Source organism: Drosophila subpulchrella, unplaced genomic scaffold, assembly GCF_014743375.2.
Source record: "Drosophila subpulchrella strain 33 F10 #4 breed RU33 unplaced genomic scaffold, RU_Dsub_v1.1 Primary Assembly Seq60, whole genome shotgun sequence".
In the NCBI taxonomy this organism is placed as follows: Eukaryota; Metazoa; Arthropoda; class Insecta; order Diptera; family Drosophilidae; genus Drosophila; species Drosophila subpulchrella.
The window spans coordinates 536,298-608,386 of NW_023665696.1; the positions used below are offsets into that span (position 1 = coordinate 536,298).

Sequence of the window (72,089 nt, forward strand, 5' to 3'; positions counted from 1 at the left end):
TGAAATCTTCAGCAAATCCAAGTAGATTTTTAAGGGGTATTGAAAAGTTGAAGTGGGGGGTTAAATTGAAATCGGGTCCTCCGCTCCATCCAGAATTGTAAAGTCTCTTGCTTTCAAATTGATTTAAAGAAACAAAGTTTTTTATTGTAGAAGTAATACCACTAAATCTTGTTCTATCTATTTCAACACCATTGATTTCATAGCGTATTTCATCTAAAAAGTATGCCATACAATTATTTCTCATTCTCGCAATTACATTTTGAGTTTCTACCGCTCCCCCTTCCTTAATTAGGGTAATATCTCCTTGAAAATTTAGAAGACTCTCATGGGGGAGTACATATAAATCTTGATTTTGGATTGTAATTCTTATCTCATCATTTGGTTTAAATGATTGTTGATAGGGTTGATAGCTGTGATATTCCTTCTTTGATATACTTTCATCAGAGAAAGGTTTTTCCCGTACTGCCAATATTTCATTCAACCCCATGACTTTAGTTAAACTCGCACTTTGAAGCCCAATGATTTAAGAATTAACTTATTTTTTAATGTAAGTGTGTGTTTTTTTGGTTTCGATCCTCTTCCTATAACTTTATGTTTTAAAGTGTGCTGATGATGGTAGGTATCACCTCTTTTATTGTATATAATCATTGTATTAATCTTAAGTGTAAACGAATTGTATAGTTTTCACCGCGTAAATTTATTAATTCACCGTTCTGATCAGTTATGTGTATAGAGAGTGTACTTATTTCTCTAGTGTTGACTGGTAAGTAAATAAGATTGTGTGGTGTGATATTCATTTTATAGCCTGGTGGAACATTAATTCCAAATTCGTATAATGAATGATCTTGTCTACTATCAATATATGACCCGCTTACAATATTACATACTAAGCGTATTGTGTTTATTTTTAAAATGTTGACAGGTTGATCAGATATATATGTTTTTTTCAAGTCGGGGTAAATTATTTTTTTATTGAAACCAAGCAATTGTCCAATGGAGTTGTTTCTATCAAAATAAATAGGTTCCTTGGTAGTTGTAATATGAACTTGAAGTGTGTTATTATTACTCTCCATTTGAAATGTTTTCTCAAGATCATAATCTTTTAGTTTATTTTTTAGAAAATCATAAATATCATTGAGTTCATATGACCCGATTGGAAGTTGAATTACTTTATCACCAATATGAAATAGATTATTATTTATATCAACATTGGGTATAGAGTTGTACATATGAAAGTCAATGAGTGCACACTCATATTCACCATTTGTCAGTTCAATGGGTGGGAAATAAGAAATGTTTGTAATGGGTTCATTACCATTTAATGTAAGAGTGAATGATCTACTCATTTTGGGGTCTAATAATGTACTGTGAAAATATAGCTTACAGAATGAAACTTATATTCTCAAATAATTATAAATTCATTAAAACCCTTCCTGTATCTTCCCTTTTCCATATCGTTATCTTTACTTATTATGAGGAATCCGTATTTATCACTCCAACACTTTTGACAAATTTTCATAAATGAATCATAGGACATATCAGTATTTACATGATCACGATATATATGACGCATATTTAAATCATCTTGTTTAAACATTATAATCATATTCGCGTTATCACGTATTAGATGTTTTGGAATATGAGTATATGTTTGGCATAGGTAAAAAGAATCTATATTTTTATGACGCCCCATACAGAAATATGAACGAATGTTGTTTTGTTTTTCACAAGCAACATCATCAAAAATCATAATAGAGTTTTCTTTAGCCTTAGCGGGTGGTAAAACTTCATCATTTTGTGAGAACGTATAATATCCCATTCCCTTTATCGGTTTAATTAGTTTCTCTAAATACTCATACTTTGGTTGATATAAACTCTTTGAGAATACATATATATTCTCAAATTTTAGTCCGTTTGGACTTTCAATAAGGCTGAGCATAACATTTGTTTTTCCACAGTTTGAGGGACCGACAACCAATGCTCTTATTGTATTGGGTAATAAAGAACTATGTCGTGGAACTGAATTTGTTAATGAATGATCACCACCCTCGATATTTCTAACACAGATTTCTTGTTTTTGACGTATTAAACGCATATTCACGTGTGTAATGTACTTCATTCGATGAGAAATGCTCCTTGATTAAACATTATATAAAATGGGTAAAAGTTTTTATAATTGTTGCAGTCAGAGTTCAAACTTGAAACGAGGTAGTGGTATTATCAACAAAATAATTAACACACTTCCATTTGAAGTACATATTCCTGGTTATAATTTTTGTGGACCTGGAACAAAGCTAAAACAAAGGTTGGAGCGCGGTGATCGTGGGATAAATCAATTGGATGAAGCTTGTAGAGTACATGATATTGCATATTCACAATATAAGGATTTAGCTGATCGACATAAGGCTGACGCAGTACTTATAAATAAAGCGTGGGAACGTGTTGGTTCAAAAGATAGTAGTATTGCAGAGAAAACAGCAGCATACTTGATTACAAATATTATGAAAACAAAAAAGAAATTCGGAATGGGTATGAAAAAGGGAACAAAGAGAAAGTGTAAGAAAAGGAAATCAAAGGTAAAGAGTTTTTCAAATGTTATCCAAACAGGAATGCGGGCATTGAAAACTCAGAAGCCACTAGATCTAATGAGTGCGATTAAGGTTGCACGTAAAGCAGTCAATAAATCAATTGGTAGAAATAAAAAAAAAATTAAGATTCCTCGTATTATTAATGTGCCGAAAATTGGTGGTTTTTTACCTATTGTACCCATTTTGACTGCACTAAGTGCATTAGGTAGTCTCGCCTCTGGTAGTGCAGCTATTGCTAAAACTATTAATAATGCAAATATGGGGAAAAAACAATTAGAAGAGAGTAAGCAACATAATAAGAAAATGGAAAGTATTAAGGTGGGTGAAGGTATGTTTCTTAAACCTTATAGAAAAGGTTATGGATTATATCTTAATCCATTTAGAGGAAATCCAAAAAACTAATTACTAAGCTACCTAAAAAACCTCTGTCAAATTTCGAAATTTTGAACTTTGCTCAAAAGTACATTCCACATTTCCGAGGTGTGTTTATGAGAGACTCACTACCCAAATCTCCTTGGAGAGAAGAGTCAGGAATTATAAACCTAGATGATAGTTCATCAAATGGTACACATTGGGTAGCTTATAACAAAAATAAAAAAAGTATACATTACTTTGATAGTTTTGGGAATTTACAACCCCCAAAAGAAATTGTGAAATACTTGGGGAATAACATTAACTATAACTATGAGAGAAAACAAGACTTTAATAGTACCAACTGTGGACACCTGTCCCTCCAATTCTTACTCTCTCTATCCCACCCTAACTTTTACACTATGATCAAGTAATTTCTCTATGATTCTTGAAACCCACCCTATTTACATGCTATTCACTGCTGTGATTGGTCGATGCTAAATCAAGAATGAGAGAGAACAGGGAGGGTTAGTTTACCTCAAGGTATAAAAACTCGATCAAAAGTTATTCTAACACACATTTAAAAACCACCTGCAAACAGTCTCAACCTAAAAGTTTCAAGCTAAAACGTTCTCAGCCTAAAGTTTCAACCTAAAAAATCTTGCAATCATCAAAATCAACAACAACAATAAGAACAACATAAAAAAACAGTTAAAACAGTAAGACAACAACAACAACAATTAAAACAGCTGAAAACAACAACAAAACAGCTGAGAGCAACAACAAAACAGCTACATCTGCTAAAAAACAACTCAAATTAACAACAAAAACAGGTAAATTCAACAACAAAAACAGCTACAACTGCTAAAATAACAACTAAAATCAACAACAAAAACAGGTAAAAGCAACAAAAACAACGAAAACAACTACAAGAAGAAACAACTACAAATGGTCAATCCGGGAATAATGAAAGTACTCAAGGAGTTTAATGGTAACGCACCAAAACCTCTCTTAACAAAGACGAAGATGGAATCGGAGGTGTGCTACCCTATCCGACGTGCTCAACGTAAGAAAACCAGCTTTGGGATGGCCCTCACTCTTGAACTTGAAGAGTATATGCTGTACTTGCCGGAACGATACTCAACTTTAGAGGATTCAACAATTGATTCTATAAAAGATAATCTTTTTTGTATTATTAAAAAGAATGATAACAATCTCTATTTAGAATTAAATAAAGCTTAAAATGTTTTCATTTTTAGTATTATTAATGTATCTATTTTAATAAATAAAAATAAAAATAAAGTTTTATAAAACTCAAACTCGAACCCTGTGTTATAAATATTTAAATTATGCTACATTTTTCCCAGTAGCACATGAGTACCAGAGAAAACGACAACAATGAAGCGTAAAATTTTAGAACAGTTGACGAAAAGTAGAAATTCATTAAAAAGAAAATTTGATGAATTGAAACAAATAAAAAATGAGAACGTATCAAATTTGGAGGAAACTTTTAAGCCTATTACAGAACCTTTACATGAATTACTCACTGAAAATAAAAAATTGAATAAAAAAGAATATATTAATGATACACATGATATTAAGACTAAGTTCAAGAAAGAGAAAATAAAAGTACCTAAAAGTAAAAAAGAAGAAAGGGTACACGAGAGAGTAATCGAAAGTGATAATGAGAGTGATGCTTATGTTGATGCTTTTTCACGACAGTCTCTTATAGATGAATCTGATGTTTCACAACAGTCTCTTATAGATGAATCCGATGTTTCACAACAGCCTAACACAGATGATTTAAATGAAAGTGTATATGAAGAAACCGGGGTGAAGTACAATCTCAACATTAATCAGTTAAAGCAAGAAAAGATTTTAGACAATAGTTATGGACCAAGACAAGAAAATAATATTTTAATGTTGGGTAATACAACACTTAAAATTAAAAAAAATTTAATGAAATTAGGAAGTGGAAATTCATGGACTCTATCACCAGGTCTATACTCTTTAATTTTTCATAATAGTCCTAAGGATTATACTAAGAATGATTTAGAATCATATAAAAACATTTTAATTGAAACAAGTGCTCACAAAAGAAACTATCAACCAGATGGTCAAGTTAAGGGGAATCGTTCTAAAAAATATTCTTCAATTATTAAACCATTAATATCATCTTCAGTAAATGAAGAATTTACTGGTTCTGGGTATATGAGACTACAAAAAATACCACCAAACTATGTATATTGGGATAATGTTAATGAACTTGTTGAAAGATTGCAACTCTTAATGGCATCGAGAGCTGCTGGTAATAATAACCATACTAATGAAATTCTTTCAATAATAGAAGAATTGCGGGAAGCAAAAATAATATATTAATAAAATAGAAAACATTTTCTCATTTTGTTTAATAGTAAAATGTCTATTGACAAGTTTGGTCACTTTTCAAATGATAGAGATTTTTCCTCGCTTTTCAAAAGGGAAGTTGAGAGTCTTACAGGTATATATCTAGACACTGATGGTCACATAAATGTTCAGAAAAAAAGAATTAAAAACTCTTCAAAACCAATAAATGGAAATGATTTGGCTATTAAATTTTATGTTGATGATAAAATTAATGAAGCGAAATCACATCAAATGGAAACTATAACTAAATCATTTCAACTACGAAATAAAAGAGTATCAGAGCTGGAAAGTAAAGTAATAAAAATGATAACTCAAATGGAGTATATACATAATTCAATAAAAGAGCTTCTAGATAAATTGGAAAATCTTAACAAATTCATAAACCAACATTTAAAAAAACCTCCACCAATCATTCGTTCTGATCAGGCACAAATAGATGGAATAATACTTCGGAAAAGTCCATTTGCACATCGTGTAAACGAAGAAGAAGAAGTTTTAACAATTAATGTGGATCATACATAAATATACCACTCTTTCATTATTTATTTTATAATTAAAATGTCAGTTGATAAGTTTGGTTGTTTTTTAAATGAGAAAGAGTACTCAAGAGATATAACAAAAGGTCTAGAAAAATTTCAAAGTATACTTAATGATTATGATGGACATTTAAATGTTCAGAGGAAACGATTTAAAAATTCCCTACCCCCCATTCATGAAAATGATATTGCAACAAAGATTTATATTGATGATGAAATAAGTAAAGTAGTACAGAATACATCTAATGAAATTTCTAAGCAACCGCAGAAACAACAAATCTTTAGATTAAGACCTCGAATCAATAATATTGAGGGAAAAGTGAGTGAAATTTCTAAAAAATTGGAATTTCTCATGAAAACTTTTAATAAGGTAGTGGAGGATATAAATGAAATAGAAAGTAACATTTTCAATTATATAATTGCACCAACCTCAGTTTTAAAAGGTGAAACTGAATCTTTAGAGAAGAAACCATTTATACCAGATAAAATAAAGCTATGAGTAAACGAGATATTGTAAATGAGTTACATCGCCCATCATTCAAGAATTTCCCAAGACGTAGAGTTATAGTAAAGGGTATTAATGATTTATGGCAGGCTGATTTGGTTGAAATGGGGGCATATGCATCATCAAATAAGGGGTATAGGTATTTGTTAACAGTAATAGATACATTTTCTAAATATGGATGGGGTGAAGCAATAAAATCAAAAAATGCAGATGAAGTTACAAAAGCAATGGAAAAAATAATGAAATCTGGTCGTGGAGTACCAAAGAATTTACAAACAGATAATGGAAATGAATTCTATAATAAACAATTTAGAGAATTGATGAAAAGATATGAAATTAATCATTACTCAACATTTAGTACTCTTAAAGCATCTATTGTGGAACGTTTTAATAGAACAATAAAAGAACTTATGTGGCGTGAGTTTAGTTTTAATGGAAAATATACTTGGCTTCAAATATACAAAGAGTTGATTAATAATTATAATAACAGGAAGCATAGAACGATTAAAATGAAGCCTATTGACGTCAGTGCTAAAAATGAAAAACAGATTTTGATGAGATCATACAATCATCTAAAAATATTTACAAATGGGGACTTTAAAGAGGGGGATCATGTACGAATAAGTAAATATAAACATGTCTTTGAAAAAGGCTATACCCCAAACTGGACAACGGAAATTTTTCGAATTCGGAAAGTACAAAATACATCCCCCACCACATATTTACTTGAGGACTTGAAGGGTGATCCAGTACAAGGTGGTTTCTATAAACAAGAAATTAAAAAAACAAAATTCCCTAATACTTATCTTGTTGAAAAGATTGTGAAACAAAAAGGTGATTATGTGCTTGTGCGTTGGCTAGGCTTTTCAAAATCAGAAGATAGTTGGATTCATAAAAACGAAATTCTATAAAGAACAAGTGGAAGCATAGAACAATTAAAATGTAGGCATTGACGTCAATGCGTGAAAATAAATTATGTTTCTTCTTCACAAGCACGCAATTCCTATTTATAAACGGAATGGAACTTGATTATGAGCTTGTGCGTTGGCTAGACTAAAAGAGTATATACAGATAAGAATTTTGGGTGGAACTTGATTATGAGCTTGTGCGTTGGGTAGGCCTTTCAAAATCAGAAGATAGTTGGATTCATAAAAACGAAATTCTATAAAGAACAATAAAAATGTAGACATTGACGTCAATGCGTGAAATAAATTATGTTTCTTCACAATCACGCAATTCCTATTTATAAAGTGTGAAGAAAAGTATGTACAGATAAGAATTTGAACAGAACGTTACATATTTATATATACAAATCTGGAGGGTATAAAGGCGGAAGAATTTCAAAAAGTGTTCAGTTTCCATCTATTCGTTCACGCAACTCAATTTCGAATCGTTTGCTTATTCATTCGTTCGTTCGTTTGTTCGATTATCAAAAAAAACAAAATCAAAATTAAAATGACGGTTTTTATAATATTTTTTGTGATACTTTCCCTCTTTAATCCGATGGTGAAAATGGTACCACTCCCCAATGAAATGACTTTAATTGAAAACCGATCGACTTCCAATAATTCGATTGGGTTATTTATCAATGTTCCAAAACTAAAAAAAATCATTAAAATTGACTTAAAATTTGAGATCCTAGAGGACAGTCATATTTTTATGGATCTCATAAACAAGACAAGTGATGAAAGTGAGAAACCAATCTTAAAAAGTGAACTCGATACAAAAATATTTAATGCTATTAATGGTAGCATTAATGAAAAAGACTTAACAACAAGTACAAGTGCAAGTACAGTTGAAGAAGAAGAAATATCTACATCAACATCTAGTACAACTACATCTACCTCAACTACAACAAGTGCCACTACACCTACAATGAGAAGGGGAATTCTGGAGGAGGAGGAGGAGAAGGAAGAAACAACAACTACAACAGCAGCAACTACATTAAAAAAAGAACTCCTGGAAGAAGATACAACAAAAACAGCTACATCAACAACTACAACCCCAACCAATCTTTTTGATTTTCATAGCGAAAATGAAAGTGTTGATCATATAGAAAATAAAACCATAGGAGAAGAAAAATCAGAAAAAATTGATATGGGTATAATTGATAGTGAGAGAGAATTTGAAAACGTAAGTCGAGCACCAACATTTAGTAATACGTCACAAGAATTAGTGTTGGGGATCAGTGATAGTGATACAGAATTTGAAAGTGTAAGTCGGGTCCCAATAAAAAGGAACACTACTCATAAACTAAAAAGCACTGAAAACATACACAACTCTCAAATCGAATTCACAAAGAGAGGTATAATTGAGAATTTTAAGCAAAAATTAGTTGAAAATGAAAGGAGAATAGGAGGACATATGGATTTGGGAAGAAGGGGTCTAAACAGATTCTTTACCATCCAATACAAAACTGCTACAGTAGGAGTTAAATGTCATTACAATAATATATATAGAAGAGCACATTCTAGGCGAAGTCTAAGTAAATCTAAGCGTATGAATTTAAAATATTTATCTAATCGCCACCGCCACCAAAAATCTAAACGCAATACTAATACCCCCTTAGCAACTTTAAGAATAAATTGTTTTGAATTTGCAGAAGTTTTATCTCAAACAGTAATTAATGCGGAGAGACGAAAAGATAGGATTGTCTATGAAAAAATATCAAAGGATGCTGATCTTCTATCCAAACAAGAGAGTAAAAGAGAAGAGATAGAAGAAGAAGAAACAGGTTATCTTAGTGATGGTCCGCAAATCCATGAAATTGAAATAGATGAAGCAGAAAGAATTAATGGGTTATATTTAAGAAAGAGAAATTTAGCAGCTCAAATGATGGTTGAATATTTAAATAAAAAAGAAAGTCAGATAAGCACAGATAAAATACCAATTAACGATATTAACGATTTCAAAATAACTAATAGTGATATTATATCATAATCTGATTGAGTAGGGAAATATGTTTGTTTTTACAGAATATAAAAATAGAAGATGAAAATAATAATTCGAGTAAATTAAAAAAAGGTGAGTTTAATATATATATATATATATATATAATTTTATTTATATACTAATATATATATATATATATTTTCAGAACTCCAAAACATAAATAAAAAAGTTGAAAATAATATTTCGGATGGAGCTCAAAAAGGTTGGTTAAATACATATAAAATAATATTTGTATATATATATAGTAAAATATTTATATTTTCAGAACTCCAAAACATTAATAAAAAAGAGGATGGTAAATTTTCTCATAATTTGTATGGTGATGATGATGATGATGATGATGATGACCATGATACAATCCTTTATGATGATGAAAATCCGGAACCATGTATTCCAAGATCATCTAGTGAGGATGAAACTATTCTTGTTGAGGGTGGTATAGATAACTATATTCAAACTATACCGTTTAATTTAGATGAAGATAATGATAAATACATTAAATCAATTCCTTTAAGTAATGATGAGAATAAAGTATATAGATTACAGGGTGGTATAGATAACTATAAACAAACTGTACCACTAAATATAGAAGAAAGTAAGCAAATTGAATGTAATTCAAAGAAAATATTGTAATTCTTCTGTTAAATTCAAATTTTCATGTTCTGTTAATTCTCATAAATTTTTTAACATTACCCTGTAAGTAAAAGCGATGTTTGTTCTGTTCAATAAAAAATTTTATAATAATAATAATATTGTGAATTGTAATATTTGGTTTATACATTACCTTACATTTTACCCTTTAAATAAAAAAGCGTTGTTTGTTCTGTCTTATTTACAATTATAGAGTACATTTATTCATTTTTTTTATCATTTAGTAAACTTAATTCTAATTCTGTACAAAACATTTCAAATTCACATTCATATATATTTTTGTGATATTTTTCTATTTCATTCTCTTGATAATTATTTCTATTAGGACAATTCTCTATTTCTTTTATTCTTTGTTCATAAACATAAATATTTGAATCCATTTCATTAAGTTTATTTTCTAATCTTTTTTCATCTATTTTATAATGGCCATATTGTAGTGTATTAATTTTATTGTCTTGTATAAGAACCTTTGTGTCTTTATGACTGAGAACTACTTTTTTACATTTAATTGTTGATAAAAGATGATTTTTAGATCTAATCATTGACATAGAGCCTACCACTTCCTCTTCCGAAAACAAACATTTTTTAAAACTATTAAAAGTTAATTGATCTATTGCACTTCTTTTAACACCCTTTGATTTTTTCACTGTTTTTTCAGAGCTGTCATTACTATTAGATGTTTTAAAGGCATACATTTTTGATCTCAAACCAACAAATTCAGTCATAGGTCTTCCATTGAGTTCATCTTTAAAAAAACCCAACCTTTTTTTATTAGCTTTAGGAAAATTATAGAGATTAAGTAATTCATCAGAATAATCTGATGTATCAAACTTCATCTCAACATCATTCTGAATATCTTTATAAAAATCTTCAGTGTTAATGGTATATATAAAAGAATCTGTATCCATATAATTTAATTGAACATTTTCATTGTATTTAGGTTTGATATAATTATAATGAAAATCATACATTTTCCATTTCGATAAATCTAATACAGCAAAACCTAAATATAAAGGTTTGTTGTACAACACATTTAATTTTTTCATTTGAAAGGCAAAGAAGTTTTCTGAAAACTGTTTGACACTATGGAAGTTTGACTTTGAAATAAGAGATCTACCACAATGCCTTTTTGGACCAGCAGAATCGGATGATGAAGCACTTTCCCATTCAGTAATTAATTTAATATTAACGCGCTTATCGACATTTTCCATCGTTTTACCGTAGACAGCATTATTTAAAAGTTTAAAAAAATCTTTTTCAAATGTATTTTTTGCATTAGTTCTATGGAATGTATTCAAATCAATATATGTTTTTAACCAAGGCTTCTGAAAGAAGCGAAGACCTCTATGAATTTTTGTTAGAATTAACCCATTTTCTATACACTGTTGAAGATTTTTATAATGAATTATATATTTTTCTTTATCCCTTAAATCAGCAATTAATTTTTTTATTTTGTCTGACTTTGTTGGTAACTGATTATTACAACAAAATGGAAGGTCATTATGTTTATCGTGCAATTTTAAAGGATATTTTAAATCTACCTCAAAAATGTATCCATATTCACTATCATCTGCAATCTCAGCAATGTTTATACTATCAAGTTCCCCCCTTGAAATCCATTCAAAACCTCCATATGGTAAAGATTGTGACATAGCCCAACCATATAAATTATTTGCATCCAAATAAATCAAATATGATGATTTTTGAGTACTATCAAAATTCTCAACATATTTATTATTTGCTTTAGCATATCTACATGTACATTGAACTAAGCCACCACGAATACCACTTTGAATAAATTTATACTGATCTATGTCAGTTAATAAATCTAATTCAATTTTAGTACATTTTAACATAGCTTCCCATGATAATCCTGGTGTAGTGAAAAAATGTGCTGGATCAAGTGAATAAATTTTAGTACAAAGTCTTCGAAAGTTTTCAAAGACATCAGACATTAATAAAACATCTGTTTTCAAATATAATTCTAAATAATCTTTAAGATTATTACAAGAAAACTCATTCCATACATTTTGTGCGTGAGTATAATTTTCAACTGAACATTCATTTTCGGTTAAGGAACTATAGAAAGCTTCTCTAGGAGGTAATTTACTTTCTTTTAATTTCTCAACTGAATCTAAATATTCATATGGAAATACACCCTTTCGTCGCATTAAGTTGAAATGATTTTCATTAGGGAAAAATGATCTTGTTATACACATTTGTTCACTATCTAGATTTGAAGCTAATGTATCTAAAGCAGAAGGCATAAATCGAAACGAGTCTAGAAAACGGATTTCAAAGTTATCACCATTACTTAAAGTTATAATTTTTGAAATTGATATATATTGTTCCTTATTTAACGGAATTACCTTTATTTCACCAGGTATGACTGCCAAATCTTTAATAAATAGATGGCAATCATACCTGGTGAAATTGTGGAAGAAAACAGGAATAAATTTTGGAACTGTATATTTTAAATTACACTCATTATGTGCTGCCCCCCTAAATTTTCCTGTGAAGTGACAGTGATCCCTAACTCTGTCTAATAAAAGAGGAGTGTTGCATATATGACAATTCTTAGATTTTTGGAAATCATCTTCTTCAACATCTGACATTATTAAAGAAACAGATTTTGAAATATAGTTTTCATAGATAAAAGTTAAATTTTCTATTAGTGATAACAGGAAATTCATTCCCGAGTTAAGTACAGTTTCTAAAACAAACTTATCTAAACTGTTATCATGTGCACACTTTATATAGTATGCATATGAAACAGGTCTATGTATATTTATAATACTTAAATTTAATGTTTCGTTTTTATTAATTGGTTGAAGGATGCATTCAAAGTCAGCGTAAACTGTGAATGGGACCATCACTTCCTTTTGAACATTTGTATACCGTAAAGTGGCATCCTTCATGTTGGGTAAACGTGAGACTTTCTTCCCACAGACTTCTGAATGCCGGTTGGCAGCATCTTCACTTAATGAATAATTTAAGCAAATTTGGCAGAACCATTTTTTAGATTTGTCTCTCGAAACTTGAGAGGAAACCAAACTAAAAAAAGATAAACACAAGAAAAAAAAATTTTTTTAAGTATGAAAGCTAATAAATATTTTGAAATTTAAAAACAAAAACAGGTAAAAGATATAATAATGATAAAATGATAAAACAACTTACTTTGAGAGATTTTTTATCCAAGTATAGTGTGCTTTGCATCCTTCCTCCAGTATCAACATATTTATATGATTTCTCCTCACTTCAGGAGAGTAAAATATGGGCCCGAATATAACTCCATCGTCGAATCCAAAAAGTGTAATATTTATGTCTTTATTTATTTCCATAAATTTCGATATATCCGCAGGCTTTAGTGGAAATTGTAATCCAGTAAAATTTAGTGTGATCCCATTGACTTGAATTACTTCATCATTTATATTGACTTTATAGGTTGTGCATCTGTTTGCATTCTTATTTAGATTACTTAATGCTGCGATTAAGCTCCATTTAAAACAATATTCATCATTTGTGTTTTTCACATTTATAATTGCTTTTTTTCCTTCTAAACACGAGGGTAGTTTTATGTAAGATGATCCTCTTAAGGGTGAATATTGATTAATATTCATCTCCAATCGAGTGAGATGAAGCAAGGTCCATCCACTATCCCTTTCTTGGAATTCTTCCATCCTCGCCAAAATTTTTTCCATGTGCTCCTTATATTCGTTTTCAATGTTCGAATAGGCACTAATTATTGTCATCTTACTTTGAAATGACTTTATTTCAATACATTCCTTTTCTTCCTTCAAAAGTCCGTACTCTCCAAAAAGTTCAAAATTTATTTTCACCGATGCATAACTCTCCAACAATGGATACAAGTGAGGTAGAAAAGCTTCTCCTGCTTCCTCCATAAATTGTGTTGGATAAATTACATCATTGTTGGTGTTTTCATATAAGTAGTGAACAATCCTTCCTTGAAATCCAGAACTGATTTTTTTTATCCTTGAATCCACTGGTTCAACAACATTCTTCTTGTGTTGCTCCGTTCGCAGATGATGAGTCCACGAAATGTTACCCGATAGGGTAATGTTGCACTTTCCACAATACTTATTCATTTTTTTTTTGTTTTGATTTTTTTCTTTTTTTTTGGAAGTATTGTATTGTTACTTGTACTTTTCTCTTTGTTATACTTTACTTTTACTGTAAAGTATTTTATGTTTTATCAATTTGATAAGTTTACACAACACAATCTGGGTAGTTCACAGGTCACACAACTTTACTTTACACTTGGTAAAGTATTTTAATTATTATCAATTTGATAATCCCGCACAAATCGAATTCGGATGAAACGTAAGTTAACACAACTTTACTTTAGCTTTGAATTACCGGAGGGTTCACACGACGATTCTAGATGGTTCGCTCAACTCAAATAGTTTTCTAAAACTGAACTACTTTCCACATTTCTCCTTAACACATACATTTTTTGAAAACTTAGAAGGTAACCGTTTTCTCTTTCTATAAGCGCATGAGAATAAATTTTCAAATATAATTAAAGAAAAACGTATTTGACCAAACAAACGATCTCATTTGTTTTTGTGTATTTTCTGTTAGGAACCACCACCACAAGCACCGCCACCACCACCATCCCTCTTACACTCCTACGCTTACTTTCCCATCTAATGCTCGCTAAAGAGGGGAGAGGTTACCGAACTCACGCTTGTTTCACACAACAAAAGTATGCGGTCTAATATCTCTCAAACCAACACCTTTTGACCACAAGACCGTAGCCAGGTGTCACCTACAACCCTAATTGATTCAACAAAACGCCCACGCATAACGCGTTCTAACCCAAGTTAGAAGCAACATAGTGACCTGTGTGCAACCATTGCACTCCACAAAATCTCACGCATGACAAAACACCCCTTGTAAAACGAATAGTTTTCTAAAACTGAACTACTTTCCACATTTCTCCTTAACACATACATTTTTTCAAAACATAGAAGGTAACCGTTTTCTCTCTCATGTAAGCGCATGAGAAAAAATTTTCAAATATGATTAAAGAAAAACGTATTTGACTAAATAAACGATCTCATTTGGTTTTGTTCTGTTAGGAACCACCACCACCGTTACCATTTTGACCACAAGACCGTAGGCAGGTTACACTAACAGGTGTCACCTACAACCCTAATTGAATCAACAAAACGCCCACGCATAACAAAACAACGTTTTTGTTACACTCCCACGCTCACTTTCCCATCTAATGCTCGCTAAAGAGGGGGAGGTTACCGAACTCACGCTTGTTTCACACCACAAAAGTATGCGCTCTAATATCCCTCAAACCAACACCTTTTGACCACAAGACCGTAGCCAGGTCTCACCTACAACCCTAATTGACTCAACAAATCGCCCACGCATAACGCGTTCTAACCAAAGTTAGAAGCAACATAGTGACCTGTGTGCAACCATTGCACTCCACAAAATCCCACGCATGACAAGACACCTCCTATCACACACGCAAGCCAGGTGTCATCTACAACCCTAATTGAATCAACAAAACGCCCACGCATAACGCATTCTAACCCAAGTTAGAAGCAACATAGTGACCTGTGTGCAACCACTGCACTCCACAAAATCCCACGCATGACAAAACACCCCTATCACACACGCACCTTTAACGTGAGAAAAAGACAAGACAAAACAAGACATATCAAAACACCACTCTCCCACACTCCTACACACCACTTTCTAACCCCATTAAGTGACCTGTGTGCAGCCATGCTCATCTGACTAGGGTCAGCAACACCCCCCTTTTGACTTAATTATGCTAATTAGGTCATTGGAACACCTGTGTGCAACCATGCGTGACTAATTAGGGTCACCCCCACCTCCTTTTTTGACATGATTTATTACCTAGTGAGCCAGCTCCCGTATTACCTATCTACTGGTAACAGTTATAAATTGTTCGCAAATAAAAAATACTTTCCTAATTATATATTTAATGACCTTTTTTTATGACCTTTGCGCCTGCGTCGAGGCATTTTAGCATTCCTTTACACCACCATCGGTGTTTACTGTCGGTAACCAACTTGACTCTGGGGTTATGGTACGGTTAGCAATGGGTGGTTTGCTTAATGGGATTTAAATTATCGGTGACAAATTTATAAGTGAAAGTCACAGACATTTTTGGAGAAAGGATACAATTGGTCATTTAGGTGTGGGTATACACATTTGTTATGGTGATAGAAAATGGGATAATCACAATGTTTTTTGTTTTTTACTGTATTACGTCGGAGCGATTTCAATTACTTTCACAATTATAGTTAGTTTTAAATCGTTTTTGACATTCATATATTTTATTCTTTCTAGACATTTTAGTAGATAGGTAATACGGGAGCTGGCTCACTAGGTAATAAATCATGTCAAAAAAGGAGGTGGGGGTGACCCTAATTAGTCACGCATGGTTGCACATAGGTGTTCCAATGACCTAATTAGCATAATTAAGTCAAAAAGGGGGGTGTTGCTGACCCTAGTCAGATGAGCATGGCTGCACACAGGTCACTTAATGGGGTTAGAAAGTGGTGTGTAGGAGTGTGAGAGAGTGGTGTTTTGATATGTCTTGTTTTGTCTTGTCTTTTTCTCACGTTAAAGGTGCGTGTGTGATAGGGGTGTTTTGTCATGCGTGGGATTTTGTGGAGTGCAATGGTTGCACACAGGTCACTATGTTGCTTCTAACTTGGGTTAGAATGCGTTATGCGTGGGCGTTTTGTTGATTCAATTAGGGTTGTAGATGACACCTGGCTTGCGTGTGTGATAGGAGGTGTCTTGTCATGCGTGGGATTTTGTGGAGTGCAATGGTTGCACACAGGTCACTATGTTGCTTCTAACTTTGGTTAGAACGCGTTATGCGTGGGCGATTTGTTGAGTCAATTAGGGTTGTAGGTGAGACCTGGCTACGGTCTTGTGGTCAAAAGGTGTTGGTTTGAGGGATATTAGAGCGCATACTTTTGTGGTGTGAAACAAGCGTGAGTTCGGTAACCTCCCCCTCTTTAGTGAGCATTAGATGGGAAAGTGAGCGTGGGAGTGTAACAAAAACGTTGTTTTGTTATGCGTGGACGTTTTGTTGATTCAATTAGGGTTGTAGGTGACACCTGTTAGTGTAACCTGCCTACGGTCTTGTGGTCAAAATGGTAACGGTGGTGGTGGTTCCTAACAGAACAAAACCAAATGAGATCGTTTATTTAGTCAAATACGTTTTTCTTTAATCATATTTGAAAATTTTTTCTCATGCGCTTACATGAGAGAGAAAACGGTTACCTTCTATGTTTTGAAAAAATGTATGTGTTAAGGAGAAATGTGGAAAGTAGTTCAGTTTTAGAAAACTATTCGTTTTACAAGGGGTGTTTTGTCATGCGTGAGATTTTGTGGAGTGCAATGGTTGCACACAGGTCACTATGTTGCTTCTAACTTGGGTTAGAACGCGTTATGCGTGGGCGTTTTGTTGAATCAATTAGGGTTGTAGGTGACACCTGGCTACGGTCTTGTGGTCAAAAGGTGTTGGTTTGAGAGATATTAGACCGCATACTTTTGTTGTGTGAAACAAGCGTGAGTTCGGTAACCTCTCCCCTCTTTAGCGAGCATTAGATGGGAAAGTAAGCGTAGGAGTGTAAGAGGGATGGTGGTGGTGGCGGTGTTTGTGGTGGTGGTTCCTAACAGAAAATACACAAAAACAAATGAGATCGTTTGTTTGGTCAAATACGTTTTTATTTCTATATATTCGTCTTAAATTAGTTTACATTGAGTCTTTTAAATAAATGAATGTATCTTTCCATCAATTTTAAGGCGTCTTCTTCTCTCTTTTCAACATGCATACACCTGCAAGAGTCAGGTCCAACTTTACAATCATCATATGCCCATGCACAGGATGATAGGTGTTCTCCATACTTTGAATGAATTAGTGGGGTGGCTTCTACATCTTTAAAAAATGTATGAAATGATTTCAATTTCGTAGCATGTTCCTTGAAGATCTCACTTCCATGCTCCCTTAAGAACTCTTCAATTTTTGAGGAAATCATTTTTTCTTTCAACGTAATAGTCTGAATGTTTATCTTAAACTAAAGTTTGGTAGAGATAACTCGTTGTATTATACTTAGAAAACAGATGTTAAAAAATGCAACAGCTGATGATAGACCCACCCTCGAAAACAAATTCAAAACAATAGAAATTTTTTTTTTTGGTTTTCTCTTTATTTAAAATTTTCAATATATGATGAAATTAATTTTCTAACTCTATATTGTTGAATTACAAAATGAAAACAAGCACAAGTTTCTATATTATCATTAGAAAATGTACATAAATTTAAATGTTCTCCAAATGTTGTTTTTATAAACTCCTTTACGTCAGTACCCATGAACATGTTCCTTGTCTCCAGTAGTAATTTCAAGTCCTCTTTTGAAATCATATTTCCAAATGTATTAATAAAAAAATTAATTTTATTTATTAAAGATGAATAAGTCGGTATATTAAGATTGTTATTAGAATCAGTCATTTCGTAAACTTATTTTCCCGACTCTCAAAATGTGAATGAATGGTTAAAAGGTGTTTAGGAGTTTTCGTTTATGTAAAAGTTTAAGATTTTATGAGCATTGTTCAGAGAGCAGACACCATCTCGAGCATGTAATGAACAATATGGAAAGTGATTTCCATCCATTATTTTTAGAGAGGGACAACCAATTTCATCAATGTTAATTACATTATCAATTTTTAAAAATTTTTGTAGGAATAACCTTTTTTGATATCCCTTACAAATTATTTCCTGTTTTCTAATTATTTCTCTTAAATACATTTGTGTTTCTTTGAAAAAGTATACTCCATCATTCCAATAAATTTTGTGATGTTTTTTTGTTAGCCAAGTAGCTGTTTTTCTACATTTCTTATTCAATTCAATAAAATCATGTGGAGAGTGTATGATAAAATTAGAATTCAAGATTGTCTCGTTTTTGAATACGACTCCAATTTCCTTTAGAATAAATTTATTGTTGTTCCCAAGAAATCCTTGAACATCAATTGCAACAATATCTTCACTCATGATTGATTGATTAATTGTTAGACAATCCGCTGAACTAGACCATTCAACGGGTTATATTCAACTAAACGATCATGTATGAGCACGCAATATACTTGAACATTTTCGATAGTGGGCTTGGTAAGTTCAATTGAAATCCTAACATCAATGGGTCCCGATTTAACCATTTCATTTTGATATGATAAGTCAATTACGATAATAGGAGCTTTAGTTTTAAACTCTGTAGGTGATAGTAAAGGAGATTCACTTCGGTTATAGTAGCTAGATTGAAACTTGCAATACATTTCATATAGGTGTGCAAATCGATCTTTTTCAAAGTCCAAGTTTAAGTCATCGTAGGGATATGTTTCAGAGTTTAAGTAGACCTTTAGATTTCTTAAATTGTTTGTAATCAGATGGTGGTTATCTTTAAATCCAATTAAAGCAAATCGTGGACGTTCTCGGTTAGCAGCTAATTTAACATTCCAAACATGATTTGTTCCATTACTTAGTTTAGGATTAATGTATGTATCCCAACTACGGAATGCAATCGGTAGATTGCTTCCACTTTTTATAATATCATACATTTTAATTTTCGTTGAATCGCTGGGTGTTATATGAGGAATTTTCCATGTAATATTAGTCATATTGAGATGATATTTTCCGACAAATTGTGCACTCCCAAATTTATCTTGCTCAAGTACATCATTAAAATTTTTTGATATTAATAGTACTAGTTCATGTTTACAATTTAATAATACTTTTTTGAAATCTTCAGCAAATCCAAGTAGATTTTTAAGGGGTATTGAAAAGTTGAAGTGGGGGGTTAAATTGAAATCGGGTCCTCCGCTCCATCCAGAATTGTAAAGTCTCTTGCTTTCAAATTGATTTAAAGAAACAAAGTTTTTTATTGTAGAAGTAATACCACTAAATCTTGTTCTATCTATTTCAACACCATTGATTTCATAGCGTATTTCATCTAAAAAGTATGCCATACAATTATTTCTCATTCTCGCAATAACATTTTGAGTTTCTACCGCTCCCCCTTCCTTAATTAGGGTAATATCTCCTTGAAAATTTAGAAGACTCTCATGGGGGAGTACATATAAATCTTGATTTTGGATTGTAATTCTTATCTCATCATTTGGTTTAAATGATTGTTGATAGGGTTGATAGCTGTGATATTCCTTCTTTGATATACTTTCATCAGAGAAAGGTTTTTCCCGTACTGCCAATATTTCATTCAACCCCATGACTTTAGTTAAACTCGCACTTTGAAGCCCAATGATTTAAGAATTAACTTATTTTTTAATGTAAGTGTGTGTCTTTTTGGTTTCGATCCTCTTCCTATAACTTTATGTTTTAAAGTGTGCTGATGATGGTAGGTATCACCTCTTTTATTGTATATAATCATTGTATTAATCTTAAGTGTAAACGAATTGTATAGTTTTCACCGCGTAAATTTATTAATTCACCGTTCTGATCAGTTATGTGTATAGAGAGTGTACTTATTTCTCTAGTGTTGACTGGTAAGTAAATAAGATTGTGTGGTGTGATATTCATTTTATAGCCTGGTGGAACATTAATTCCAAATTCGTATAATGAATGATCTTGTCTACTATCAATATATGACCCGCTTACAATATTACATACTAAGCGTATTGTGTTTATTTTTAAAATGTTGACAGGTTGATCAGATATATATGTTTTTTTCAAGTCGGGGTAAATTATTTTTTTATTGAAACCAAGCAATTGTCCAATGGAGTTGTTTCTATCAAAATAAATAGGTTCCTTGGTAGTTGTAATATGAACTTGAAGTGTGTTATTATTACTCTCCATTTGAAATGTTTTCTCAAGATCATAATCTTTTAGTTTATTTTTTAGAAAATCATAAATATCATTGAGTTCATATGACCCGATTGGAAGTTGAATTACTTTATCACCAATATGAAATAGATTATTATTTATATCAACATTGGGTATAGAGTTGTACATATGAAAGTCAATGAGTGCACACTCATATTCACCATTTGTCAGTTCAATGGGTGGGAAATAAGAAATGTTTGTAATGGGTTCATTACCATTTAATGTAAGAGTGAATGATCTACTCATTTTGGGGTCTAATAATGTACTGTGAAAATATAGCTTACAGAATGAAACTTATATTCTCAAATAATTATAAATTCATTAAAACCCTTCCTGTATCTTCCCTTTTCCATATCGTTATCTTTACTTATTATGAGGAATCCGTATTTATCACTCCAACATTTTTGACAAATTTTCATAAATGAATCATAGGACATATCAGTATTTACATGATCACGATATATATGACGCATATTTAAATCATCTTGTTTAAACATTATAATCATATTCGCGTTATCACGTATTAGATGTTTTGGAATATGAGTATATGTTTGACATAGGTAAAAAGAATCTATATTTTTATGACGCCCCATACAGAAATATGAACGAATGTTGTTTTGTTTTTCACAAGCAACATCATCAAAAATCATAATAGAGTTTTCTTTAGCCTTAGCGGGTGGTAAAACTTCATCATTTTGTGAGAACGTATAATATCCCATTCCCTTTATCGGTTTAATTAGTTTCTCTAAATACTCATACTTTGGTTGATATAAACTCTTTGAGAATACATATATATTCTCAAACTTTAGCCCGTTAGGACTTTCAATAAGGCTGAGCATAACATTTGTTTTTCCACAGTTTGAGGGACCGACAACCAATGCTCTTATTGTATTGGGTAATAAAGAACTATGTCGTGGAACTGAATTTGTTAATGAATGATCACCACCCTCGATATTTCTAACACAGATTTCTTGTTTTTGACGTATTAAACGCATATTCACGTGTGTAATGTACTTCATTCGATGAGAAATGCTCCTTGATTAAACATTATATAAAATGGGTAAAAGTTTTTATAATTGTTGCAGTCAGAGTTCAAACTTGAAACGAGGTAGTGGTATTATCAACAAAATAATTAACACACTTCCATTTGAAGTACATATTCCTGGTTATAATTTTTGTGGGCCTGGAACAAAGCTAAAACAAAGGTTGGAGCGCGGTGATCGTGGGATAAATCAATTGGATGAAGCTTGTAGAGTACATGATATTGCATATTCACAATATAAGGATCTAGCTGATCGACATAAGGCTGACGCAGTACTAATAAATAAAGCGTGGGAACGTGTTGGTTCAAAAGATAGTAGTATTGCAGAGAAAACAGCAGCATACTTGATTACAAATATTATGAAAACAAAAAAGAAATTCGGAATGGGTGTGAAAAAGGGAACAAAGAGAAAGTGTAAGAAAAGGAAATCAAAGGTAAAGAGTTTTTCAAATGTTATCCAAACAGGAATGCGGGCATTGAAAACTCAGAAGCCACTAGATCTAATGAGTGCGATTAAGGTTGCACGTAAAGCAGTCAATAAATCAATTGGTAGAAATAAAAAAAAAATTAAGATTCCTCGTATTATTAATGTGCCGAAAATTGGTGGTTTTTTACCTATTGTACCCATTTTGACTGCACTAAGTGCATTAGGTAGTCTCGCCTCTGGTAGTGCAGCTATTGCTAAAACTATTAATAATGCAAATATGGGGAAAAAACAATTAGAAGAGAGTAAGCAACATAATAAGAAAATGGAAAGTATTAAGGTGGGTGAAGGTATGTTTCTTAAACCTTATAGAAAAGGTTATGGATTATATCTTAATCCATTTAGAGGAAATCCAAAAAACTAATTACTAAGCTACCTAAAAAACCTCTGTCAAATTTCGAAATTTTGAACTTTGCTCAAAAGTACATTCCACATTTCCGAGGTGTGTTTATGAGAGACTCACTGCCCAAATCTCCTTGGAGAGAAGAGTCAGGAATTATAAACCTAGATGATAGTTCATCAAATGGTACACATTGGGTAGCTTATAACAAAAATAAAAAAAGTATACATTACTTTGATAGTTTTGGGAATTTACAACCCCCAAAAGAAATTGTGAAATACTTGGGGAATAACATTAACTATAACTATGAGAGAAAACAAGACTTTAATAGTACCAACTGTGGACACCTGTCCCTCCAATTCTTACTCTCTCTATCCCACCCTAACTTTTACACTATGATCAAGTAATTTCTCTATGATTCTTGAAACCCACCCTATTTACATGCTATTCACTGCTGTGATTGGTCGATGCTAAATCAAGAATGAGAGAGAACAGGGAGGGTTAGTTTACCTCAAGGTATAAAAACTCGATCAAAAGTTATTCTAACACACATTTAAAAACCACCTGCAAACAGTCTCAACCTAAAAGTTTCAAGCTAAAACGTTCTCAGCCTAAAGTTTCAACCTAAAAAATCTTGCAATCATCAAAATCAACAACAATAAGAACAACATAAAAAAAAACAGTTAAAACAGTAAGACAACAACAACAATTAAATCAGCTGAAAACAACAACAAAACAGCTACATCTGCTAAAAAACAACTAAAATTAACAACAAAAACAGCTACAACTGCTAAAAACAGGTAAATTCAACAACAAAAACAGCTACAACTGCTAAAATAACAACTAAAATCAACAACAAAAACAGGTAAAAGCAACAAAAACAACGAAAACAACTACAAGAAGAAACAACTACAAATGGTCAATCCGGGAATGATGAAAGTACTCAAGGAGTTTAATGGTAACGCACCAAAACCTCTCTTAACAAAGACGAAGATGGAATCGGAGGTGTGCTACCCTATCCGACGTGCTCAACGTAAGAAAACCAGCTTTGGGATGGCCCTCACTCTTGAACTTGAAGAGTATATGCTGTACTTGCCGGAACGATACTCAACTTTAGAGGATTCAACAATTGATTATATAAAAGATAATCTTTTTTGTATTATTAAAAAGAATGATAACAATCTCTATTTAGAATTAAATAAAGCTTAAAATGTTTTCATTTTTAATATTATTAATGTATCTATTTTGATAAATAAAAATAAAAATAAAGTTTTATAAAACTCAAACTCAAACCCTTTGTTATAAATATTTAAATTATACTACATTTTTCCCAGTATCACATGAGTATCAGAGAAAACGACAACAATGAAGCGTAAACTTTTAGAACAGTTGACGAAAAGTAGAAATTCATTAAAAAGAAAATTTGATGAATTGAAACAAATAAAAAATGAGAACGTATCAAATTTGGAGGAAACTTTTAAACCTATTACAGAACCTTTACATGAATTACTCACAGAAAATAAAAAATTGAATAAAAAAGAATATATTAATGATACACATGATATTAAGACTAAGTTCAAGAAAGAGAAAATAAAAGTACCTAAAAGTAAAAAAGAAAAAAGGGTACACGAGAGAGTAATCGAAAGTGATAGTGAGAGTGATGCTTATGTTGATGCTTTTTCACGACAGTCTCTTATAGATGAATCTGATGTTTCACAACAGTCTCTTATAGATGAATCCGATGTTTCACAACAGCCTCACACAGATGATTTAAATGAAAGTGTGTATGAAGAAACCGGGGTGAAGTACAATCTCAACATTAATCAGTTAAAGCAAGAAAAGATTTTAGACAATAGTTATGGGCCAAGAGAAGAAAATAATATTTTAATGTTGGGTAATACAACACTTAAAATTAAAAAAAATTTAATGAAATTAGGAAGTGGAAATTTATGGACTCTATCACCAGGTCTATACTCTTTAATTTTTCATAATAGTCCTAAGGATTATACTAAGAATGATTTAGAATCATATAAAAACATTTTAATTGAAACAAGTGCTCACAAAAGAAACTATCAACCAGATGGTCAAGTTAAGGGTAATCGTTCTAAAAAATATTCTTCAATTATTAAACCATTAATATCATCTTCAGTAAATGAAGAATTTACTGGTTCTGGGTATATGAGACTACAAAAAATACCACCAAACTATGTATATTGGGATAATGTTAATGAACTTGTTGAAAGATTGCAACTCTTAATGGCATCGAGAGCTGCTGGTAATAATAACCATACTAATGAAATTCTTTCAATAATAGAAGAATTGCGGGAAGCAAAAATAATATATTAATAAAATAGAAAACATTTTCTCATTTTGTTTAATAGTAAAATGTCTATTGACAAGTTTGGTCACTTTTCAAATGATAGAGATTTTTCCTCGCTTTTCAAAAGGGAAGTTGAGAGTCTTACAGGTATATATCTAGACACTGATGGTCACATAAATGTTCAGAAAAAAAGAATTAAAAACTCTTCAAAACCAATAAATGGAAATGATTTGGCTATTAAATTTTATGTTGATGATAAAATTAATGATGCGAAATCACATCAAATGGAAACTATAACTAAATCATTTCAACTACGAAATAAAAGAGTATCAGAGCTGGAAAGTAAAGTAATAAAAATGATAACTCAAATGGAGTATATACATAATTCAATAAAAGAGCTTCTAGATAAATTGGAAAATCTTAACAAATTCATAAACCAACATTTAAAAAAACCTCCACCAATCATTCGTTCTGATCAGACACAAATAGATGGAATAATACTTCGGAAAAGTCCATTTGCACATCGTGTAAACGAAGAAGAAGAAGTTTTAACAATTAATGTGGATCATACATAAATATACCACTCTTTCATTATTTATTTTATAATTAAAATGTCAGTTGATAAGTTTGGTTGTTTTTTAAATGAGAAAGAGTACTCAAGAGATATAACAAAAGGTCTAGAAAAATTTCAAAGTATACTTAATGATTATGATGGACATTTAAATGTTCAGAGGAAACGATTTAAAAATTCCCTACCCCCCATTCATGAAAATGATATTGCAACAAAGATTTATATTGATGATGAAATAAGTAAAGTAGTACAGAATACATCTAATGAAATTTCTAAGCAACCGCAGAAACAACAAGGAAGAATGCTATAGTCGAGTACCTCGACTATCAGATACCCGTTACTCAGCTAAAGGGACCAAAGGAAAATGGAGATATGCAAGCAGCAAAGCGAGATTGAAATGCGCCACTTACCGGCGGTAGACAGATTTAAGCGTTGCGGGCGTTAGAGTGGGCGTGGCAAAATTTTTTTTATATTAATCGATAGGTATTGACAAGACCAATACATTTCAGTTAAAATTTTTGATCTAGCGTGAAAATTGTGGGCGCCACAGGTTTGGGCGGTTTGTAGGCGTTCTAGTGGGCGTGGCATATTCGCGTGACAAAATTGCGCTGCGCTTAAGCCTAAGGAATCTAAATCTGAAATCCCATTTCTCAATCTTTGATATTTTCCAAGATATCCGCGTTCATATTTACGATTTTTTGAAGTTTGTGGGCGGTTTGTGGGCGTTCAAGTGGGCGTGGCAAACTTTTTTTGGGTCAATCGATAGGTATTGATGAGAACAAGACATTTCAGTTAAAATTTTTATTCTAGCATGAAAACTGTAGGAGCCACAGTTTTGGGCGGTTTGTGGGCGTTAGAGTGGGCGTGGCACTCTGCTGAAACAAACTTGCGCTGCGTAAGAAGCTCAGGAATCTGCACGCCTAATCTCAACAGCCTAGCTCTTATAGTTTCCGAGATCTCAGCGTTCATCCGGACGGACAGACAGACGGACAGACGGACAGACGGACATGGCTAGATCGACTCGGCTAGTGATCCTGATCAAGAATATATCTACTTTATGGGGTCGGAAACGCTTCCTTCTGCCTGTTACATACTTTCCGACGAATCTAGTATACCCTTTTACTCTACGAGTAACGGGTATAACAAATCTTTAGATTAAGACCTCGAATCAATAATATTGAGGGAAAAGTGAGTGAAATTTCTAAAAAATTGGAATTTCTCATGAAAACTTTTAATAAGGTAGTGGAGGATATAAATGAAATAGAAAGTAACATTTTCAATTATATAATTGCACCAACCTCAGTTTTAAAAGGTGAAACTGAATCTTTAGAGAAGAAACCATTTATACCAGATAAAATAAAGCTATGAGTAAACGAGATATTGTAAATGAGTTACATCGCTCATCATTCAAGAATTTCCCAAGACGTAGAGTTATAGTAAAGGGTATTAATGATTTATGGCAGGCTGATTTGGTTGAAATGGGGGCATATGCATCATCAAATAAGGGGTATAGGTATTTGTTTACAGTAATAGATACATTTTCTAAATACGGATGGGGTGAAGCAATAAAATCAAAAAATGCAGATGAACTTACAAAAGCAATGGAAAAAATAATGAAATCTGGTCGTGGAGTACCAAAGAATTTACAAACAGATAATGGAAATGAATTCTATAATAAACAATTTAGAGAATTGATGAAAAGATATGAAATTAATCATTACTCAACATTTAGTACTCTTAAAGCATCTATTGTGGAACGTTTTAATAGAACAATAAAAGAACTTATGTGGCGTGAGTTTAGTTTTAATGGAAAATATACTTGGCTTCAAATATACAAAGAGTTGATTAATAATTATAATAACAGGAAGCATAGAACGATTAAAATGAAGCCTATTGACGTCAGTGCTAAAAATGAAAAACAGATTTTGATGAGATCATACAATCATCTAAAAATATTTACAAATGGGGACTTTAAAGAGGGGGATCATGTACGAATAAGTAAATATAAACATGTCTTTGAAAAAGGCTATACCCCAAACTGGACAACGGAAATTTTTCGAATTCGGAAAGTACAAAATACATCCCCCACCACATATTTACTTGAGGACTTGAAGGGTGATCCAGTACAAGGTGGTTTCTATAAACAAGAAATTAAAAAAACAAAATTCCCTAATACTTATCTTGTTGAAAAGATTGTGAAACAAAAAGGTGATTATGTGCTTGTGCGTTGGCTAGGCTTTTCAAAATCAGAAGATAGTTGGATTCATAAAAACGAAATTCTATAAAGAACAAGTGGAAGCATAGAACAATTAAAATGTAGGCATTGACGTCAATGCGTGAAAATAAATTATGTTTCTTCTTCACAAGCACGCAATTCCTATTTATAAACGGAATGGAACTTGATTATGAGCTTGTGCGTTGGCTAGACTAAAAGAGTATATACAGATAAGAATTTTGGGTGGAACTTGATTATGAGCTTGTGCGTTGGGTAGGCCTTTCAAAATCAGAAGATAGTTGGATTCATAAAAACGAAATTCTATAAAGAACAATAAAAATGTAGACATTGACGTCAATGCGTGAAATAAATTATGTTTCTTCACAATCACGCAATTCCTATTTATAAAGTGTGAAGAAAAGCATGTACAGATAAGAATTTGAACAGAACGTTACATATTTATATATACAAATCTGGAGGGTATAAAGGCGGAAGAATTTCAAAAAGTGTTCAGTTTCCATCTATTCGTTCACGCAACTCAATTTCGAATCGTTTGCTTATTCATTCGTTCGTTCGTTTGTTCGATTGTCAAAAAAAAACAAAATCAAAATTAAAATGACGGTTTTTATAATATTTTTTGTGATACTTTCCCTCTTTAATCCGATGGTGAAAATGGTACCACTCCCCAATGAAATGACTTTAATTGAAAACCGATCGACTTCCAATAATTCGATTGGGTTATTTATCAATGTTCCAAAACTAAAAAAAATCATTAAAATTGACTTAAAATTTGAGATCCTAGAGGACAGTCATATTTTTATGGATCTCATAAACAAGACAAGTGATGAAAGTGAGAAACCAATCTTAAAAAGTGAACTCGATACAAAAATATTTAATGCTATTAATGGTAGCATTAATGAAAAAGACTTAACAACAAGTACAAGTGCAAGTACAGTTGAAGAAGAAGAAACATCTACATCAACATCTAGTACAACTACATCTACCTCAACTACAACAAGTGCCACTACACCTACAATGAGAAGGGGAATTCTGGAGGAGGAGGAGAAGGAAGAAACAACAACTACAACAGCAGCAACTACATTAAAAAAAGAACTCCTGGAAGAAGATACAACAAAAACAGCTACATCAACAACTACAACCCCAACCAATCTTTTTGATTTTCATAGCGAAAATGAAAGTGTTGATCATATAGAAAATAAAACCATAGGAGAAGAAAAATCAGAAAAAATTGATATGGGTATAATTGATAGTGAGAGAGAATTTGAAAACGTAAGTCGAGCACCAACATTTAGTAATACGTCACAAGAATTAGTGTTGGGGATCAGTGATAGTGATACAGAATTTGAAAGTGTAAGTCGGGTCCCAATAAAAAGGAACACTACTCATAAATTAAAAAGCACTGAAAACATACACAACTCTCAAATCGAATTCACAAAGAGAGGTATAATTGAGAATTTTAAGCAAAAATTAGTTGAAAATGAAAGGAGAATAGGAGGGCATATGGATTTGGGAAGAAGAGGTCTAAACAGATTCTTTACCATCCAATACAAAACTGCTACAGTAGGAGTTAAATGTCATTACAATAATATATATAGAAGAGCACATTCTAGGCGAAGTCTAAGTAAATCTAAGCGTATGAATTTAAAATATTTATCTAATCGCCACCGCCACCAAAAATCTAAACGCAATACTAATACCCCCTTAGCAACTTTAAGAATAAATTGTTTTGAATTTGCAGAAGTTTTATCCCAAACAGTAATTAATGCGGAGAGACGAAAAGATAGGATTGTCTATGAAAAAATATCAAAGGATGCTGATCTTCTCTCCAAACAAGAGAGTAAAAGAGAAGAGATAGAAGAAGAAGAAACAGGTTATCTTAGTGATGGTCCGCAAATCCATGAAATTGAAATAGATGAAGCAGAAAGAATTAATGGAATATATTTAAGAAAGAGAAATTTAGCAGCTCAAATGATGGTTGAATATTTAAATAAAAAAGAAAGTCAGATAAGCACAGATAAAATACCAATTAACGATATTAACGATTTCAAAATAACTAATAGTGATATTATATCATAATCTGATTGAGTAGGGAAATATGTTTGTTTTTACAGAATATAAAAATAGAATATGAAAATAATAATTCGAGTAAATTAAAAAAAGGTGAGTTTAATATATATATATATATATATATAATTTTATTTATATACTAATATATATATATATATATTTTCAAAACTCCAAAACATAAATAAAAAAGTTGAAAATAATATTTCGGATGGAGCTCAAAAAGGTTGGTTAAATACATATAAAATAATATTTGTATATATATATATAGTAAAATATTTATATTTTCAGAACTCCAAAACATTAATAAAAAAGAGGATGGTAAATTTTCTCATAATTTGTATGGTGATGATGATGATGATGATGATGACCATGATACAATCCTTTATGATGATGAAAATCCGGAACCATGTATTCCAAGATCATCTAGTGAGGATGAAACTATTCTTGTTGAGGGTGGTATAGATAACTATATTCAAACTATACCGTTTAATTTAGATGAAGATAATGATAAATACATTAAATCAATTCCTTTAAGTAATGATGAGAATAAAGTATATAGATTACAGGGTGGTATAGATAACTATAAACAAACTGTACCACTAAATATAGAAGAAAGTAAGCAAATTGAATGTAATTCAAAGAAAATATTGTAATTCTTCTGTTAAATTCAAATTTTCATGTTCTGTTAATTCTCATAAATTTTTTAACATTACCCTGTAAGTAAAAGCGATGTTTGTTCTGTTCAATAAAAAATTTTATAATAATAATAATATTGTGAATTGTAATATTTGGTTTATACATTACCTTACATTTTACCCTTTAAATAAAAAAGCGTTGTTTGTTCTGTCTTATTTAAAATTATAGAGTACATTTATTCATTTTTTTTATCATTTAGTAAACTTAATTCTAATTCTGTACAAAACATTTCAAATTCACATTCATATATATTTTTGTGATATTTTTCTATTTCATTCTCTTGATAATTATTTCTATTAGGACAATTCTCTATTTCTTTTATTCTTTGTTCATAAACATAAATATTTGAATCCATTTCATTAAGTTTATTTTCTAATCTTTTTTCATCTATTTTATAATGGCCATATTGTAGTGTATTAATTTTATTGTCTTGTATAAGAACCTTTGTGTCTTTATGACTGAGAACTACTTTTTTACATTTAATTGTTGATAAAAGATGATTTTTAGATCTAATCATTGACATAGAGCCTACCACTTCCTCTTCCGAAAACAAACATTTTTTAAAACTATTAAAAGTTAATTGATCTATTGCACTTCTTTTAACACCCTTTGATTTTTTCACTGTTTTTTCAGAGCTGTCATTACCATTAGATGTTTTAAAGGCATACATTTTTGATCTCAAACCAACAAATTCAGTCATAGGTCTTCCATTGAGTTCATCTTTAAAAAAACCCAACCTTTTTTTATTAGCTTTAGGAAAATTATAGAGATTAAGTAATTCATCAGAATAATCTGATGTATCAAACTTCATCTCAACATCATTCTGAATATCTTTATAAAAATCTTCAGTGTTAATGGTATATATAAAAGAATCTGTATCCATATAATTTAATTGAACATTTTCATTGTATTTAGGTTTGATATAATTATAATGAAAATCATACATTTTCCATTTTGATAAATCTAATACAGCAAAACCTAAATATAAAGGTTTGTTGTACAACACATTTAATCTTTTCATTTGAAAGGCAAAGAAGTTTTCTGAAAACTGTTTGACACTATGGAAGTTTGACTTTGAAATAAGAGATCTACCACAATGCCTTTTTGGACCAGCAGAATCGGATGGTGAAGCACTTTCCCATTCAGTAATTAATTTAATATTAACGCGCTTTTCGACATTTTCCATCGTTTTACCGTAGACAGCATTATTTAAAAGCTTAAAAAAATCGTTTTCAAATGTATTTTTTGCATTAGTTCTATGGAATGTATTCAAATCAATATATGTTTTTAGCCAAGGCTTCTGAAAGAAGCGAAGACCTCTATGAATTTTTGTTAGAATTAACCCATTTTCTATACACTGTTGAAGATTTTTATAATGAATTATATATTTTTCTTTATCCCTTAAATCAGCAATTAATTTTTTTATTTTGTCTGACTTTGTTGGTAACTGATTATTACAACAAAATGGAAGGTCATTATGTTTATCGTGCAATTTTAAAGGATATTTTAAATCTACCTCAAAAATGTATCCATATTCACTATCATCTGCAATCTCAGCAATGTTTATACTATCAAGTTCCCCCCTTGAAATCCATTCAAAACCTCCATATGGTAAAGATTGTGACATAGCCCAACCATATAAATTATTTGCATCCAAATAAATCAAATATGATGATTTTTGAGTACTATCAAAATTCTCAACATATTTATTATTTGCTTTAGCATATCTACATGTACATTGAACTAAGCCACCACGAATACCACTTTGAATAAATTTATACTGATCTATGTCAGTTAATAAAGCTAATTCAATTTTAGTACATTTTAACATAGCTTCCCATGATAATCCTGGTGTAGTGAAAAAATGTGCTGGATCAAGTGAATAAATTTTAGTACAAAGTCTTCGAAAGTTTTCAAAGACATCAGACATTAATAAAACATCTGTTTTCAAATATAATTCTAAATAATCTTTAAGATTATTACAAGAAAACTCATTCCATACATTTTGTGCGTGAGTATAATTTTCAACTGAACATTCATTTTCGGTTAAGGAACTATAGAAAGCTTCTCTAGGAGGTAATTTACTTTCTTTTAATTTCTCAACTGAATCTAAATATTCATATGGAAATACACCCTTTCGTCGCATTAAGTTGAAATGATTTTCATTAGGGAAAAATGATCTTGTTATACACATTTGTTCACTATCTAGATTTGAAGCTAATGTATCTAAAGCAGAAGGCATAAATCGAAACGAGTCTAGAAAACGGATTTCAAAGTTATCACCATTACTTAAAGTTATAATTTTTGAAATTGATATATATTGTTCCTTATTTAACGGAATTACCTTTATTTCACCAGGTATGACTGCCAAATCTTTAATAAATAGATGGCAATCATACCTGGTGAAATTGTGGAAGAAAACAGGAATAAATTTTGGAACTGTATATTTTAAATTACACTCATTATGTGCTGCCCCCCTAAATTTTCCTGTGAAGTGACAGTGATCCCTAACTCTATCTAATAAAAGAGGAGTGTTGCATATATGACAATTATTAGATTTTTGGAAATCATCTTCTTCAACATCTGACATTATTAAAGAAACAGATTTTGAAATATAGTTTTCATATATAAAAGTTAAATTTTCTATTAGTGATAACAGGAAATTCATTCCCGAGTTAAGTACAGTTTCTAAAACAAACTTATCTAAACTGTTATCATGTGCACACTTTATATAGTATGCATATGAAACAGGTCTATGTATATTTATAATATTTAAATTTAATGTTTCGTTTTTATTAATTGGTTGAAGGATGCATTCAAAGTCAGCGTAAACTGTGAATGGGACCATCACTTCCTTTTGAACATTTGTATACCGTAAAGTGGCATCCTTCATGTTGGGTAAACGTGAGACTTTCTTCCCACAGACTTCTGAATGCCGGTTGGCAGCATCTTCACTTAATGAATAATTTAAGCAAATTTGGCAGAACCATTTTTTAGATTTGTCTCTCGAAACTTGAGAGGAAACCAAACTAAAAAAAGATAAACACAAGAAAAAAAAAATTTTTTTTAAGTATGAAAGCTAATAAATATTATGAAATTTAAAAACAAAAACAGGTAAAAGATATAATAATGATAAAATGATAAAACAACTTACTTTGAGAGATTTTTTATCCAAGTATAGTGTGCTTTGCATCCTTCCTCCAGTATCAACATATTTATATGATTTCTCCTCACTTCAGGAGAGTAAAATATGGGCCCGAATATAACTCCATCATCGAATCCAAAAAGTGTAATATTTATGTCTTTATTTATTTCCATAAATTTCGATATATCCGCAGGCTTTAGTGGAAATTGTAATCCAGTAAAATTTAGTGTGATCCCATTGACTTGAATTACTTCATCATTTATATTGACTTTATAGGTTGTGCATCTGTTTGCATTCTTATTTAGATTACTTAATGCTGCGATTAAGCTCCATTTAAAACAATATTCATCATTTGTGTTTTTCACATTTATAATTGCTTTTTTTCCTTCTAAACACGAGGGTAGTTTTATGTAAGATGATCCTCTTAAGGGTGAATATTGATTAATATTCATCTCCAATCGAGTGAGATGAAGCAAAGTCCATCCACTATCCCTTTCTTGGAATTCTTCCATCCTCGCCAAAATTTTTTCCATGTGCTCCTTATATTCGTTTTCAATGTTCGAATAGGCACTAATTATTGTCATCTTACTTTGAAATGACTATATTTCAATACATTCCTTTTCTTCCTTCAAAAGTCCGTACTCTCCAAAAAGTTCAAAATTTATTTTCACCGATGCATAACTCTCCAACAATGGATACAAGTGAGGTAGAAAAGCTTCTCCTGCTTCCTCCATAAATTGTGTTGGATAAATTACATCATTGTTGGTGTTTTCATATAAGTAGTGAACAATCCTTCCTTGAAATCCAGAACTGATTTTTTTTATCCTTGAATCCACTGGTTCAACAACATTCTTCTTGTGTTGCTCCGTTCGCAGATGATGAGCCCACGAAATGTTACCCGATAGGGTAATGTTGCACTTTCCACAATACTTATTCATTTTTTTTTGTTTTGATTTTTTTCTTTTTTTTGGAAGTATTGTATTGTTACTTGTACTTTTCACTTTGTTATACTTTACTTTTACTGTAAAGTATTTTATGTTTTATCAATTTGATAAGTTTAAACAACACAAATCTGGGTAGTTCACAGTTCACACAACTTTACTTTACACTTGGTAAAGTATTTTAATTATTATCAATTTGATAATCTCGCACAAATCGAATTCGGATGAAACGTAAGTTAACACAACTTTACTTTAGCTTTGAATTACCGGAGGGTTCACACGACGATTCTAGATGGTTCGCTCAACTCAAATAGTTTTCTAAAACTGAACTACTTTCCACATTTCTCCTTAACACATACATTTTTTGAAAACTTAGAAGGTAACCGTTTTCTCTTTCTATAAGTGCATGAGAATAAATTTTCAAATATGATTAAAGAAAAACGTATTTGACCAAACAAACGATCTCATTTGTTTTTGTGTATTTTCTGTTAGGAACCACCACCACAAACACCGCCACCACCACCATCCCTCTTACACTCCTACGCTTACTTTCCCATCTAATGCTCGCTAAAGAGGGGAGAGGTTACCGAACTCACGCTTGTTTCACACAACAAAAGTATGCGGTCTAATATCTCTCAAACCAACACCTTTTGACCACAAGACCGTAGCCAGGTGTCACCTACAACCCTAATTGATTCAACAAAACGCCCACGCATAACGCGTTCTAACCCAAGTTAGAAGCAACATAGTGACCTGTGTGCAACCATTGCACTCCACAAAATCTCACGCATGACAAAACACCCCTTGTAAAACGAATAGTTTTCTAAAACTGAACTACTTTCCACATTTCTCCTTAACACATACATTTTTTCAAAACATAGAAGGTAACCGTTTTCTCTCTCATGTAAGCGCATGAGAAAAAATTTTCAAATATGATTAAAGAAAAACGTATTTGACTAAATAAACGATCTCATTTGGTTTTGTTCTGTTAGGAACCACCACCACCGTTACCATTTTGACCACAAGACCGTAGGCAGGTTACACTAACAGGTGTCACCTACAACCCTAATTGAATCAACAAAACGTCCACGCATAACAAAACAACGTTTTTGTTACACTCCCACGCTCACTTTCCCATCTAATGCTCACTAAAGAGGGGGAGGTTACCGAACTCACGCTTGTTTCACACCACAAAAGTATGCGCTCTAATATCCCTCAAACCAACACCTTTTAACCACAAGACCGTAGCCAGGTCTCACCTACAACCCTAATTGACTCAACAAATCGCCCACGCATAACGCGTTCTAACCAAAGTTAGAAGCAACATAGTGACCTGTGTGCAACCATTGCACTCCACAAAATCCCACGCATGACAAGACACCTCCTATCACACACGCAAGCCAGGTGTCATCTACAACCCTAATTGAATCAACAAAACGCCCACGCATAACGCATTCTAACCCAAGTTAGAAGCAACATAGTGACCTGTGTGCAACCATTGCACTCCACAAAATCCCACGCATGACAAAACACCCCTATCACACACGCACCTTTAACGTGAGAAAAAGACAAGACAAAACAAGACATATCAAAACACCACTCTCTCACACTCCTACACACCACTTTCTAACCCCATTAAGTGACCTGTGTGCAGCCATGCTCATCTGACTAGGGTCAGCAACACCCCCCTTTTTGACTTAATTATGCTAATTAGGTCATTGGAACACCTGTGTGCAACCATGCGTGACTAATTAGGGTCACCCCCACCTCCTTTTTTGACATGATTTATTACCTAGTGAGCCAGCTCCCGTATTACCTATCTACTCATTTTATTGTAGCTAATAACTATAGTTATGGGATGTAAGGCTAGATATCGTAGTTAAGAATACATTTATTATACCTACATAAGATGAGAGAACATGAAAAATGGAAATGTTTTATTTTAACAATATACTAGTTAAAGTGGATGATATTAATATATATTTTTAGTATCTGTCATTATGAATCAAAATTGTTTATCAAAACAGCTTCTAAACAGCTTATAGACAGCTTGTGAACAATTTATTTCTTAATTAGTTTTACAATCACAGGATACATCTTCCCCCAACATAATCGGATATGTTCCTCTTAGATTTATATATCAATCTTGAGATATTTTGGCTTTGCGTTCTTTCTCACGTACATAGCAAACACATTGAAAATCAGAGTGTAAGTTTTTACTTCACATCGAAAGTCGTCTAGTGATCAGGAATTTTTGATCATTCTTAACAAAAGACTATAAAAGCTCGTAGACGTTAATAACAACTAGTAACCAGCTAATAATAATAAGTAAACATCAAGTAAACAGATACTAAACATATAGAAACCAGATACTAAACAGCTAGTAAACAACTTCTATACATCTACTAAACAACTTGTATACATCTACTAAACATATAGAAACCAGATACTAAATAGCTAGTAAGCAACTTGTATACATCTGGTAAACAACTTGTATACATCTACTAAACATATAGAAACCAGATACTAAACATCTTGTATACATCTACTAAACATATTGTAACCAGCTAATAAAAACTAGTAAGCAACTAATAGACATCTACCAAGCAGATAGTAACCATCTAATAATAGCTCATAACAGTTAATTGCAGCTAGTAATCAAAGTCCAAGCAGCTCATCATGAATCACGATGAGTATTGTAATTAAAAAGTTTATTAAACTTATTCAGAATCTTAGTCAATGATGCCTTACTCATACAAATAGTATACAAATAGAATAGAACTAGAAAACTAGAACTAGAAAAATAGTTGACAACAAAAACCGATATTACCAGGTCCCAACACCTCTATCATAAATTTGAATCAGAAATTAAATTGAAAGACGCTCCTATGCTAGCTAATGATGCTTTCGAAATATGTTATAATATTATTATGGGTTAGAACAAATTAATGCTTTAAAAATAATCCAACATCTGAGAAAGATTACATTGTGAGAACTATTTTACATCTATCTATGGGAACCAAGCGAAAATCTGCGTTTGGAACGAAGATTAATAACCGACATGTTTCTTACAGAGGGATGGAGTAAGAAAATTAATTATATACAAATAAATATAAAATATAATTAATTATGAATTTAATGAAATATGTTTACAATAATAAAATATATAAAAAATATTGAATGATCCTAAAAATTTTGTTTCTGACTGTAATTAAAACAAGGAAGAACGCTATAGTCGAGTACCTCGACTATCAGATACCCGTTACTCAGCTAAAGGGACCAAAGGGAAATGGAGATATGCAAGCAGCAAAGCGAGATTTAAATGCGCCACCTACCGGCGAAAGACAGATTTAAGCATTGTGGGCGTTAGGGTAGACGTGGCAAATTTTTTTTTGGATCAATCGATAGGCATTGACGAGACCAATACATTTCAGTTAAAATTTTTAATCTAGCATAAAAATTGTGGGCGCCACAGGCTTGGGCGGTTTGTGGGCGTTAGAGTGGGCGTGGCATATTCGCATAACAAACTTGCGCTGCGTACAAGGCTACGGAATCTAAATCTGAAATCCCAATACTCTATCTTTGATAGTTTCCGAGATATCCGCGTTCATATTTACGATTTTTTGAAGTTTGTGGGCGGTTTGTGGGCGTTAAAGTGGGCGTGGCAAACATTTTTTTGGGTCAATCGATAGGTATTGATGAGAACAATTCATTTCAGTTTAAGTTTTTACTCTAGCATCAAAACTGTAGAAGCCACAGTTTTGGGCGGTTTGTGGGCGTTAGAGTGGGCGTGGCACTCTACTGAAACAAACTTGCGCTGCGTAAGAAGCTCAGGAATCTGCTCGCCAAATCTGAATAGCCTAGCTCTCATAGTTTCCGAGATCTCAGCGTTCATCCGGACAGACAGACAGACGGACAGCGGACAGACGGACAGACGGACAGACGGACATGGCTAGATCGACTCGGCTAGTGATCCTGATCAAGAATATATATACTTTATGGGGTCGGAAACGCTTCCTTCTGCCTGTTACATACTTTCCGACGAATCTAGTATACCCTTTTACTCTACGAGTAACGGGTATAACTACAGGTACAAATGAAGGGGAAGTATTTTATTCAATGTCCTTGGGTCTTGGGCATGTGACTTTGATGACGGTAAGGTAATGATAGTTCACTGCAAGTGTGATTGGCTAACACATCTTAGAAACTTTAACTTGTGTACTTTGATAATTCTTAATAAGAGACTATAGCAACTATAATACTTGTTAACATTTAGTTACCATCTAAAGCCAAGTACTTTACAGATACTGTACAGATAGTAACCATCCAAAACCAAGTACTGTTCAGGTACTATTCAAAAGTAACCATCCAAAAACAAGACTAAAGAGAAAGTTACCATCAAAATACTGCTAGGTAACAACTAAATACAACGTGTTTAACGTGTCAAGTCCATTTCAATATGAGTACTACCCTAAAAAATTATATTTCTCTGGATAATCTTCAAAGTCAAAATCTATTAAATTCCGGATGGAGCAGTGGAGATGAAATTTCTACGGGACCCACCTTTAACTTTTCTGTACCATTAAGAAATTTGTTGGGATTTGCTGAGGATTATAAAAAAGTTTTGTTAAATTGTATGCTAACTGTTGATGCTAACTAAGAATCTCGGTGAATCTTGAACAAACCAGAAATGAACAAACTTTTAAACTGGAAATTACGAATAAAACCTGGAAAATTCCCCATGTAACTCTGAGCGATTTTACAAAAATTAAGATGTACGATATTATTAAAAGTAGTCTAAACCTACCAATCGCATTCCAGAGTTGGGATTTACATGTTAACCCCAAATTGGGATATGGGAGTCAACAGAGCTGGAATGTGAAATTGTCGGCTAACCGCGAAAAGCCAAGATTTTCCAGACTTGGATTTACACTAAATGGAGAACTTATCACAAATAACTTATCAAACTTGAAAGTATACTTGAATTCTGAGTCATATCCATATGATAATCTGAATGTTGATTTTAGTAAGAATCAGTATGCTCAGCTGTATGAAATGTATACAAGATTTTAATCTAGTTACTATAATCGTGAATCACAACCATTTTTGACCCCAAATGAATTTAAATTGAAGAACCCTATTATTGTGGTTGATTTTTCATATCAAAACGAATCAGTAAAAATTGGTCTTATTGATGTGAGAATTTCAATAGAACTAAAGACACCAAGTCATGAAAATACCCAAATAGTACAACGAGTTGTTTAACATTAGAAAAATGTTGAAAGATACTGTTTCGATTGATGTTCAAGGTTTCTTTGATAATAATAATAATTTTATTCTAAAGGAAATTGGAATTGTATTCAAAAAGATCCAAGCTTGAATAATAGTTTTTTAATCGAACCACCATATGATTTTACTTTGCTAAATACAAAATCTCGAAAGACTGCAATTTGGTTAACCAATACACATCACAACATTTTTTGTAACGATGGAGAAAATAGTTTTCCACAAACTCGAAAGTATCTAAGGACAATTACAAGCGGAAAACAAATTATTTGTAAAGGTGTGGAAAAGAAACGATTTCTACAGACGTTTTTTAGGAGTCGTCAGCTCATTAATATCGAGGAAATGGGCCGTCCGTCATTAAACAGGTTTAAAGGAAACCGGTTTCCCTATTGTGAAACACACCTTAAGGGCGGGGTTTGTGCTCTTAGCAATGCATACATTATTTTGACATTTCTTAAAAGTAGCCCCAAAACAATAAAATAATTTTTTCATACATCATTTTGAAGTGGAGACTAGATGTGTAAGCCCCTGTAAGAAAATAAAATTAATTTAATGAAATTTCTGAGGAAATTGACAAATTTATTATACAATTTAAAGGGCAGATAATTTGTCAGCACTTTCAATACCTTCTAAACACAAAAACTATGTTCATGAATCGAGGTGACATGATTTCAAGACTACGAATTATGGTGAACACTACGTTATGTAATCCAGAATTGATTTCGGAAACGTGAGACTATATCATATAGCTGCGATCGGAAAATTTGTGGGAAAGTAATATGAAACAAATTATAGCTTCGGTATTTTTTGACATACTTGGGGAATAACATTAACTATAACTATGAGAGAAAACAAGCCTTTAATAGTACCAACTGTGGACACATGTCCCTCCAATTCTTACTCTGTGTCCCACCCTAACTTTTTCTTTATGGTCATGCTATTTACATGCTTTTCGCTGCTATGATTGGTCGATTCTAAATCAAGAATGAGATAGAAAAGGGAGGGTTAGTTTACCTCAAGGTAGAAAAACTCGATCAAAAGTTATTCTAACTCACATTTAAAAACCACCTGCAAACAGTCTCAACCTAAAAGTTTCAAGCTAAAACGTTCTCAACCTAAAGTTGCAACCTAAAAAATCTTGCAATCTTCAAAATCAACAACAACAAGAACAACATCAAAAACAGTTAAAACAGTACAACAACAACAACAATTAAAACAGATACAATTGATAAAAACAGCTGAAAACAACAACAAAACAGCTACATCTGCTAAAAAAAAAACAGGTAAAGTCAACAACAAAAACAGCTACAACTACTAAAAAAACAGGTAAAAGCAACAACAAAAACAGCTACATCTGCTAAAAAAAACAAGTAAAATCAACAACAAAAACAGCTACAACTAATAAAAAAAAACAAGTAAAACCAACAACAAAAACAGCTACAACTGCCAAAAAAAAAACAAGTAAAATCAATAACAAAAACAGCTACAACTACTAAAAACACAGGTTAAAGCAACAACAAAAACAGCTACAACTGCTAAAAACAGCTGAAAACAACAATAAAACAGCTACATCTGCTAAAAAAAACAAGTAAAATTAACAACAAAAACAGCTACATCTGCTAAAAAAAAAAACAAGTAAAATCAACAACAAAAACAGCTACAACTACTAAAACAGGTAAAAGCAACCAAAACAACGAAAACAACTAAAAGAAGAAACAACTACAAATGGTCAATCCGGGAATGATAAAAGTACTTAAGGATTTTAATGGTAACGCACCAAAACCTCTTTCAACAAAGACGAAGATGGAATCGGAGGTGTGCTACCATATTCGACGAGCTCAACGTAAGAAAACCACTTACCGGAACGATACTCAACTTTAGAGGATTCAACAATTGAATATATAAAGGATAATCTTTTTAGTATTATTTAAAGGAATGATAACAATCTCTATTTAGAATTAAATAAAGCTTAAAATGTATTCATTTTTAACATTATTAATGTATCTATTTTGGTAAATAAAAATAAAAATAAAATTTCATAAAACTCAAACTCCAATCCTTTGTTATAAATATTTTAATTATACTACATTTTTCCCAGTAGCACATGAGTATCAGAGAAAACGACAACAATGAAGAGTAAACTTTTAGAACAGTTGACGAAAAGTAGAAATTCATTAAAAAGAAAATTTGATGAGTTGAAACAAATAAAAAATTAGAACGTATCAAATTTGGAGGAAACTTTTAAACCTATTACAGAACCTTTACATGAATTACTCACTGAAAATAAAAAATTGAATAAAAAAGAATATATTAATAATACACATGATATTAAAATAAGAGTACCTAAAAGTAAAAAAGAAAAAAGGGTTGTTATGTAGATAGTCTAAGGTTTTACAGGTAGTTATGAAGTTTTACCTGTACTTAAACCCTGAATCTGTTTTCGGTTTTAGTTGATATTCATATTTCATAATATTTATAATCATCATTATATATAATCACCATTTTCAACAAATATCATATAAAATATAAATAAATAAATGCATATTAGTATAACAACAGTTCACTACTATCGAAATAGTAGTTCCTTTTAATCTGGTAATTATTTGAATGCGATAATTGAATAATTTTCTGAAATAAATAATTTTGAAAATATGAATTATGTATTATTCTTGGTGTTGGGGCGGGGTGGCTTGATTGCTTAAATTAGAACAACGGAGTCCCAAGAACGCAGGTACGAAACACACGGGAGTACGTTGGGGTTCTTATTGTCACTTTGAAAATTGAACTAGTAAAGCCTTACATAATTAAAGCGCTCCAGAGCGGAGCGTAGCTTAGGGGAGAGATGGTGACGGAGAGCAGAGGGCAGTGCGAGCACGCGAGTTGTAGACATCTGGATAAATCTGCCGCTCGTCGCTGCCCCCAGAAATTAAACACCCTTTTGGTTTGAACACTTAGGATATTAACACAAAACAAAATGATAATATATTTCTCTCTCTCTATTGGCTTAATGATTTTTCCTAATTTAATTATAAGAATGAAATTATCTCCAAAACTAGGTTTAGACATTTTTTAACATTGCACAGTGGTTCCGTCAGAGGCCAAAAATAAAAAAAAACGATTTGAAAATATTTAAATTAAATTTACACAGTTTGTCTCTAAAATGTCCAATCTTCCAATTTGCAAACTTGTTTTCGCTGGAAACCCAACGGTACATTCTAAAAATAGAATCAAAAGCATGAACACGTGTTCATTTCAACAGCGCATCGGAGCTATGGTGAAATATTTCAAAGCAAAAGCGCACTTCAAATCGTACTGGTAACTATTCAAGTTGATAAATTTATATTATTCAAAATGGATTTTGAAGCTCAAGGTATTTATTTTACTTTATGAAATTAATTTATACTAACTTGATATGAAATTAATAAAATCTAACTTGATATGTGAAACCTCTTTGTTTGTACCTGTTTTGTGTGTCTCAAATTTGTTTACCTAAAGTTTTAGTTGTGATCCCACACGATTCCAAACAAGGATTTTTTTTTTTATTTATCAGAGTTTTAAGATTTTAAAATCGTTAAAGTTAGGTGCGAAATGTTGCGAATGTAGTTCTAATCGTTAATATGCTAACACGACTTCTTATTTTTTCAAGGTCAAATTTTGCCAGCGCGCTGCAGCGGAGCCCCTGTGTCGTCTTTTGTGTCTCTGTTTTTGGTGTGTCTTTGTGTTCGTCTTTTGTGATTGCTTACAGCTTCTATTTGTCGGTTTATTTCTTTTACTTAAAATTATTCTAATTATTTTTCCGTTTTTTTTTTATAATTTTTGTTTGCATTCCCAAAGGAGATTCGTATCATTGTGTATTTTCACGACAATATATTTTAAATTTATGGTGCACCAAAGGTGGTAGCAACGCTGCGAAATTACGGGAAATTATCGAGGATGTTCAAAATAATATTGAGAATAACGGCTACAATTTCGAGCTCAACGAACTTTTTAAATCGATTGGCTACATATGCAAAAGAATTGCTGCTTTTTGGACTCGGTATGATCGGAAAAAATCGTTACTTTTACAATATCAATATGATTGGCTAAATGTAATGGAGTCAATTGTCCTCCAAAAGTCCACCAAAAATTCATCTCAGCATATAGCGGAAAGTGCTAGTCGTGGTCGTCCAAAGGTTGATTTTGCGGAGTCTTCATCTAGAACAATGCGTCGTCGTATAGCTCAGCTGATTGATATCGATGAGTACACTGTTTCTGCTTTGCGCAATGAAAATCAGCAACAGCCGACAATGCAAGCTGATCCCACTGAAGTAATTTCCCTAATAATGGAGACCGCCATGTCCAAAAGTCAATATTTGCTTATAAGGAATTTCGTTAATAGCAAAATATCCTTCGACTTATTTCCAAGCTACCAAACCATAGTAAATGCAAAAAAAAAGAGATACCCTAAAAACATATCAGTAGATGAATCTCATGCTGAAATTGATTTGCAAAGTATACTGGATAATACAGCATCGAGCATATTGGAGCTTCAAGATGATGTAGTTAAATCAATCACGGATGAATCTATTGAAAACCTAACGTTAATTGGAAAGTGGGGTTTTGACGGAAGTACGGGCCATAGTGAGTACAATCAAAGTATTTCAAGTTACGATTCAGAGGACAAGAGCCTATTTGTCACATCATACGTACCTCTCCAACTAATTTCAAAAAGTAGTCATACAATAATTTGGAAGAATCCGCGGCCTTCATCGACACGTTACTGCAGGCCAGTTCATTTTCAGTTCAAAAAGGAGACAACTGAACTGTCAATCGAAGAGGAAAAATACTTTAAGGAGAAAATACATCAACTCAAGCCGACAGAATTTTTGATTTATAAAAATTATCTAATTGTTGAGCATAGTTTACAACTTACTATGGTAGACGGAAAAGTGTGCAACGCTTTAAGTGAGTCATCCTCTACAAAATGTTATATATGTGGAGCAATTCCAAAAGAAATGAATAACTTGGATAAATGTTTAAAGAAAGACGTGAACAGAGAATATTTCGAATTCGGTTTATCCCCACTTCATGCAAAAATACGTTTCTTTGAATACTTTCTGCATCTTTCCTATAAGTCCGTTATCAAAATGTGGCAAGCTAGAGGCCCAGAGCAAAAATTAAAAGTTTTAGACCAAAAGCATAAAATTCAAGCGGCGTTTCGGGAAAAAATGGGAATAATAGTGGACAAGCCCAGAGACGGAGGCAGAGGATCGTCGAACGATGGAAATGTGGCTAGAAAATTTTTTTCAAGTCCAAAATTGGCTTCTGAAATTACAGGGCTTAATGAAAACCTTATCCATCGCTGTGCCACTATACTCCAAGCTATCGCCTCGGGGTACAAAATAAATTTGGACAAATTTAATGAATATGCCATCGATACTGCTAAGGAATTGATAAAAGAGTATCCATGGTACTATTTGCCAGCTACAGTCCATAAGGTGTTAGTTCATGGATCTTCTGTAGTTGAGCATGCACTCGTGTCAATCGGAGAGCTTTCGGAAGAAGCTGCCGAGTCTAATAATAAGGAATTAAAAAAAAATTGATTGTATCACAGCCGAAAAATGTCACGGATTGCAACAAACACAGACATATTGAACACACTCATTTTACGGTCGGACCCATTTATAACTGGGCAAAGAAAACATGGAAAGAAGGATAAATCAACGTTACTTGAATCTGTGTTCAACTAACTTGAAGAAACATTATAAATCTTTGTTATAATTATATTAATTCGTTAATAGCTTTGAAAATATCAATATAATAAATTGGCTTACAATATGATTGTTTAATTTATGATTTTTTGATATGATATTATTTTAGTAGGTGTATAGCTTGAGAATTAGACGGGGGAAGATATTTAAATTTATAAATATAAAAACAAAATAGTTGATTTTTCCTATGGCAGCAAATGTAAAACTACACCAACCTTATAGTCTGGGAGTTTAGATAACATACCTCTAGAAATAAGAAAAAATTTGCATACTAATTTTCTATTTAAGGGGGTCTTCTCATTCAAAACCCGTTTTTTGGACCCTTTTTAAAAAAATTCTTATTTGAAAACGCAAAAAATAATTGAAAACTTTTTTTATTTATTGTATTACAAAAGGTTCAAAGTAAATAAAAAAAAAAATGCCTCGATACGAGGGCTGTTCAAAAAGTAATGAGACTTCAAAGTTGGTGGTGGAAAAAAAAGGTGTCGTCACGGCGGCGATCGTTCCTATAGCAGCTATATCATATAGACGTACGATATGGCCATTTCTTATAACATACATATATTTATAATATTTTTTTTTAATTTTGGGGAAAATTTTGTAACAATATAACAACTAAAAGTAATTATGGCCGCAGCTCCATACAAGCCGAACCACTGTGCATTGATAGAAAAGAGACGGAAATATTTTGTTCTATGACGTTGTAAATCATGATTCAATTTAGGAGTAAATGTGTCTAAATGGGATGGAGTTGGCAACCATCCTTGATATAAATTGGTATTCATCGGTGGAAATCTGTGAAATCAATAAATTAGAAAATAAAACTGCAAATATTAAACGGTTCTTTTCTTTAATTGTCTGACATCTTTGATTATATTCTGCTAACTACATGTTATGAGTTAGTATCTAGGATTTGGGGTGATCAATAATACTATAAAACAAGAAGGGAAGTTAACTTCGGCTAGCCGAAGTTTGTATACCCTTGCAGTTATAATTATTAAATTTAATTCGAAATTCTGAAAAATAAAAAAAATGATATTCCCCAAGTATGTCAAAAATACCGAAGCTATAATTTGTTTCATATTACTTTCCCACAAATTTTCCGATCGCAGCTATATGATATAGTCTCACGTTTCCGAAATCAATTCTGGATTACATAACGTAGTGTTCACCATAATTCGTAGTCTTGAAATCATGTCACCTCGATTCATGAACATAGTTTTTGTGTTTAGAAGGTATTGAAAGGCTGACCAGTTATCTGCCCTTTAAATTGTATAATAAATTGGTCAATTTCCTCATGAAATTTCATTAAATTAATTTTATTTTCTTACAGGGGCTTACACATCTAGTCCCCACTTCAAAATGATGTATGAAAAAATTATTTTATTGTTTTGGGGCTACTTTTGTGCTAAGAGCACAAACCCCGCCCTTGAGGTGGGTTTCACAATAGGGAAACCGGTTTCCTTTAAACCTGTTTAATGACGGACAGCCCATTTCCTCGATATTAATGAGCTGACGACTCCTAAAAAACGTCTGTAGAAATCGTTTCTTTTCCACACCTTTACAAATAATTTGTTTTCCGCTTGTAATTGTCCTTAGATACTTTCGAGTTTGTGGAAAGCTATTTTCTCCATCGTTCCAAAAAATTTTGTGATGTGTATTGGTTAACCAAATTGCAGTCTTTCGAGATTTTGTATTTAGCAAAGTAAAATCATATGGTGGTTCGATTAAAAAACTATTATTCAAGCTTGGATCTTTTTGAATACAATTCCAATTTCCTTTAGAATAAAATTATTATTATTATCAAAGAAACCTTGAACATCAATCGAAACAGTATCTTTCAACATTTTTCTAATGTTAAACAACTCGTTGTACTATTTGGGTATTTTCATGACTTGGTGTCTTTAGTTCTATTGAAATTCTCACATCAATAAGACCAATTTTTACTGATTCGTTTTGATATGAAAAATCAACCACAATAATAGGGTTCTTCAATTTAAATTCATTTGGGGTCAAAAATGGTTGTGATTCACGATTATAGTAACTAGATTAAAATCTTGTATACATTTCATACAGCTGAGCATACTGATTCTTACTAAAATCAACATTCAGATTATCATATGGATATGACTCAGAATTCAAGTGAACTTTCAAGTTTGATAAGTTATTTGTGATAAGTTCTCCATTTAGTGTAAATCCAAGTCTGGAAAATCTTGGCTTTTCGCGGTTAGCCGACAATTTCACATTCCAGCTCTGTTGACTCCCATATCCCAATTTGGGGTTAACATGTAAATCCCAACTCTGGAATGCGATTGGTAGGTTTAGACTACTTTTAATAATATCGTACATCTTAATTTTTGTAAAATCGCTCAGAGTTACATGGGGAATTTTCCAGGTTTTATTCGTAATTTCCAGTTTAAAAGTTTGTTCATTTCTGGTTTGTTCAAGATTCACCGAGATTCTTAGTTAGCATCAACAGTTAGCATACAATTTAACAAAACTTTTTTATAATCCTCAGCAAATCCCAACAAATTTCTTAATGGTACAGAAAAGTTAAAGGTGGGTCCCGTAGAAATTTCATCTCCACTGCTCCATCCGGAATTTAATAGATTTTGACTTTGAAGATTATCCAGAGATATATAATTTTTTAGGGTAGTACTCATATTGAAATGGACTTGACACGTTAAACACGTTGTATTTAGTTGTTACCTAGCAGTATTTTGATGGTAACTTTCTCTTTAGTCTTGTTTTTGGATGGTTACTTTTGAATAGTACCTGAACAGTACTTGGTTTTGGATGGTTACTATCTGTACAGTATCTGTAAAGTACTTGGTTTTAGATGGTAACTAAATGTTAACAAGTATTATAGTTGCTATAGTCTCTTATTAAGAATTATCAAAGTACACAAGTTAAAGTTTCTAAGATGTGTTAGCCAATCACACTTGCAGTGAACTATCATTACCTTACCGTCATCAAAGTCACATGCCCAAGACCCAAGGACATTGAATAAAATACTTCCCCTTCATTTGTACCTGTAGTTTTAATTACAGTCAGAAACAAAATTTTTAGGATCATTCAATATTTTTTATATATTTTATTATTGTAAACATATTTCATTAAATTCATAATTAATTATATTTTATATTTATTTGTATATAATTAATTTTCTTACTCCATCCCTCTGTAAGAAACATGTCGGTTATTAATCTTCGTTCCAAACGCAGATTTTCGCTTGGTTCCCATAGATAGATGTAAAATAGTTTTCACAATGGAATCTTTCTCAGATGTTGGATTATTTTTAAAGCATTAATTTGTTCTAACCCATAATAATATTATAACATATTTCGAAAGCATCATTAGCTAGCATAGGAGCGTCTTTCAATTTAATTTCTGATTCAAATTTATGATAGAGGTGTTGGGACCTGGTAATATCGGTTTTTGTTGTCAACTATTTTTCTAGTTCTAGTTTTCTAGTTCTATTCTATTTGTATACTATTTGTATGAGTAAGGCATCATTGACTAAGATTCTGAATAAGTTTAATAAACTCTTTAATTACAATACTCATCTGGTTTTCGTGATTCATGATGAGCTGCTTGGACTTTGATTACTAGCTGTAATTAACTGTTATGAGCTATTATTAGATGGTTACTATCTGCTTGGTAGATGTCTACTAGTTGCTTACTAGTTTTTATTAGCTGGTTACTATATGTTTAGTAGATGTATACAAGATGTTTAGTATCTGGTTTCTATATGTTTAGTAGATGTATACAAGTTGTTTACCAGATGTATACAAGTTGCTTACTAGCTATTTAGTATCTGGTTTCTATATGTTTAGTAGATGTATACAAGTTGTTTAGTAGATGTATAGAAGTTGTTTACTAGCTGTTTAGTATCTGGTTTCTATATGTTTAGTATCTGTTTACTTGATGTTTACTTATTATTATTAGATGGTTACTAGTTGTTATTAACGTCTACGAGCTTTTATAGTCTTTTGTTAAGAATGATCAAAAATTCCTGATCACTAGACGACTTTCGATGTGAAGTAAAAACTTACACTCTGATTTTCAATGTGTTTGCTATGTACGTGAGAAAGAACGCAAAGCCAAAATATCTCAAGATTGATATATAAATCTAAGAGGAACATATCCGATTATGTTGGGGGAAGATGTATCCTGTGATTGTAAAACTAATTAAGAAATAAATTGTCCACAAGCTGTCTATAAGCTGTTTAGAAGCTGTTTTGATAAACAATTTTGATTCATAATGACAGATACTAAAAATATATATTAATATCATCCACTTTAACTAGTATATTGTTAAAATAAAACATTTCCATTTTTCATGTTCTCTCATCTTATGTAGGTATAATAAATTAAATCTTAACTACGATAGCTAGCCTTACATCCCATAACTATAGTTATTAGCTACAATAAAATGTCTTGAAAGAACAAAATATATGAATGTCAAAAACGATTTAAAACTAACTATAATTGTGAAAGTAATTGAAATCGCTCCGACGTAATACAGTAAAAAACAAAAAACATTGTGATTATCCCATTTTCTATCACCATAACAAATGTGTATACCCACACCTAAATGACCAATTGTATCCTTTCTCCAAAAATGTCTGTGACTTTCACTTATAAATTTGTCACCGATAATTTAAATCCCATTAAGCAAACCACCCATTGCTAACCGTACCATAACCCCAGAGTCAAGTTGGTTACCGACAGTAAACACCGATGGTGGTGTAAAGGATTGCTAAAATGCCTCGACGCAGGCGCAAAGGTCATAAAAAAAAGGTCATTAAATATATAATTAGGAAAGTATTTTTTATTTGCGAACAATTTATAACTGTTACCAACAACACTAATACTGGTTACAAAGGATTTGCTTAAATGCCTCGACGCAGGCGCAAAGGTCAAGGTATGGAAAAAAATTCATGGAATATTATCCCTTCATAAAAGAGGTCATAAAATATATAATTAGGAAAGTATTTTTTATTTGCGAACAATTTATAACTGTTACCAACAACACAAATAGTTGTTACAAAGGATTGCTAAAAATTTCTTCTATTTGGATAATAAAAAAATATATATTAATTCAATGCTTTGATTTTTCCATCAAAATGCTTGATATATCTAGTTGTATGATATTCTCTAACTAACTAACTCTCTAACTATTCTCTAACTAACTAATTGAGTAATAAGTTTTCATGTGTCTATTTAATTTACCAAAAACAGTATTAGTCTTCTCTCATAAAATTGATCTTTTGGATCCCTCTAATTCCCCACCGGTGAAATGTATGTTCCTCATATTTAATAATGATGGTTTGTCAACCCCGACCAACCTCCGCAACATAGATGGGTACCTGTAATTCATATTTAAGATATTTCCATCCTTCTCTAACAAACATCCTTTTATCCATCATGTAAACAGGTTTAGAATTGTATTGCATGCTTCAACCCCTAGCCACACCCACCACTGTAACAGATTTGACTTTTCCAATGGCTGCCCCAGCTACCTAAACTGTACATTTCTTTTGGTTTTCTCTTTTTTTTTCTAAGCAATGTACACAATTTTTAAACTGGTTCTGACCTCCCTCTTTTATGGCATCCTCTACTTTATTTTCGTTATATTTCTGATCTTTTCCTAACAGTAGGTTGTTAAACTTTTATAATTTTATGGGATTATTGAGCACCCGAAATCCCAGATAATAACTCATAACATGTAACTAGCAGAATATAGTCAAATATATCAGACTCTAAAAAGACAAGATTTACCTACAATTCAATTTACCATCTACAATCCCTGGAGAAGAGTTTAGTATTTGCAGTTTAATTTTCTAATCTATTGATTTCACAGATTCCCGCTGGTGAATACCAATTTTTAACAAATGGCTGCCAACTCCATACCATTCAGACACTGGTTTACAACCTCATAGAACTGACTCGCAAGGTATCTGTAATGCACAATATATTTCCGTCTCTCTTCTTCTAATCAATATTAAAAAATTTCAAAAACTGGTTTTGGAGTTCATTTTATTCTTAGAATTAAATTATTAAAAATTATTAAGCCAACAGAGATAATAATGTTTTTGTGATAATATCCCATGAATAATACATAATTCTTCTTTGTATATTTTCAAAATTATTTATTTCAGAAAATTATTCATTAATCGCATTCAAATAATATTCATAATATATCTTAAAATTTTTTAGATTTATCAATAGAGTTTCCCAATTATTAATATTACATGATATTGCATCATATCTATTTTTATACCCGTTACTCGTAGAGTAAAAGGGTATACTAGATTCGTCGGAAAGTATGTAACAGGCAGAAGGAAGCGTTTCCCCATAAAGTATATATATTCTTGATCAGGATCACTAGCCGAGTCGATCTAGCCATGTCCGTCTGTCCGTCTGTCCGTCTGTCCGTCTGTCCGTCTGTCTGTCTGTCCGGATGAACGCTGAGATCTCGGAAACTATGAGAGCTAGGCTATTCAGATTTGGCGAGCAGATTCCTGAGCTTCTTACGCAGCGCAAGTTTGTTTCAGTAGAGTGCCACGCCCACTCTAACGCCCACAAACCGCCCAAAACTGTGGCTTCTACAGTTTTGATGCTAGAGTAAAAACTTAAACTGAAATGAATTGTTCTCATCAATACCTATCGATTGACCCAAAAAAATGTTTGCCACACCCACTTTAACGCCCACAAACCGCCCACAAACTTCAAAAAATCGTAAATATGAACGCGGATATCTCGGAAACTATCAAAGATAGAGTATTGGGATTTCAGATTTAGATTCCGTAGCCTTGTACGCAGCGCAAGTTTGTTATGCGAATATGCCACGCCCACTCTAACGCCCACAAACCGCCCAAGCCTGTGGCGCCCACAATTTTTATGCTAGATTAAAAATTTTAACTGAAATATATTGGTCTCGTCAATGCCTATCGATTGATCCAAAAAAAAATTTGCCACGCCTACCCTAACGCCCACAATGCTTAAATCTGTCTTCCGCCGGTAGGTGGCGCATTTAAATCTCGCTTTGCTGCTTGCATATCTCCATTTCCCTTTGGTCCCTTTAGCTGAGTAACGGGTATCTGATAGTCGAGGTACTCGACTATAGCGTTTTTCCTTGTTAAGATTAAATATTAAGATAGGGTCGTCCTCGCGAGACATAGCGCTGACCAACTCACATTGGTCTGCCTCACCATTAAGTTTAATACATTCTAAGTCTGATATTGAATCCCTTATACGAAAAATCATCTCCTTAACTTCCAGTAGCAGTCGTGACAGCGGATTATTTTCGATTTCCGCATCGTGATGATCAATTTGGTGTTGTAACTTGGTTGTCTCCATCATCAGCTCGGTGATTCGATTTTCCACGTTTTCAATATCAAAGAGATGGGAATCGATATTGTTTTCGCTCTGCAAATCCACCAAGCGCCACTTCAGGATTTCCAACTCTTCTATAGTATCGTAATAGATACTACCGAATTCCTGTCGCAACTCCTTGGAAACCTTTAAAATTTCCTTAAAGATTCTTATTTTAATCAACAAATCTTAATTTATTTTAAAGTCAGAGTGGTTGATTTGGCTGTTGATTTCAGTCATGTTTTGTCTTTCGATTTAAATTTTGTACTGTTTTAGGTTTTGTAAACTCATCAACCAGGAAAAGTCAGAACGTAGAACCACATTTCTCCTTAACACATACATTTTTTTTTGAAAACTTAAAAGGTAACCGTTTTCTCTTTCTATAAGCGCGTGAGAAAAAATTTTCAAATATGATTAAATAAAAACGTATTTGACTAAATAAATGATCTCATTTGTTTTTATGTATATTCTGTTAGGAACCACCACCACAATCACCATTTTGACCACAAGACCGTAGACAGGTTACACTAATAGATTTCATCTAAAACCCTAATTGAAACAAAAAAACGCCCACGCATAACAAAACAACGTTTTTGTGTATATTCTGTTAGGAACCACCACCACCACCAACACCCCTCTTACACTCCTACGCTCACTTTCCCATCTAATGCTCGCTAAAGAGGGGGAGGTTATCGAACTCACGCTTGTTTCACACCACAAAAGTATGCGGTCTAATATCCCTCAAACCAACACCTTTTGACCAAAAGACCGTAGACAGGTGTCACCTACAACCCTAATTGAATCAACAAAACGCCCACGCATAACAAAACAACTTCCCTGCCTCCTCCTCCTCCGCCTAAATATAGTTTTACAAATTCATACGTATGACAAAACACCCCTTGTAAAGCGAATAGTTTTCTAAAACTGAACTACTTTCCACATTTTTCCTTAACACATACATTTTTTGAAAACTTAGAAGGTAACCGTTTTCTTTTTCTATAAGCGCGTGAGAAAAAAATTTCAAATATGATTAACGAAAAACGTATTTGACTAAATAAACGATCTCATTTGTTTTTGTTCTGTTAGGAACCACCACCACAATCACCATTTTGACCACAAGACCGTAGACAGGTTACACTAACAGATGTCAACTAGAACCCTAATTGAATCTACCCTATTAAAACTATCCCTAATTGAATCAACAAGACGCCCACGCATAACAAAACAACGTTTTTGTTAGGAACCACCACCACCAACACCCCTCTTACACTTCTACGCTCACTTTCCCATCTAATGCTCGCTAAAGAGGGGGAGGTTACCGAACTCACGCTTGTTTCACACCACAAAAGTATGCGGTCTAATATCCCTCAAACCAACACCACAAAAGTATGCGGTCTAATATCCCTCAAACCAACACCTTTTGACTACAAGACCGTAGACAGGTGTCACTACAACCCTAATTGAATCAACAAAACGCCCACGCATAACGCGTTCTAACGCAAGTTAGAAGCAACATAGTGACCTGTGTGCAACCATTGCACTCCTACACACCCTATTCGGGTAAAGATCGCTCTAAACAACTACAAAATTCTACGCATGACGAAACACCCCTATCACACACGCACCTTTAGGGTGAGAAAAAGACAAGACAAAACGAGACATATCATAACACCCCTCTCTCACACTCCTACACACCCCTTTCTAACCTCATTAAGTGACTAATTAGGGTCGCCACCACCACCCCATTTTCTAATCATGCTAATTAGGTCATTAAAACACCTGCGTGCAACCATGCGTGACTAATTAGGTTACCCCTACCCCCTTTTTTGACATGATTTATTACTTAATCATGCTAATTAGGTCATTAAAACACCTGTGTGCAACCATGCGTGACTAATTAGGGTCACCCCCACCCCCTTTTTTGAATTGATTTATTACCTAGTGAGCCAGCTCCCGTATTAACTACCTACTGATATATATTTTCTTATTAGTTTCTCTTATTTTAGAGCAGTTGGCATTTTCGCCATTTAATAATTTTATACAACAATTATTTTCAAAACTTAATTTACAATAGTTGTTAAAAATTTGTTCTTAAAATTAGTCATTAGGTAATATTGGTTTTTGCAATTGGCAACTTCATTTTTTATTAATAATTTTCCATCGGATTGTGCAATAGCTCTTGTTTTGTATAGGTCACATTTACCGTTAATCATGGGATATTTTATGTAAACTACAAGTAAATCATTATTAAATAAAATTTTAAAAGTTGATATGTCCATTAGGTCAGATAATACTACAGATTGTTTTTCATGATTGTAAATATCCTTATTTTCTTTCTCGTTTAAAATTTTTGTATTACAAAATTTTGTTTTTGCTAAGATAATGGTATCGAATAAATTTTGTAAGTCAAATTTGAGCAAACGATGCTTGATTAATTGTTTCCTCGTTGAAAACTAAATTTTTTAAATTTTCAGTAAGATATTTTACTTCATTAAATAATTTTGAATTTATTGTTGTTGTTTTCAATTAAGTTGTCTATTTTGTTCTGAACCGTTATGAAATCATCGTGATCAGGAGTACCTGTTATCCATTTCCATAAAGTTCCTATTTCATTAATTCCTCTTTTTTGTGTTTTTGGCATTATTTCTGATAAAGTTAATTTTATGAGTTCTAAGTCCATTGAAATTTCCCATTCTATGTCTGTTTTTGATGATTTATTCAAAGAACTTGTTTCAGTGTTAATGATTTCTTCATAAAAACTTAAATTAGTTACGTGAAATAAATCTGCGTATGAATCGTACGTCAATACGTCTTTATTGTCCTTAAATAATAAGTATTCGTGACTTGTATAGTCAATTATTTCAGAACTTGTTAAAAGTATTAAGTTCAGTATAAGTACTGGAAAAAACATTTTTTTTTTGTAAAATAAAAAATTGTTTATACTGGAATTTAATATTATCTTTATGAATAATCCTATTTCTATTGTTGATTATTATTTTGTTAGTCATATTTTCCTTTACAACTTGTTTTTTATATCTGGAATTAAGTTTGTTTCGTTCCCCATGTTTCTTTTCATAAAAACTTGTCCTACATGATAATATTTTTCTTTTCTGTTCTTATTATGTGCTTCTAACATTTTAGCTTGTCTATTTTTCAAAATAATTGGAGTATTATCATAATCAATTTTATTATAGAGGATATCAAAATGGTTTTCGTTTGTTGTGGAATGAATGCTCTGATTATATTTTTGAGTAGCTCTAATAACGAATAAATAGTTAAAATAAACTCCTCTTTTATGCAGCGAGCTATTTCTGTTTTTGTCGAGTGTGCCCTTTCAACTTGTCCGTTTAAAGTACTATGTCTTGGGTCTGCGTAATGCAAAGTAATTCCACACCTCTGTGCAAATGATATAAATTGGGCAGAGGTAAAGCTCGGTTTGTTATCGGTCATAATTAATTTTACTTGGGGAAATTGTTGAAGTAGTTCCATTACCTTAATTTCAACGTTTAACTTATTTTGAATTTTACAACAAGGTTTTTTGAATACGCGTCTATACAAGTAACTATGTACAACTACTATGTACATTTTCTCCTTCTTTAGTTGGAATAGGGGCTTAGTAGTAGAATAATACGAGACCTGGCTCACTAGGGGTGACCTTAGTTAGTATCGCATGGTTGCACACAGGTGTTTTAATGACCTAATTAGCATAATTAAGTAAAAAAAGTGTTAGAAAAAGGGGGTGGGGGGAACCTTATTAGTCACGCATGGTTGCACACAGGTGTTATAATGACCTAATTAGCATAAAAAGGTCACTTAATTAGGTTAGAAAGGGGTGAGAGTGGGGGTGTTTTGTCATGTCCTGTCTTGTCTTGTCTTGTCTTTTTCTTACCCCAAAGGTATGTGTGTGTGAGGAGTGTTTTGTCATACGTAAAAATGTGTGGTTGTTTGGATTGATCTTTACCTGAATAGGGTGTGTAGGAGTGTGAGAGAGGAATGTTTTGTCATGCGTAAGAATTTGTGATTGCTTGTGTGTGAGGGGTGCAAATGTCATGCGTAGGATTTTGTGGTTGTTTAGAGTGATCTTTACCCGAATAGGGTGTGTAGGAGTGTGAGAGGGGTATTTTGTCATGCGTAGGAATTTGTAAAACGATATTTAGGCGGAGGAGGAGGAGGAGGGGGAAGTTGTTTTATTATGCGTGGCCGTTATGTTGATTCAATTAGGGTTGTAGATGATATCTGTTAGTGTAACCTGTCTTCGGTCTTGTGGTCAAAAGGTGTTGGTTTGAGGGATATTAGACCGCATACTTTTGTGGTGTGAAACAAGCGTGAGTTCGAGATCCTCCCCATCTTTAGCGAGCATTAGATGGGAAAGAGAGCGTGAGTATCTAAAGTATGTTGCTTCTAACTTGTATTAAGTTAAGGGGAGGGTAATCTTAAATGTTTCAATTCTATAGTGGATTTGGAGGTGGTGGTGGTGGTGGTTCCTAACAGAATATACCCAAAATCAAATGAGATCGTTTATTTATTGTAAAAGTTTCAACCTAAAACATCTTGCAAGCATCGCTTTTACTTAGAGGTTAATGTTAAAATTTAAGAAAATGTATTAACCAAATATTACAATTCAGAACATTATAAAATTTTTATTTAACAGAACAATTACAATATTTTCTTGGAATTACATTCAATTTGCTTACTTTCTTCTATATTTAGTGGTATAGTTTTATTATAGTCCTGTATACCAACCTCTAATCTATACACTTTATTGTCATCATTACAAGGAAAGGCAAGGAATTGATTTAATGTATTCATCATTATCTTCATCTAAATTCAACGGTATAGTTTGAACATAGTTATCTATATCACCCTCAACAACAATAGTTTCATCCTCACTAGATGATCTTGGAACACATGGTTCCGGATTATCATCATCACAAAGGATTACATTGTGGTCATCATCATCATCATCATCATCATCATAGTCATCATACAAATCTAGAGAAACTTTGCCAATCTCTTTTTTATTAATGTTTTGGAATTCTGAAAATAGAAATATTATTAGTATATATAAAAATATTATTTTATATGTATTCATCTAACCTTTTTGTGTTCCATCCGAAATATTATTTCCAACTTTTGTGTTAATGTTTTGGAGTTCTGAAAATATAAATATTATTATTATATATATAAAAATATTCTTTTGTATATATATATTAAATTCTCCTTTTTTAATTTACTCGAACTATTATTTTCATCTTGGTTTTTTATATTCTGCAAAAACAAACATATTTCCCTACTCAATCAGATTATGATATAATATCACTATTAGTTATTTTGAAATCGTTAATATCGTTAACTGGTATTTTAACTGTGCTAATCTAACTTTCTTTTTTATTTAAATATTCAATCATCACTTGAGCTGCTAAATTTCTCTTTCTTAAATATAACCCATTAATTCTTTCTGCTTCATCGATTTAAATTTCATGGATTTGTGGACCATCACTAAGATAACCTGATTCTTCTTCTTTTATCTCTTCTCGTTTGCTTGAACGAATAGATGAAAACGGAATACTTTTTGAAATTCTTCCCCGTTTATAGCCTCCAGATTTGTATATATAAAAATATATACATGAGTTGATTTCTATGCTTCCACGTGTTGTTTTTGTGAATCCCACTATCTTTTGATTTTAAAAAGTCTACACAGTACACAACTATACAATCATCTTTTTGTTTCACAATCTTTGGAGTTCAAGTTCCATCCAAAATTCTTATCTGTACATGCTCTTTTAGTCTAGCCACACGCACAAGCTCATAATCAAGTTCCGTTCAAATTCGTATCTGTACATGCTTTGCCTCACACTTTATAAATAGAAATTGTGTGTGTGAAAAAACATAATTTGATTTCACGCATTGACGTCAATGCCTTCATTTTAATTGTTCTATGCTTCCACTTCCACTTCCACTAATAAATTTAAAACCGGCAAAAATTACATATAAGTTAACGCAGGCAGTTCTCACGCAGAGAAACTGCAGAGTTGCGGGCCATATCCGGTGGACTGCACGCGCATTGAAGAAATAGCTGACCGCGCGCTCCGAGTGCAATTGCCCGGAGCCAGACTGGAGCACTCGCGGAGCGAGTGATCGCCACGGGCCGGGACAAAAATGCTGACCCGGCACCTTGGCGACAGCGCTGCAGGAAGACAAAGGCCTCGAGCTGCAGCTGGTTAGGATTTTTAAGTTAGTCTTAATTGGTACTCCAGAGTAATAGCTCTGTATAAACTTATAAATAAAACCTATGCCCTAACGGGCATATGGTAAATAAAGAACAAATAAATTAACAACCAGATTCTTATAATTGTCACCCAACGACTCGAATCACACGATCCGGTGCAAGTAAATTGCAGTAAAAATAAAGTTAAATTGCAGCCAAGAACTGGCACAAAACAAAATAATAGTAAATTCGTCCAAACGGAAATTCGAATAAAAATTATCCGGTGCAAGTAAATCGCAGTGAAAATAAAGTTAAAGTGCAGCCAAGAACTGGCACAAAACAAAATAATAAATTCGTCCAAACGGAAATTCGAATTAAAATTATTCGGTGCAAGTAAATTGCAGTGAAGAAAAAAATTAAAGTGCAGCCAAGAACTGGCACAAAACAAAATAATAATAAATTAGTCTAAACGAAAATTTAAATAAAAATTCATAAACTTTTAAAACAAAAAGCGGCAGCGACAACGGCAGCGGCAGCAACAACGGCAGCGGCAGCGGCAGAGACAACGGCGGCGGTAGCAACAGTACCGACGGCTTTTCGACGACAAAATAAATATATGAACATGTGAGGCAGGCTGCTACTGCAGCATATAAGGTATTTGAGCCATACGAAGGCAGCAGCCGACATTACCAAGCTGTAGGAATACTTAAAAATAAGGTACGAGGCGCAGCAGCGGCTGTATTAGCCTCTTTTAACACAGTGTTCAATTTTCATGCCATACTGGCAAGGTTAGATTTTACGTATGCGGATAAAACTCCGGTACACGTAATCAAACAAGAGTTGAGTTTATCAAGACAGGGAGAATTGCCCCTTCTTAAATACTATGACGAGATCGAACGGAAGCTAACGCTTCTAACAAACAAAACTATCATGACTCACGACGCAGCCACAGCGGCTGTTCTAAACGAACAGCACAGAGATGACGCTTTACATGCGTTCATATCCGTCTTAAAAAAGTCATTGAAAATTGCCGTTTTTCCGGCACAACCGAAAGATTTACCATCAGCCTTGGCATTAGCTCAAGAGGCTGAGTCAAGTAATGATAGAAGCGCTTTCGCGGCCACCTTTGCCCGCCATAACGAAGAAAAAATTTATAGGCCCAACAACCAGCGACAGGCAGGTTGGAGAAGCTACGAACAAAACCAAAGCCTGGGGGCGATAAAAAAGAACCCTCACTTTGTCAGGACCCAAGGGGGAGGAAATAATAAGGGTGGTTCTTTTAAACAAAGACCACATAGTAACACAGGTCAAGGTCAGCCAGCGCCAGAACCAATGGAGGTCGACACCTCCTCCAGGTTCAGGCAGCCCACGGCGTGGCAAAAGGGGTCGACGCTGTCTCACCAAAAAATTAACTTCATGCCGGAAAAAAAAACCGACGATGAAGAATATGACTCCGTCGCGCAAGCGAGCTAGATGAGGAAGACTCCTGCAATTTTTTAGGGTAAAATCCCTGCTTCCTTACATTACACGTACGGTGGCAGGAAGAGAAATAAAACAAGGAAGAACGATATAGTCGAGTACCTTGACTATCAGATACCCGTTACTCAGCTAAAGGGACCAAAGGGAAATGGAGATATGCAAGCAGCAAAGCGAGATTTAAATGCGCCACCTACCGGCGGAAGACAGATTTAAGCATTGTGGGCGTTAGGGTAGGCGTGGCAAATTTTTTTTGGATCAATCGATAGGCATTGACGAGACCAATACATTTCAGTTAAAATTTTTGATCTAGCATAAAAATTGTGGGCGCCACAGGCTTGGGCGGTTTGTGGGCGTTAGAGTGGGCGTGGCATATTCGCATAACAAACTTGCGCTGCGTACAAGGCTACGGAATCTAAGTCTGAAATCCCAATACTCTATCTTTGACAGTTTCCGAGATATCCGCGTTCATATTTACGATTTTTTGAAGTTTGTGGGCGGTTTGTAGGCGTTCAAGTGGGCGTGGCAAACTTTTTTTGGGTCAATCGATAGGTATTGATGAGAACAATACATTTCAGTTTAAATTTTTACTCTAGCATCAAAACTGAAGAAGCCACAGTTTTGGGCGGTTTGTGGGCGTTAGAGTGGGCGTGGCACTCTACTGAAACAAACTTGCGCTGCGTAAGAAGCTCAGGAATCTGCTCGCCAAATCTCAATAGCCTAGCTCTCCTAGTTTCCAAGATCTCAGCGTTCATCCGGACAGACAGACAGACGGACAGACGGACAGACGGACATGGCTAGATCGACTCGGCTAGTGATCCTGATCAAGAATATATATACTTTATGGGGTCGGAAACGCTTCCTTCTGCCTGTTACATACTTTCCGACGAATCTAGTATACCCTTTTACTCTACGAGTAACGGGTATAACTATTACTCGACACAGGCACCTCTAAAAATTACATTACTCTACTCCCGGGGCTGAAAGGCATCGTGGCAGCAGATAAACCCTTTACAGTAAAGTCGATCCACGGCTTTACTAAAATAAATAAAAAATGCCTAGTTTCAGTGTTCAACGTAAAAACGCCCTTTTTCATTCTTAACGACCTTAAAGACTTTAACGGCATTATCGGACTCGACTTACTTAAACAGGTGAATGCGAAACTCGATTTTACCGGAAATGTTCTACACACTAGCAAAGGAACTGAAAAAATCCAGTTTACTAAAGTGGAAAACGTTAACTTCATACAAATCGATGACGAAGACGTTCCGCCGGCAATTAAAATCACTTTCGATAAAATGATTGTAAAAAATCATAAAGCTTTCGCCGACCCGGACGAGGCCCTACCTTTCAACATAAACACATTAGCCACGATTAAAACGGATGGGGAGCCGGTATACTCTAGGTCATACCCGCATCCCATGGGTGTAACTGAATTCGTCAATGCAGAGGTTAAACAACTTCTTGCGGACGGCGTAATAAGGCCATCCAAATCCCCATATAACAACCCTACCTGGGTTGTAGATAAAAAAGGAACCGACCATAATGGGGTTAAAAAGAAGAGATTGGTTATCGACTTTAGAAAACTAAACCAAAAGACCGTAGACGATAGATACCCTATCCCTACCATTTCGACAATACTGTCGAATATGGGCGAGTCGAAATTTTTTACGACTCTTGACCTCAAGTCAGGCTTTCATCAGATAGAGCTGGCAGAAAAGGACAGAGAAAAGACAGCTTTTTCAATAAACAACGGCAAGTACGAATTCTGTAGATTGCCATTTGGACTTAAGAATGCCCCAAGCATTTTCCAAAGGGCCATCGACGATGTCCTACGAGAAGGAATTTCAAAGATATGCTACGTGTATGTCGATGATGTCATAATATTCTCCAAGACAAAAGAAGATCATGTTAAGGACGTGGACTGGGTCTTAACAAAACTTTTAGAGGCAGGCATGAGAGTATCCCAAGAAAAGTCAAAGTTCTTTAAAAAGAGCGTTGAATACTTGGGGTTCATAGTGTCTCAAGGGGGGCTAGGGGAACCTCACCTGAAAAGGTCAAGGCAATAAGATAATTTCCTCCACCAAAAACGCTTTACGAACTTAGATCCTTCCTGGGATTAGCAAGCTATTATAGGTGCTTCATAAAAAACTTCGCGGCAATCGCAAGGCCCTTAACAAGCATCCTAAAGGGAGATAATGGTAAAACTAGCAAATATCAGTCAAGAAAAGTTGACGTCGATATGACCAAAGAACAGAGTGAAACGTTTGGCAGGCTGAGAGAAATCTTGGCATCAGAAGACGTTCTGCTTTCCTACCCGGACTTCAAGAGACCATTCGATTTGACAACAGATGCTTCAGGTTTTGGTCTGGGAGCGGTACTATCTCAAGATGACCGCCCAATCACAATGATTTCACGTGCCCTACGAGACAACGAAAAAAATTATGCGACCAACGAGCGAGAGCTCCTCGCTATAGTTTGGGCACTGAAAAAAAAGGCTTGCAGATCTTTACCGATCATCAGCCACTTACCTTTGCCGTTTCGAACAAAAACCCTAACGCGAAACTAAAGCGCTGGAAGGGGATTATCGACGATCACGGCGCCAAATTAGTTTATAAACCTGGCAAGGAAAACCATGTGGCGGACGCGTTGTCCCGCCAAAACATAAACGTTTTAGAAGACGAAATAGAATCAGATGTAGCAACCATACACAGCGAACAATCACTAACATACACCATAGATACGACGGACAACCCAATAAACTGTTTCAGAAATCAGATAATAATTGAATAAGGAAACAGCTCCTCGGTAGACACATTTATTCTGTTTAGAAGCAAGGTGAGACATAATAAAAATTTCTAACCGAGAAAATTTGCTTAGCACTTTACAAGATGTAGTCAATGCTGAGGTGGTAAACGCAATACATTGTTCCCTACCGATCTTGGCATTTATCCAACACCGACTAGTTGAATTGTTCCCAAGCACTTCATTCAAATATACGAAGAGCTTCGTGCAGGACATAACAGATATAACCGAGCAAAGAGAAATTGTCATAGCAGAACACAACAGGGCTCACCGAGCAGCACAAGAAAACGTGAAACAAATATTGAGGGACTACTTTTTCCCTAAAATGCTTCGGCTAGCAACAGAGACAACCTTAAATTGCAAGACCTGTTCAATGGCAAAATACAAGCGCCATCCATCTAAACAAGTGGTAGCGGAAACACCGATACCTTCTTTTGTGGGGGAAATCCTTCACATCGACATTTTTTCAACAGACGGAATTTTTTTTCTTACATGCATCGATAAATTCTCTAAATTCGCCACAGTGCAGGTCATCGCATCGAGGGCCATAGTGGATGTAAAATCTCCTTTATTACAAATAATAAATTTCTTTCCAAAAATTAAAACAATTTATTGTGATAACGAAAGATCGTTCAACTCTGAAACAATTAAATCGATTCTCCTGAATCATTTCAATATCACCATTGCCAACGCCCCGTCTTTGCATAGCACCTCAAACGGTCAGGTAAAAAGGTTTCACAGCACCCTGGCAGAAATAGCCAGATGCTTGAAACTAGAAGGCAACTTAAACGATATGACTGAACTTATTATTTTGGCAACCAACAAATATAACAATACAATCCACTCGGTTACCAATGAAAAACCTGTACAGATTGTTCACTCAAAATCCGCAGATTTCGAAATGAGAATTAGTCAAAAAATTCAGCAGGCTCAGAAAAAAACGCTTGATTATGTTAACAAAGATAGGACCAATAGAGACTATCTAGCTGGCGAAAAGGTCTTCCTGAAAGCAAACAAACGCCTAGGAAACAAGCTTTCGCCTCTGTGTTCGGAAAAAATCATTGAGGCGGACCTGGGGACCACGGTCCAAATTGAGGGGAGGGTGGTCCACAAGGACAATCTACGCTAACCATCTTCGCGAGATTACTGACCCCTTTTTCTATTCTTTATATCTTTCTAGGTTAGGCAAACTTATCTTAGTTTTCGTACTTACGACTGTCAGGACGGACGCGACAAGAAAACTAAACGACTACACGAACGCAGACTATATCCCGATAGAGGACAATGAAATTGTCATCTGGGAGTCCTACGGATACCTACAGCACTCAAAGAACATGACGACTTACGAGGACTACGCCGACCAGACGGAAGCAATGACGAGGACATTTACAGAGGACCACAGGACACCAGTTATAATGACGGACCTTACAAATATTCGCAAGTTGGTAACTACCTTGAAAATCCACCATAGGGCCGCTAGGAGTATTAACCTAATCGGGACAGCACTGAAAGTTATTGCCGGCACACCCGACTTTAACGACTGGGAGCGAATAAAATTCAATCAAGAACAACTAATGAGAACAGATGAAGGACAAACAGAATTAAATATCAAATTTCAGAAACGTCTAAATGAACTCGCAAATGCGATGAACCAAGTCCAAAAGTTCGAAACAAATAAAGAAACCCACCTTTTGGAAATTATTCTAGCAAAAAATAGAATTGTAATCACGGATCTAGAAAACATTTTAATGGGCTTAACCCTAGCAAAATTAAACATCGTAAGTCCAGCGATTCTGGATAGTTCCGATATTGGCGAATTCAGGGACAGACAGCCTATTGACGTTAGTTCATCACCAGAAAAAGATCCTGGACTTCGAAGGTGGAAATCTAGTCGCTGACTGCCCAAAACGAAACCTCAACATCGGCTTCTGCAAGACGACAGTCGGCGCCACCTTTGGCAGGGAGCTCCAAAACGGCACCTGCGCCCAACAAATAGTCTCTGGGGCTATTGCGCACTGCTCCACGCTCCCAGGTCATCTGGATCCAATTACCATAGTCGATCACGGCACCCTCATCGTGAACGATGCCAACATGACCATAACCGACGACCAAGGGCGAGACCAGAAAATATCCGGAACCTACCTGGTAACCCATTCCAACAAGGTAGCCCTCAACGGAACCTGGTTCGTGAATCAATTGGGAAGTTCAATAAGAAAACCTGCTGTGTCAGCCATGGCCATAGTCAACGTCACGGCCCACCAAAACCGGCTAAGCCTCCCATTTCTTCACGAGCTGAGTTTGAGCAATCTCCACCACATCGGGACCCTCAGAGAAGAACTTACACTGGGATCCTAGTAGTAGATTAATACGGGTGCTGGCTCACTATGTAATAAATCATGTCAAAAAAGGGGGCGGGGGTGACCCTAATTAGTCACGCATGGTTTCACGCAGGTGTTTTAATGACCTAATTAGCATAATTAAGTCAAAAAGGGGGGTGTTGGTGACCCTAGTTAGATGAGCATGGTTGCACACAGGTCACTTTATGAGGTTAGAAAGTGCTTTGTAGGAGTGTGAGAGAGGGGTGTTTTGATGTCTTGTTTTGTCTTGTCTTTTTCTCACGCTAAAGGTGCGTGTGTGATAGGGGTGTTTTGTCATGCGTAGGATTTTGTGGTTGTTTAGAGTGTTCTTTACCCGAATAGGGTGTGTAGGAGTGCAATGGTTGCACACAGGTCACTATGTTGCTTCTAACTTGGGTTAGAACGCGTTATGCGTGGGCGTTTTGTTGATTCAATGAGGGTCTTGTGGTCAAAAGGTGTTGGTTTGAGGGATATTAGACCGCATACTTTTGTGGTGTGAAACAAGCGTGAGTTCGGTAACCTCCCCCTCTTTAGCGAGCATTAGATGGGAAAGTGAGCATTAGATGGGAAAGTGAGCGTAGGAGTGGAAGAGGGGTGTGGTGGTTCCTAACAAAAACGTTGTTTTGTTATGCGTGGGCGTTTTGTTGATTCAATTAGGGTTGTAGGTGACACCTGTAAGTGTAACCTGTCTACGGTCTTGTGGTCAAAATGGTGACTGTGGTGGTGGTTCCTAACAGAACAAAAACAAATGCGATCGTTTATTTAGTCAAATACGTTTTTCGTTAATCATATTTGAAAATTTTTTCTCACGCGCTTACATGAGAGAGAAAACGGTTACCTTCTAAGTTTTGAAAAAATTTATGTGTTAAGGAGAAATGTGGAAAGTAGTTCAGTTTTAGAAAACTATTCGTTTTACAAGGGGTGTTTTGTCATGCGTATGAATTTGTAAAACTATATTTCGGCGGAGGAGGAGGAGGAAGGGAAGATGTTTTGCTATGCGTGGGCGTTTTGTTGATTCAATTAGGGTTGTAGGTGACACCTGGCTACGGTCTTGTGGTCAAAAGGTGTTGGTTTGAGGGATATTAGACCGCATACTTTTGTGGTGTTGGTTTGAGGGATATTAGACCGCATACTTTTGTGGTGTGAAACAAGCGTGAGTTCGATAACCTCTCCCTCTTTAGCGAGCATTAGATGGGAAAGTAAGCGTAGGAGTGTATGAGGGATGTTGGTGGTGGTGGTGCTTGTGGTGGTGGTTGTGGTGGTGGTTCCTAACAGAATAAACACATGTATACACAAAAACAAATGAGATCGTTTTAGTTTAGTTTAGTTTAGTTTATATTGAGTCTTTTAAATAAATGAATGTATCTTTCCATCAATTTTAAGGCGTCTTCTTCTCTCTTTTCAACATGCATACACCTGCAAGTGTCAGGTCCAACTTTACAATCATCATATGCCCATGTACAGGATGATAGGTGTTCTCCATACTTTGAATGAATTACTGGGGTGGCTTCTACATCTTTAAAAAATGTATGAAATGATTTCAATTTCGTAGCATGTTCCTTGAAGATCTCACTTCCATGCTCCCTTAAGAACTCTTCAATTTTTGAGGAAATCATTTTTTCTTTCAACGTAATAGTCTGAATATTTATCTTAAACTAAAGTTTGGTAGAGAAAAATCGTTGTATTATATTTAGAAAACAGATGTAAACAAATGCAACAGCTGATGATAGACCCACCCTCGAAAACAAATTCAAAACAATAGAAAATTTTTTTTTTTTGGTTTTCTCTTTATTTTAAAATTTCAATATATGATGAAATTAATTTTCTAACTCTATATTGTTGAATTACAAAATGAAAACAAGCACAAGTTTCTATATTATCATTAGAAAATGTACATAAATTTAAATGTTCTCCAAATGTTGTTTTTATAAACTCCTTTACGTCAGTACCCATGAACATGTTCCTTGTCTCCAGTAGTAATTTCAAGTCCTCTTTTGAAATCATATTTCCAAATGTATTAATAAAAAAATTAATTTTATTTATTAAAGATGAATAAGTCGGTATATTAAGATTGTTATTAGAATCAGTCATTTCGTAAACTTATTTTCCCGACTCTCAAAATGTGAATGAATGGCTAAAAGGTGTTTGGGAGTTTTAGTTTGTGTAAAAGTTTAAGATTTTATGAGCATTGTTCAGAGAGCAGACACCATCCCGAGCATGTAATGAACAATATGGAAAGTGATTTCCATCCATTATTTTTAGAGAGGGACAACCAATTTCATCAATGTTAATTACATTATCAATTTTTAAAAATTTTTGTAGGAATAACCTTTTTTGATATCCCTTACAAATTATTTCCTGTTTTCTAATTATTTCTCTTAAATACATTTGTGTTTCTTTGAAAAAGTATACTCCATCGTTCCAATAAATTTTGTGATGTTTTTTTGTTAGCCTAGTAGCTGTTTTTCTACATTTCTTATTCAATTCAATAAAATCATGTGGAGAGTGTATGATAAAATTAGAATTCAAGATTGTCTCGTTTTTGAATACGACACCAATTTCTTTTCGAATAAATTTATTGTTATTCCCAAGAAATCCTTGAACATCAATTGCAATAATATCTTCACTCATGATTGATTGATTAATTGTTAGACAATCCGCTGAACTAAACCATTCAACGGGTTATATTCAACTAAACGATCATGTATGAGCACGCAATATACTTGAACATTTTCGATAGTGGGCTTGGTAAGTTCAGTTGAAATCCTAACATCAATGGGTCCCGATTTAACCATTTCATTTTGATATGATAAGTCAATTACGATAATAGGAGCTTTAGTTTTAAACTCTGTAGGTGATAGTAAAGGGGATTCACTTCGGTTATAGTAGCTAGATTGAAACTTGCAATACATTTCATATAGGTGTGCAAATCGATCTTTTTCAAAGTCCAAGTTTAAGTCATCGTAGGGATATGTTTCAGAGTTTAAGTAGACCTTTAGATTTCTTAAATTGTTTGTAGTCAGATGGTGGTTATCTTTAAATCCAATTAAAGCAAATCGTGGACGTTCTCGGTTAGCAGCTAATTTAACATTCCAAACATGATTTGTTCCATTACTTAGTTTAGGATTAATGTATGTATCCCAACTACGGAATGCAATCGGTAGATTGGTTCCACTTTTTATAATATCATACATTTTAATTTTCGTTGAATCGCTGGGTGTTATATGAGGAATTTTCCATGTAATATTAGTCATATTGAGATGATACTTTCCGACTAATTGTGCACTCTCAAATTTATCTTGCTCAAGTACATCATTAACATTTTTTGATATTAATAGTACTAGTTCATGCTTACAATTTAATAATACTTTTTTGAAATCTTCAGCAAATCCAAGTAGATTTTTAAGGGGTACTGAAAAGTTGAAGTGGGGGGTTAAATTGAAATCGGGTCCTCCGCTCCATCCAGAATTGTAAAGTCTCTTGCTTTCAAATTGATTTAAAGAAATAAAGTTTTTTATTGTAGAAGTAATACCACTAAATCTTGTTCTATCTATTTCAACACCATTGATTTCATAGCGTATTTCATCTAAAAAGTATGCCATACAATTATTTCTCATTCTCGCAATAACATTTTGAGTTTCTACCGCTCCCCCTTCCTTAATTAGGGTAATATCTCCTTGAAAATTTAGAAGACTCTCATGGGGGAGTACATATAAATCTTGATTTTGGATTGTAATTCTTATCTCATCATTTGGTTTAAATGATTGTTGATAGGGTTGATAGCTGTGATATTCCTTCTTTGATATACTTTCATCAGAGAAAGGTTTTCCCATACTGCCAATATTTCATTCAACCCCATGACTTTAGTTAAACTCGCACTTTGAAGCCCAACGATTTAAGAACTAACTTATTTTTTAATGTAAGTGTGTGTCTTTTTAGTTTTGATCCTCTTCCCATTACTTTATGTTTTAAAGTGTGCTGATGATGGTAAGAATCACCTCTTTTATTGTATATAATCATTGTATTTATCTTAAGTGTAAACGAATTGTATAGTTTTCATCGCGTAAATTTATTAATTCACCGTTCTGATCAGTTATGTGTATAGAGAGTGTACTTATTTCTCTAGTGTTGACTGGTAAGTAAATGAGATTGTGTGGTGTGATATTCATTTTATTGCCTGGTGGAACATTAATTCCAAATTCGTATAATGAATGATCTTGTCTACTATCAATATATGACCCGCTTACAATATTACATACTAAGCGTATTGTGTTTATTTTTAAAATGTTGACAGGTTGATCAGATATATATGTTTTTTTCAAGTTGGGGTAAATTATTTTTTTATTGAAACCAAGCAATTGTCCAATGGAGTTGTTTCTATTAAAATAAATAGGTTCCTTGGTAGTTGAAATATGAACTTGAAGTGTGTTATTATTACTCTCCATTTGAAATGTTTTCTCAAGATCATAATCTTTTAGTTTATTTTTTAGAAAATCATAAATATCATTGAGTTCATATGATCCAATTGGAAGTTGAATTACTTTATCACCAATATGAAATAGATTATTATTTATATCAACATTGGGTATAGAGTTGTACATATGAAAGTCAATGAGTGCACACTCATATTCACCATTTGTCAGTTCAATGGGTGGGAAATAAGAAATGTTTGTAATGGGTTCATTGCCATTTAATGTTAGAGTGAATGATCTGCTCATTTTGGGATCTAGTAATGTACTGTGAAAATATAGCTTACAGAATGAAACTTATATTCTCAAATAATTATAAATTCATTAAAACCCTTCCTGTATCTTCCTTTTTCCATATCGTTATCTTTACTTATTACGAGGAGTCCGTATTTATCACTCCAACACTTTTGACAAATTTTCATAAATGAATCATAGGACATATCAGTATTTACATGATCACGATATATATGACGCATATTTAAATCATCTTGTTTAAACATTATAATCATATTCGCGTTATCACGTATTAGATGTTTTGGAATATGAGTATATGTTTGACATAGGTTAGGTTAGGTTAGAGCGGCTGCCAAATCATTGACACACTTAGTCCTTAAAAGGTCCATTGTGGTACCGCGTGGATCTGTATCCCCTTTCTTAAAAATCTGCTGCCATTATTGCAGCTGGCTTAGCATAATTCCCATCCGGTTGCTTTAATGAATTTTATTATTCGTTTTAGGCTTATGTTCGCCAGTTCAGATAGACTGCTCATGAAGGGATTCCCTAAGTGGTACAGTCTAGATCTGCACAGGTCCGGGCAGGAACAGAACAGGTGTTCCACCGTTTCTTCTTCCTCCTCGACCCTGCAGCTTCTGCAGAAATCGTTTCGGGGCGCGCCCAATCTGCTTGCGTGTGTGCCAACCAACCAGTGGCCTGTTAACACTCTTATTACCATTCCGCACACGGTACGGTTTAGTCTTAATAGTTCCGAAGTTCTCTTCGCGTCGATGATTGGCCATGTCTGGCGAGAGATGCGACAGTGCTTAACATGTGTCCATGCTAGGCTCGCAAGTTTCTTATATTGATTTCTAATGTTAAGCTTGCAGGTGGCCATCGGCGTACCAATGTTCTCCTTGTCCGGAAGGAGAGGAACGGTAGTGCCATGCCTGGCCAGCTCATCTGCAATACAATTGCCTGTAATGTTCCGGTGACCCGGGACCCATATCAGGTAAATTTTAAACTGCAGAGCCATCTCGTGCAGAGATTTGCGGCAGTTTGATATGGTGTGGGAGTTTGTATTGGTCGAGATAATCGACCTGATAGCCGCTTGACTATCACTATAGATGTTAATCAGTTTATTCTGGCAGTTTGCATTGTTCAGAAGCATCAAAGCTTCAATTATGGCAAATACTTCCGCCTGGAAGACGCTACAGTGATCCGGAAGTCTAAAGGATTTCCTGATATTAAGTTGTTCGGAGTATATACCTCCCCCGACTTGATTATTTAATTTTGAGCCGTCAGTGTAGAAATTGACTGCCTCTGCAGGGCCCGGCTGGCCTTGTTCCCAGTCTTCTCTGGTTGGGAGCAATGCTTCAAAGGGGGTGTGGATGTA

At 33.6% G+C, this 72,089-nt stretch overlaps 1 protein-coding gene across 4 annotated transcripts; it reads left to right on the forward strand.

Moving 5' to 3' along the window:
* The first annotated feature begins 28,412 nt into the window (after positions 1-28,412).
* On the forward strand, positions 28,413-29,169 carry LOC119562559 (GATA zinc finger domain-containing protein 14-like). 4 transcript variants are annotated; one of them, XM_037875763.1, is made up of 2 exons: positions 28,413-28,729; positions 28,869-29,169. In XM_037875763.1, the coding sequence occupies exons 1-2, from the start codon at positions 28,724-28,726 to the stop codon at positions 29,055-29,057; spliced, it is 195 nt and encodes a 64-aa protein (XP_037731691.1). In that variant the 5' UTR covers positions 28,413-28,723; the 3' UTR covers positions 29,058-29,169. The 4 variants fall into 4 exon arrangements, with proteins under 4 accessions (XP_037731691.1, XP_037731692.1, XP_037731689.1 ...); XM_037875764.1 differs by having other exon boundaries at positions 28,899-29,169; XM_037875761.1 differs by having other exon boundaries at positions 28,413-28,554.
* Positions 29,170-72,089: the final 42,920 nt, after the last annotated feature.

Excerpts from the sequence above, each read along its gene's own strand:
- LOC119562559 (XM_037875761.1), top strand. The coding sequence starts at position 28,495 with ATGACGGTTTTTATAATATTTTTTGTGATACTTTCCCTCTTTAATCCG. Across the intron at positions 28,555-28,868 it reads TTAATCCGATGGTGAAAATG|TACAACTACATCTACCTCAA; the intron begins GTACCACTCCCC and ends ATCAACATCTAG.